The sequence below is a fragment of the Artemia franciscana genome, chromosome 7 (genome assembly GCF_032884065.1).
Source record: "Artemia franciscana chromosome 7, ASM3288406v1, whole genome shotgun sequence".
In the NCBI taxonomy this organism is placed as follows: Eukaryota; Metazoa; Arthropoda; class Branchiopoda; order Anostraca; family Artemiidae; genus Artemia; species Artemia franciscana.
Window position 1 is genome coordinate 39,497,716 of NC_088869.1, and position 72,089 is coordinate 39,569,804.

At 34.9% G+C, this 72,089-nt stretch overlaps 1 protein-coding gene across 5 annotated transcripts; it reads right to left on the reverse strand.

Moving 5' to 3' along the window:
* Nucleotides 1–706: 706 nt before the first annotated feature.
* Nucleotides 707–55,913, reverse strand: LOC136029271 (guanine nucleotide-binding protein subunit alpha-13-like). 5 transcript variants are annotated; one of them, XM_065707520.1, is made up of 8 exons: nt 55,521–55,913; nt 44,230–44,308; nt 40,228–40,738; nt 32,813–32,863; nt 29,264–29,481; nt 22,237–22,402; nt 8,500–8,787; nt 707–3,603 (listed from the first exon to the last, which is right to left on the reverse strand). In XM_065707520.1, the coding sequence occupies exons 3-7, from the start codon at nt 40,717–40,719 to the stop codon at nt 8,596–8,598; spliced, it is 1,119 nt and encodes a 372-aa protein (XP_065563592.1). In that variant the 5' UTR covers nt 40,720–40,738; nt 44,230–44,308; nt 55,521–55,913; the 3' UTR covers nt 707–3,603; nt 8,500–8,595. The 5 variants fall into 5 exon arrangements, with proteins under 5 accessions (XP_065563592.1, XP_065563594.1, XP_065563593.1 ...); XM_065707522.1 differs by lacking the exons at nt 44,230–44,308; nt 55,521–55,913 and adding exons at nt 6,040–6,236; nt 53,613–53,753; XM_065707521.1 differs by lacking the exons at nt 44,230–44,308; nt 55,521–55,913 and adding exons at nt 6,040–6,281; nt 53,613–53,753.
* Between the last annotated feature and the right edge of the window lie 16,176 nt (nt 55,914–72,089).

The following is a 72,089-nucleotide window of genomic DNA, read 5'->3' on the forward strand; positions in this document are numbered from 1 at the left end:
ATCGGATCTTAATGAATTTTGATATTTAGAAGGACCTTGTGACTCAGAGCTTATTTTAAATCCTGACCGATATTAAGCCTCCGATTCTCCTTTTAAATTAATCTATTGATTCTTAGAATTTTGCTAGAGCTCACACCATATGATCTCTTGGCTCGTCCGGCCTCATCACATGTGCCATATGAGCTCATGTTACACTTGTTAATTATTAGTCTAAGAGTGAAATTTTCATCGACACATCCTCTACCCCTGTTAAAACTGCAGTGTTCTTCTCTTAAAACTTTATCTACTGCATCTCTGAGTCTAAAAAGTATCATTAGAGCAAGAAATTTGCTTCCAACAGAAACCAGGTTAATGCCTCAATAATTACCTACAGTTACTCTTATCACCAGAGGGAAAATCGTTATGTACTTCCCCTTTTTCAAAAATAATCTTCATTAACTTATCTCTAACCTCTTAACCACCATCTTTAATTAATTTTACCTCAGTAATTTTACACTCCATGTTTCCTGTTTTGAAAATAAACTTACCTATCTATACTCATACATAATTTGCATTTAAATTTTGATTACCCGTAGAAAAACTGTTTTCTGTTCCTCCAATATAGATTAGGTTGCTGGACACATTTCCTTTTTAAAATATGGACTTTGATCCGAAATAAGATCACTTATCCTGTATCGAGTTGTGATTGACAAAATTAAAGACAGGAAAATAAATAATCTCATTGATTTGACATATGTACATCAAATACATTTCATATACAAGTTAACGAAAATAAAGAAAAAGCAAAATAAAACATTGATATGCACAAAAATAAGCTTTAACAAGACATTTCTACAAAATTTAATCTGCCATATTTGAGATTTAGACGACAGCTCATTCACAACAAGATTTATTTAGATCCCCGAGTTGCAGTGACCGCCATTGAAAGTTTTTTGGAATTTAACTATGGCGGGCCTATCGGAGAGCCTTAGAAAACAAAATTGGAACCAAATGGTATGTCTGTCTATCCTTGCCTATTGGTATTTTCTATCTGCCTATATAGTACTTTTATTCTATTCATTGTTAAATAGTTACTTAAATCAAAAGACCATATAAGTTGCCTGGTAATCTAAAAATCAATTCTGGTTAAGTAGCAATGTAGACTAAAAGAAGCCTTGTGTACTCAGGTTATCAAAATAGCATATCTTCATTATGTCAGGAACTAACTGGAATCGGGATTTAATTTGTCGAGGGATGTTTTTTTTTTTTTGGGGGGGGGGGACCCTGACTTTTGACTTAAACATAGGGTCAGAAGGTAGTCGTAGGAGAACGTGTTTCTAGGTTGTCAAAATAGTCTAACCTTTTCGAACGACTTAAAAATCAAACCTTAGAAAACAAAATTGGAACCGCATGGTATGGAATGGCGTGGAGGTTACCCATTAGCATCTTCAAATAATGAAGCAAGCAGTAGTAACAATATTGTAAATATTTTCAATCGAAACTACCCTACTTCAGCTATTATTATGAACAGATCTGACGCTAGTTAAAATCCTGATGTTGACTAGGCGTTAGTCTTGCGGTTAACTATATCCCGGTGTTAGTCACTTATCGTTAACTAGATCTCACTGTGAATGAGCTATGAGGAAGAAACCTTTAAATGCAAAATTCCAAACTGAGAAAACAGCTCTGAAGTTGCTGCCAAGTTGAATTTTACATTTACGCGTCTCTTAATTAACTAGCAAAGCGTAGAAAGGACACAGTATTTTATAGCAACATTAAATTTTTACTTCAAAAATATTACTAAAATAAATATGGTAAATTTTTCAAACCAAAAAAGGTAATTGTGGAGAATGATGCCATTTTGAACTGAGGAGTATACTAACAAAAGAATAGTACACCTTGATACCCCATTCAACAACTCTTACAAATTTAATGGTGGCTAACCAGACAATTGCGCCGAAGCCTCCCCTCTCCTAAAGGGACAAAATGTAGCCCTTGCGTTACATATGGCCACGCATTTTGCATTGCGAGCCTGCTGTTGATATAAAATAAGTAAAACAAGCCATTTTTTAAGTTTGTTAAAATTGGTTAAGATTAGACTTAATGAATCAAATTTGTCTAAAAATAAAAAGTAACATCTAAAAGGTATGACTTTACAAAAAATTAAAAATATAGGTCAATAAATACTATGAACTAGTGAGAAGAAGACAAAATTAGAAATTTATTTTTCACTTTAAATCATATGGTTCGATTTAAATAAAAAATCTTGCAAACGAGTTTGGCAAAGAATATTGGACCAAGTTCTTTGCTCAATTGAAGAAAACAAATTTGCACTGGAAAAGACACAGGAGAGAACATGGAGGAAAGGCACACAGAAAATATGCAGGAAAGGATCATGCTTTCCTTTATGCATCTTTCCTTCATGCAGGAAAGGCACGCAGGAAAAAACACAGGAAAGCCGCAAGAGAAAACATAGAAGAACGGAAAAAAGAGGATGAAATAAGCGAGATAATGCCCGTCAGTGTAGAAAAAATGAAAAGCAACCCAAAATTTTGTCTGACTCGTAAAATGTAAAAAAAATGTATATAAGCAAATTTTTAATTCGTTTTTGAAGTTTTTTTTCCAATTATCAAGGTACGAAAAGTTCACTCTAATACAGTTGCTCTATGCTTTAGACTACCAAAGCATCCTTCATTATGGTCTCTTTTTCATTTTAATATTTACTTTCGCGTCATACATGAGTAGAAGCTCATTTAGTGACTATGAGCGCCCAGAGATGGAGCCCCGTACCGCCAGCAATAGACCTTTTAGCCCTGTAGCCCCGTACTGGTAGCAATAGATCTTTTCACTTTTAAAGTGAATCAGGAAAATACTACAAGAAACAAAATTTCACATTAGATATTTTAACGCACAATAATTTACTATAATCAAGGACATTGCTCTAAATTCATCTAAAATGAGTTCTTAGTATAAAAGATATTAAAATGAAATCCGATTGTTCAAATTGATTTTGTGGGAGCTTAGGATGTATCCGCGATTTTTGATCGGAGGAGGGGGGGGAGCGTAAAAGAAATTAAAAAACATATCAAAGATTTGTTCATATTCATTTTTGTTACATTTCCACGAGCCGGACAAAAATGTCAGAGAGGAGGGGGGGGGGTCAGAACTCAGAAACCCCCCCCCCCCGGATACGACCATGTTTTAAGATGTAGTTATCTTTAGGATCAATAGATTGCCAAAGTTTAAATTTTCAGTGACAAGAACGTTGTCAAACTTAACTACGTAGTTCTGATATTTCTTTTCATGGTTCAACATCGCAACACTGACACAAATGTGATACTGGCCTAAAACCTACTGAGATCCACTGATCCCATGTTTTCAGTTAAGAACTCTTTGTTTGTACATTGAAAGTCTATAAGAAAGCCATTCATATAGTCACAGCCTATTTACAACTTGAGCACTATGCGATATAGAAAGGCAACAAGTAAAGGCACACATTTAAAGAACTGAATGAAATAAAATAATTTTGGCGAACATTTTAAAAAATTTTCTTGAAAATTTTAGTTAACAACGTAACAAGTGAAAGAAAGCTGAAATATGACACAGGATCGTCATCCAAAGCCTCTGAAAAAAAAGGAGAACATTAAGACTATTGTAACCGGTAAACTAAAACACTATAAGACAGAAAAGGGGAGAAATGGGGGTAAAGAGAGAAGAGAGAGAGAGAGAGAGAGTTGCAGAGAGAGAAAAAGATGAAGAGAAAAAGAGATAAACAAAAAACTAAAATAAGAAACATTCAGGAAAAAGAAGACTAAACGGCAAAAGAAAGTTATAAAAATAAACTAATCAATCAAAATATATGTCACGTGAGAAACATCAATAGCAAAAGATAACAATCATAGGCATTGAACCACTTGTTCGTATCAAAATAGGTCTATAATATGTAATGCAAGGAACTATCATGAGAATAAGGGTTTTAAGGAGAGGGATTTTGAACCCTTTACCTTAAAAAAAAAATTCAGACAATTTTCAACTTGATCCTTCAGTTTTAAATACTTTTTCATGATATGCGATGTATTTAATGTGTGATAAATGCAATCAGTTTTAATTTCAAATCGAGCCCTCATCAATTTGTATAATGAGAAATTGTCGCTTGCCTTTAGGCATAAAAAAAGTAATCTCCAATTATATCCGAAACATACTGAAGTTTCTGGTTAAATTGTTGCATCTTCGGCAAGAGACGTCCCAACTACTCATTGTTTAACGTCCCAATGATTGATTGACTGGGAGAAGCACCGTATCAAGGAGGGGACGGTAGGGGGTTTGAGCCTCCTTCAAAATGTTTGCCCGACTCTAAAAAGCATATTTTTCAAATTTTTGATATTTGACCCCCCTCCCCCGAAAAGTCCCCAGCTGGAAGTTAGTGATCTTACCACTTATGTAAAGCACCTAGCTCTGGATAATAAATGATTCTAAACATATCTCTTTCACAGTCAAGAGGGTATCACCAGAAGGCAGGAGAGTAATTGCCTCTCTCCTCTTGAATTCTGAAAAATATTTTTTTGTATTTTCATTGAAAAAAGTAAAAAGAAATGCCCCTTTATTTAAATAAGTACTCCCCCATACTTTTGGGAATAGACGCCCCTATTCACAGTGATTGACAAACCTTCCTAAATGAAATCCACACTACACCATAGGATATAGCAATTGTTTCTTCCCTCTGATTAAGTTAAAAAAAAAAAAAAAAAAAAAAAAAAAAAAAAAAAAAAAAAAAAAAAAAACACACAAGTTTTTTCAACTGAAAGTAAGGGCCAAAATTAACACTTAAACCGAACAGAAATTATTAAGCATATGAGGGGGAGGGGTTGCCCCCTTCTCAATACCTCGCTCTTAACGCTAGAGTTTGACTTTTTGTTCCAATTATTTAAGAATAACTCCTGAAACACAAGGGCCGTTTCATTAGAATAATAAGCTTTTTTAAAGCTTAAAAAGGACTTCAGCGTAAAGAGTGAGGTATTGAGGAGTGAGCAAGCCCCCTCATATACGTAATAATTTCTGTTCATTTTAAGTTTTAATTTGGCTCCTTACTTTCAGTTGAAAAAACTTGTTTTCGAAATTCTATTTCTAATCTTTTTTCTTAATAATGCCGGGAAATCCAGCTCTCATCCCCTGGTAAATTCCCTTACCCCACAACAAATTCCTCAATGGAAAAGGCCTCCAACATGACCTTGCCAGAAAAATCTCCGCCAGTAAAATGTCCACATACTTCCCAATAACCAATAGCATATGAAAACAACGGGCAAAGTCCATAGCTTCCAGCGCTTTTCCCGGGGACTGTGGAGCGTCTAGTCATCATCAAACACACAGTTATTAGATCTTTCAGTTATACTGAATAAAATGGCTATCTAAAAATTTTGATCAAAATACTTTGGGGGGAAAGGGGCATGGAGGGAGGAAGGCTAGCCGTCCTCCAATATTTCTGGTCCATTAAAAAGGACACGTAATTTTGATTTCCGATCAAATGAGCCTTTTCCTGATATTCTAGGATCACTTGTTAGATACGATCACCCCTGAAAGAAAAAAAAAACAACAAGTAAAGACGCATCCGTCATCTTTCTTCTGGAAAAAAAAAATATACAGAATTCCACAATTTTGTATATAGGAGCTTTAAACCTCTAAAGTAGGTTTCTCTGATATGCTGAGTCTGATGAAGTGATTATCACTAAGGTTACTTGATGTTTTGGGGGTATTTTCCTGTTTTTTGAAAATTGGACAAATTTTCTCAGGCTCGTAGCTTTTGATGGGTAACACTAAACTAGTTAATTTTTATATCTTTAAATAAGCATCAGAATTGGATTCTTTTGCTGCATCTATTGATGTCAAGACTCTGCTTCTCAGAGTTTCGGTTACTATTGAGCCGCATCGCTCTTTGCTTACACTTCGTTACCACGAACAGTGTGATGTACGTCATTGTGATGTACGGATATTTTTGAGCACTTTAGAGAAATCGAAACACACAAGGTGCTAATTGTTTGTTAATTTAGTTAAATGTTAAATTACCAAAGACACCAAAATGAAGAGGTTTCTGCAAGAAGAGGGGCACTGTCATCCGATCACTCCATCGCACCACGCCCTCTGCCGAGCTATGTTCGTAGGCTGTAGGATGGCGCCACTTGCTTGCTTTCTTATCTTCTCGAGTTTTGGACCAAATGCCGGACCAAACCCTCGCCAGAAAAGCAGGAAGTGATGATTTTCACCTGCCATAGTTTGAACCATTTCAAGGAAACATTGGCCAAGTCAACCTAATCAATTATTATCTTTGATTTATATATACCTAAAAACCGCATTATTCCAAAACTTCCCTTGTAGTTTTTCATAATTGTTACGTTTTTAGGGCCGTACCACATTTTCGTCGGTGTTACCACATTAAACTCTGAACACAAATAAGCAAAAGTAGCTAGTTAAATTTGACAACACTTTTTGCCTTAAGGTACTCAAGTATTAACAATCTGTTGATTCTCAAACACATAAATACTTTCAAAGGAAAGCCTCACCTTCTTAAGAGGTTTTGTACCATATGTGTCATTTTGTAGCCAAGGATGAAGAGCTGTCTGGGTTGCGACATGGATGTTTTGGAAAACTGTCTGGGAGTGAATGCTGGTTAATTGAGCAGATGGTAGAGAGGAACGCATGCGCTATTTAACAGTTGTGTAAGTTTCTTCGCTTAAGGATTAAACATAGGGAATCATGTTTGAGGGGATAGCTTGTTACGGCTTTTAGGTTTGGAATTTTATGATGATAGGTGTTTGCTGGTTAATATGTTGAACCATGGCGTTTTTCTTTTTCCTTTTTTTTTTAAAGTTGTATTTTGTTCCGAAGCTTTATTAGTAGACTATGTTCTGTGTTGCTATGACCAGCAGGCTTTTTGCAATAAATCTTATCTTGTGCTTTTAGCTAATTTTTTGCAGATTTTTCAACAATGTTTCTTTTCTTTTAAATTTGGTGCCTGATACCAATCAAACCCAAAAACTGGAATCCCACTTTTTTTTAAGATATGGCTGTGTAAGGTTGAATGAGCCTAATTCAAATAACCAGATTTCATTTTCGCCATCCTTGATACTTTAAAATTTGAATTCTTGAAGATTTATTTGAAGATTAATTATTTAAAAGATTAGCAGATTAACTTTCAATCAGGCTAATATCTTTTCTGCAACGCTTCAGCACGAATAATCGTTTCCCTTTATTTTCCATATTAACATCAATTATACGGATACCACAAACGGATTCTCCAACAAAAATCGCAGGGTTTGAAACAAATTATAAGATACTAAATAATAATAACATATAAACTTCATATATTTTTGAGGGTAAAGTTATATACCCATACTTTCCAGAAATCCCATGATCAGGACTGAAATTGAAGATCTTGGGGAAAATAGCAAGGAATTGTGATCCTCATCACTTATGCCCTTTTATACTTGAAGTCAAAAGACTGAATAGTAGGGTTCTTAAAAAAGGTGTTTTCGCCAAACATATCTAATTTCCTTAGGTCGTTTTCTCAAATTCCTTGTGGATTTCTGGGGGTGGATGTACCTTAACGCTTTTTGTGGAAGATGTCTCCCACAGAGTGTACTGACAGGGAGAGGCCCCATGCCACCACCAATGCTCCTCCACCTCCACCATGCCACCACTCAATCGTCTGCCCAGGCACGTAAGAAAGATTTTATTTAAAGGGGATGAGATGCAACAGCTTCGAGAAAAAAAAGAACCCGAAACCGTTGAAATAGAGGGTATCTCAGAATGAATGCTGGTTTAAATAAAAATAGTAGACTGTTCAAACCTGTTGCTCTTTTTGAGACATCCTTCATGTGAAACAGCACAGAAATTTAGGACCAAAAAAAAATCCTGAAATTTCAGGGGAGATATTAGGGCTAAACCACTTGCATCCTCATAATATAAGCAAATACTAATGTCCAATAAGGATGCAAATATATAAGTTCCTTTTTCGTGCAAATGTCCTAAACACATCTTTATACGATTTTTTTTTTTTTAATAGAAAAGCGGCAATATTTGAGTAGGCTATCTCACCTCAAAAATTATACTATTTTAACAAAATTTCTGACCCCCTCCCCTACTTTAAAGATTTTAATTCGGTCACTAATTTCTTCAGTTTGAACCAGTTCAAGGCTTGGATAAATACTGCCAAAGTAGGGTACGGTCAGGTTACCTACAGGAGGAGGCACCCCTCACTGAGTAGCCTACTTTAAAAACAACTTTGTAAAAAGCTGCACCTCCATATGGGATTGTCTCCGGAGATTATCGCTGACAACCCATCTGTTCATTCTTTTAGAAGAAAATGGAACAATAGAGTGAAAGGATAGGTAAATGGTTGACGAATGGGATATCAGTGGCAAGTTTTTTAGCAACGCTAAGGCAGCCAAGGATTTTCTCATACGAAAATGTAGCTAAAAAGGAAGCAGTGATTAACATCAAACTCTATTTTATGAAAAAAGAACAAACCTTTTCAAAAATCGGCTGAAATTGCGCCAAAAATATCATTAAACAGCAACGACAACACTGAGCAAAAGAAACTGGCAGAAATGTAGCGAGGCAAGACTATTGTACGAATAACTCTCCTAAGTTATATCGTAATATCGTTTCTCGAACATCGTTGAAGACGTATCTTATATTGTTCGTATCAACGGCCGTAGTGAAGTGGTGAAACAGATCTGGCTTGTTTTTACGTCGCTTGTCGAAAAATTTCGATCGAATGTATTCTTGAACATCTAAAAGTGCCTTATCATCTCCCTTAAAAAAGAAAAAGTCGTAAAAACAAAAAAGAGAAAAACTTCGCTCAAAAGAGAAGTTTAAACTTTTCTTTTGGAAGAACTTTTCCTTAAAAAGGAAGTGTTTATGAAAAAATATAGAGGGACAAACGGAGATTTATGCCAACAGACATCTTTTATTTTATTTAATTTTACTTTTATTTGCTTAATTTTATTACGTGTTGAATGAAGCAAATATTGCGTGATGAATGAAGCAAATATGACACCTTTTATTTCAGATAGTAACTAAATTGTACCAAAAAAAAAAAATTATATGCAAATTATAAATGAAATAAACATAACACAATAAAAATTTAATAGAATTTGTAATGAAAAATAAAAGTTTATTCAATATATCTGTCACTATTCGGTAAGTATTAATTGATAGCGTATCATCAGTTTTAAGAGGCAAATGATTATCTCATGGATGAACGGCTTGTCTATACAGAAAACCTTTCTACAAATTCTCAAATGCTTTTGAAACATACACTAATCTTTAAAAAGAAGCATCATTCACTGTATGTGAAATTCTCTCCAATTTTCCCTTAAAGGAAGAAATTAAAAGAATCTCCAAAAAAAAGAAAGAAAACTAAATATTGGCAAAGACAAATTTTCGCCCGAAAATTTCAGTTTTTTGGTTAATTCTTTTTATTAAATATGATAAATGAAGTAAATAAAATATTTTTCATTCCAAATAATAAATGAAAATTAATAAACAAGATTTCAATACAAATTATAAATAAACTAAATATGACACAATAGATTCTTAAACAAAAGTTATAATGAAAAACAAAGGTTTAATCAACATATTAGTTACCATTCGCTCTTGATCGTATTGAAAGGCAAATGATTGTAACATAGATGGGGGGCTTATCTATGCACTAGACTAAACCGTATCCACGATTTTCGGAGAGGGGGGGGCTCTAAAAAATGATTTTTCCAGGGGGGGGGGGGGGGCACAAAAAATTGACAAAACACATCAATTTTTTTTATATTCGTTGTTGCGTTTTTGAGAGCCAAACAAACATTTCGGGCGGGGGTGGGGGGTTCAAACCCCCTGCCCCCTGGATACGATCTTGCACTAGACTTTCCATAAGCTCTCAAATACCATTGAAAAGTACGTTACCCTTTAAGAAGAACATTAATTGTGCTAAGAACTTTCAATTTTTTGGGTACCCGTAATTCAATAATTTGATTTCAACTAAAAAAAATTCTTTCGATAGCATTCGGTTTTATTAAAATCAGATTTCTGTTTGAGTTTTAAACCATTTCCTTGTTCAGTATTATAACGGTTTATACTTCATCTTAGGAATAGGATCAAACTGAGAATTTGCGAAAAGTTGTAAAAGCACCTACAACAATTCAAATAGGTTATGTAATCCAAACATGAACTTGAAAGGGAAGTTGAAGAACTGATATATTTTTCTTTTTCTTTTTTAAATATTATTAACAATGGGTGAAGGAAGGGCTTTTCAGGTATCGAAGATATGAAAGAAATAATTTCAATATACAAACTTGTATTTATTTTTAAATATCTTTAGGAGAGAGATAAGGGATCTGGAGAACTTCAAAATTCGAATCTTCTTTCTAAATAAACAAGTGATGGGAAAACAGGCTTGGCCAATCGATACAAATAATAACTTAAAAAATAACCTTAAAAATCCTTAAACGAAGGTTTCTTATTTTTAGGTTCCAAAATAAGATATAATTGGAGGCATTGAAAAATGATTCCTTTTTTAATTTTAAATCATCTATCCAAGTTGTTATCGGTCTTAAATTCATTTCTGTTCTAAATTACAATCTCCGAATTTACTTCCGTAGCGTCGAAGAAACAGAAGAACATGAATTATTTGAATGTCCAATAGACGTAGCTGTATTACAGGTTGATAAGTGTAGTAACTCTACTTTAACTATAAAAGTTAGTTGAAGCGACATCCACCAGGAACGGTTTTATGTAACTACTGGCTTATTAGGAACTAAGTATTACATGGATTTAAGTATTAATTGATTTAAGTACATGTATTACAAGCATTAAATCTTGTCAGTTTTACAAGATTTAATCATTACATGGAATGGTGGTATATTTGGACGTTTTTCTTCTGTTTTCTTTTTCTCATTTATTTTGTTTTGGCAGTTTATAGTTGATCGGCAGTTAATGGTTTTGGCAGTTATTGTCTATTTTTAGCAAATTTTCCAATCGATAAAAGAAATACAATGCAGATTCAAAAAAATAATGCAACGTATAGATACTGCTGAATCGAAGATGTTGAGTAATAGCAAAATTGTTGTAGTGTGTTCAATCATTAGAACCGTAGGAGCGAAAGAATATACCTGACACTAGAATAAGGACCATACCTCTCATATAAATCTAATTTTATGTACGCTTTCAATCACTAACGAATGCAAAGAATATTAATAATAGCAACCTGTGAAGCATTTTCTGGGGGGGGGGTAATTTGAAATTTTCCTTCAATTTCAATATACGTGAAACTTGCATAAGGACTATACCCCTCAAATAATTTTAATTTTAATCAATGACGAATGCACATAGTTTGAATAATAGCAACCTGTGAAGCATTTTCTAAGGGCGAGGGGGGTTAGTTAGAAATTTCCCTTCAATTTACAGAATATGCCCGAAATTTGCATAAGGACCTTGACCATCGAACAGTTTTAATTTAATCTACATCTTTAATCAGTTACGAACGCAAAGAATCTTAATAATAGTAATCTCCAAAGTATTTTATAGGGGAGGGGGAATAGTTTAAGATTTCCCTTAAACTTACGGAAATTTTACACAATTTCCACTTTTTGTATACTTTCGGTTTTCTAAAAGGGAGGGATAGAGTCGCTCCCCCGTGTATTGCTTTTTGCCAGAATTTATCTTAGTTTAGAAAAATAGGTAAATATCAACGACTTGCGAGATTCACTTTCTTTCTATTCGCATCACTAACGTCGCTACAGAAACAGTAAGAGAACCTTGTGCCACTCCTTCCTCACAAAAAAATCCTCTCACTTTGGATCGATTCCAAAAGAATCTTGACACTTTTTTTCAAGCGAGTCTCAACAAATAGTGCAAGCGAGTCAATTAGTGAACTCTAGGTTTGACTCCGTATAATGACTGGGTTTTACGTACACAAGTTGCCCCAATTTAATTCATTTAAATTTTGTCAATGAAACAAGCTCAACTAACTCGTCGTTTTGCGCAATTAAATAAAACAAGAGCTGGCACTTGTGACGAGGCAAGAAGAGCTACGAGCCAAGAGCTCATATGGTATGAGCTCTAACAAAATTCTAAGAATCAATAGATTGATTTAAAAGGAAAATCAAAGGCTTAATGCCGGTCAGGATTTAAAATAAGAGCTCTGAGTCACGATGTCCTTCTAAATATCAAAATTCATTACGATCCGATCACCCACTCGTAAGTTATAAATACCTCATTTTTTCTAATTTTTCCTCTCCCTTTTGCCCACCAGATGGTTGAATCTGGGAAAACGACTTTATCAAGTCAATTTGTGCAGCACCCTGACACGCCTACCAATTTTCATCGTCCTAGCACGTCCAGAAGCACAAAACTCGCCAAATCACTGAACCACTCCCCCCAAAGAGAGCGAATCCAGTACGGTTACGTCAATCACGTATCAAGGACATTTGCTTATTCTATCCACCAAGCTTCATCCCGATTCCTCCACTCCAAGTGTTTTCCAAAATTTCCCCCTCCAACTCCCCCCAACGTTAAAAGATCTGGTCGGGATTTGAAATGAGAGCTCTGAGACATGAATTCCTTCTAAATATAAAATTTCATTAAGATCCGATCACCTATTCGTAAGATAAAAATACCCCAATTTTCACATTTTCCAAGAATTCCGGTTTCCCTCTCCAACTCCACCCAATGTCACAGGATCTGGTCAGAATTTAGAATTAGAGCTTTAAAGCACAAGATCCTTCTAAATATCAAATTAAGATCTGATCAACCGTTCGTAAGTTAAAAATACTTCATTTTTTCTATTTTTTCCGAATATTGGTATTAACTTGGTTAATACCAAGTGCCATAAAAACGAGTTTTTTCAACTCAAAGTGAGGAAAAATATTAAAAAAAAAGGAAGTTATTACGAATATGAGGGGATTGCCCTTCCTCGACAACTCACTCTTTGCGCAAAATTTTTTTACTGCATACGTTATAAATTCTGTTCGTTTTATGTTTTAATATTCCTCCTTATTTTCCGTTGAATTTTTTTTTTATTTAATCTCTGATCGTTTTCCAAATAATGCCAGGAAATTTGCCTTCACTTCCACGAAAAAATCCTGCATCACCAATGAAGTATCCTCCAGAAAATTCAGTCCCGGTAAAAATTTACCCCGGATAATTACCCTGGGCATTTTCACGCGTAAAATTAAGTCAACAAAGAGAAAGAAAGATATATAAAAACAATTTCGAACAGAAATTCTGGCAAATTTTCCCAACGTAAAATTTCCCTGAAAAGTTCACCCCCTGGAAATTTCCCTCTCCATGGAAAATTCTCCCCGTAGATAATCACCCCAGCAGAAAATTCAACCCCCACCAGAAAAATTTATACATACTTCCCATTAACAAATACAATACGCAAACAATGGAGAAATTTAATAACTCAAAAGACCTTTCTCTGGGGGGGGGGGGGGTAATTCTATCTTCAAAGGCATAATTATTTGGCCTATCAATTTTTGCTGAACAAAATGGCTATTTCAAAATTTTTGGAAAAAAGGAGTGTAGGAGGGGACCTAGTTGCCTTCCAATCTTTTTGGTCACTTAAAAAGGACGCTAAAACTTTGAATTTATGTTCGAACGAGTCTTCTCCCAATTTTTTAGGACCACTGGGTCGATAGGATCGCCACTAGGAAAGAAAAACAAACAAAAAACAGACACACATCCATCATCTTTCTTCTGGCAAAAAATAAATTCGACATTAAGCCTCTACAGTAGGGTACTTCCACACGCTGAAGTGTGATTTTCATTAAGCATCTTTGACTATTAGGAGCGTTTCTCTCCTTTTTTTTAAATCAGGAAAATTTTGGTGTAACACTAAATTTCATGGAATTATACGTATATTTGGAATCAGCATAATGATCCGATTATTTTAATATATCTACTGGAAAATTCCGTTTTTCAGAGTTTCGGTTACCATTGAGCCGCGTCGCTCCTTAGTTACAGTTCGTGCACGAACTAATTTATAAATTATTTAACTCTAAAAATAAGGGGTCATTGCAAAAGGGTATTTTGCACCGGGCAAAACAAGGGCGTCTAAATGGAGAGAGTGAGACAGTTACAAAAAAAGAAAAAAAACTAAGTCTACCCTCCTATATTTTGAAAAATATTATTTTTTTTTATCTTCGAGAAAAAATCTTTGCCCTTCCCCTGCTATATTTTCAGCAATTGGCACCCACTATCTGAAATATGGTAAAATGGTACCCATTTCATAGAACTCACCCAAAGTTCTTAACAAACTAACTGATCTTGACAAATTCAAAATACAGCTTATTAACGTAATAATAACGTAGGTAGGCATGTTGGTAACATAAAATTACTAATGCTACTAAAATAAACATAACTGGTTAGCTAAATGTTAGAATATTGATTTTAATCACGAAGACTAAATTGTTCCATCAGAAATGACTGTACTGGATTGAATATGCAATTGAATGAAAAACCTATGAACAGCGACATATGATCTCATTTACCCCCTCCTTACTCTCTCTATCAACTTACTCTCACTCACCCAAAATTAATAGCCCCCGAGCTCATCTCGACAAATTCAAACTACAACTTAAAGACAGAAGAGAAAAACTTAAGAAATTTTCAAAAATTTTTAATTTTAGGTCCAAAGATATTTCCTCTAAAAATGTGAATGGCGATCCATGAAATTCGTAATTTAACTCATTATCACCCACAGAAAAAAGCTTTTAACATTTTCGCTTAAAAACATGCACGACCATATTTTCACGACATGCTTAAAGTTAGATTTTGTGACAAGGCACACACTTTAATGGTACTTCCGTCCATGCGAATTTTCGACGGACATGAAACCAAATATTGGTTCTGGCCTTGGCCATTTATTGACATATGGTGGAGAATGTGCGGTTTCCTTCAATTAGCAGACAGTTGCCAACAAAAATGCAAAAAATAGATGATAAAACTTACGTCTTATCTTCTTTTTTTCTTTTTTTTTATTACACATAATCAAATTCAAATTTGGAAAGCATGCCGCAAAACTAGTAAAATTCCTGTGGTGGCGCAGTGGGTTTGACCTTAGCTTGGTAATACGGGACCCAGAGATCGAACCATGCTGCAGGAATGCACTGCAGGGCCGACGCAGGGACCTTAGTAGTCAAGAAGCGTTGTTAATCCGATACAATACAACTAATAAAAAAAAAATTATTAGGGACACTCGTGAAAGTCTTCCAAGAATCAAAGTTTAGTTGGAGTTATAACTAAAATTTTTTCGACTATCTAATTGCTAACTTGCAATGACAGCCAACAATTTTCTGCTAGCTTGGAATTGAAGAGTTAGCTAATAATTTTCAAAAATGTTTAAATTGAAAGGAATTAAAGAAAAGAATATACTGAAAAAAGATCCCAGCACAGCCTATGCCTATAAGGATAGTTTATCTTAGAAAATACTTAATGGAAACCAATAATTCGTGAAAATATAGAGGGGGTGGTCTCATTTTTTTCATAAATTAGTAATATGGGTAATTTTTCAGAATCTAAGGGGGGGGGCTTAGGAAAGTAAATTTAGCCCTCCCCTCAATTGACACTCCTCCAAAAATCTACACACAGAAAAAATTTAGCAGTCAAGGAATCTTCATCAGTGTTTATAGCATACACACTAATCACCCGACTTCCCTGTGTTTTTAGTTTTTGAATATTGCGATAAATATAAAGTAAGGTAAAACTAAGTTCACTAATCCAAGATTTTTGTTAGAGCGTTGAAAATAGTGGTTTTTCAAACACAGTTGTCGAAAACAAGGCATGTTTGCATAGTAGGGCTTTCGGACCTCGTGGTTTACTTTAAGAAGGAATCCTACTAAATATTGAGGGATCGCCGACTTTTAGAAATCACTTACACCAGGTGGCACGCACCAAGCGCAGACAAAGTTTGGCGAGCGTTGCAAGGACAATGCCATAAATGGTGGAATTGTTTGGAACACGCAGCACTGCGAGATGTACACCAGGTTTCGGAACTGGGTGACCCCTCGCTAAATATACAACGCAACCATTTTTTTTTCAAATTCTGCTCATAATTCTAGATTTATATTAACTAAACATTTCCTGGTTCCTTTTCAGTTTACTACGAATTATTCAAAACATGTTTAGTTCTAGTGTCCAAGAGAATTTTTGTTGCTTGGCTAAATAAAAAAAATTTAAATTCTTTTTTCATCAATACGTAATATAAATATTATATTACATATGATATGCATGTATATATATATATATATATATATATATATATATATATATATATATATATATATATATATATATATATATATATATATATATATATATATATATATATATATATATATATATATATATATATATATATATATATATATAACAAGCAATAATTGTATATGCATGTATGTATTTATTTTTTCTCAAAAAAATTGGTATCCCGGGATTTTCTTGCATAAAAAATAAAAAGATCTAGATAGGCCAGAAGTCTGAGAAAATTCATATGTCATGTACTTCAAGACATCATATGATCTCATTTATTTATCAAACCATGTCTGTAGGAAGGCCAAAAGAACGAAAATTTGCAGTTACAGCTACTGTAAAAGATAATTCTTTGGAACCAACACCTGAACTATCAAACGTGATAAGATGTGAAAATTGACAACCTGGTCTATCAGTTGCGACAACATCAATATGGGCATCTAAAGAGAAGTGCATTGCTAAATTGTCTAAAGTAACCAAAACCCAAAATATTGAAGATAGACAAATACGCTTAGCAGATATGCAACAGCAAGTATCAAAACATGTCAAAGATGAAAATGAAGAGCAAAGACACGGGTCGTTAGAAGTGCGAAAAAGAGAATTAGATGGACCAGGTGGTGCCGGTAAAACATTTGTTTATAAAAGCTTGTACACCATTCTATGTGGAAAGAAGTAAAATGTATGACTTATACGAGAATAGCAGCAACTTTATTGCTATTAGGACTAACAACACCCAAGACCTTTGGCTTGAAAGTTCCACTTTCCTCAGATTCTGTTTCAAGTGCATGACCTGGTTCAAGCAAAGCATTAGAATTGGCTCAAGTAGACGTTTTCCAATAAGCTCAAGTAGACGTTTTCCTACTTGGCGAAGCACCCATGCTTCCCAAGTATGACTTACAAAATATGGATAAGTTGTCGCGGTCCATTGCAAATCCAAACTTGCCATTTGGTGGGAAAATTTTAGTTGCTGGAGGTGATTTCTGACAGTGTCAGTTCAACCCCGAAGCAACCGCAGTAAAACACTCGATTTATCAATAAAAAAAAGTCATATTTGGAATAATTTCAAACATATTTCCTTTGAGAAAAATATGCGGGTTGATCCTGAACAGGAAGCATCTGCAAAGTACATCCTCGAACTGGGAAATGGAAATCTTCCTAAAAATCTTCGTAATGAAATTGAATTACCCGAAGACATAATTCCCAGCGGCAATTTAATCGAGGAAGTTTTTAGAGTATGTTTGTCAAAACAAAATTTCAATTTAATAAAGGGTCGAGTTATTTTTGCTTCAATAAAAAGAGAAGTTAGTAAAATAAATTCGAAAATTGTCGATTGCTTCCCAGGAGAATGCAAATCGAAAAAAGTTACGATTCCGTAAAAGACAAAGAAAAAGGAGGAATTGAATTTATTCTAGAATTCGTCAATTAAGTTGAAAGTGCAGAATTACCACCACATGACGTAAAAATTAAGAAAAATACGATAGTTATGCTTTTGCGTAACTCAGAAGGGATGTATAATGGGACCTGCCTTATAGTTACTGAATTATGCAACAACATAATAAAGGCAAATATCATTACTGGGGAAAAAACAGGAAAATAAGTTCACATTTCTCGAGTTACAGCGAACTCTCGTGAAGGTCAACTTGGATGTACAGTTCAAAAACATCAGTTTCCATTTCGATCCGCACTTGCCCTGACCATACATAAGTCGCAAGAGCAAAATTTTGAATTAGTTGGCGTCGACCTTAGTTTGCCAGTTTTTAATCATGGAATGTTATACGTGGCATTTTCTCGTCTGAAAAGACAACGTAGCTTATAAGTTCTGCAACCACAACTGAAAATGAACGAAGAACATATAACGAGTTATGGAAGGAAGCCCTGACGACTACCAACAAAACGTCTTATTGTTAGAGTCACAAGAGCGATCGAAATAGGTTAGGACTTTAAAGAAGTCCTGGGAATATTTTTCCCAGGGTGGTTGTAATGAGCCTGTGATGCCGTCATGACGTAAAGAAGCGGCTCACATCTGCGGTTAGAAGACAATTGACAATGAGAATTCATATATAGAAACCTGCCGCATGTCGAGTGACTGGGTACGGTGGCGAAGCTCCCGGTACATATATATATATATATATATATATATATATATATATATATATATATATATATATATATATATATATATATATATATATATATATATATATATATATATATATATATCTATATATATAAAAATAAGTTGTCTGTGGATCTGTGGATCGTGGATCAGGTGACGTCAACTAAAAAAAAACTTAAAAAAAAGGAAAAAACTGAAAAATAGAAGAGAAAAAGAAAACTAATAAAATTAAGAATAAAAAAAAAAAATAAAAAAGATAAAAACTAAAAAAAAAAGTAAAAAGAAAAAACGAAAAAAAACTAAAAAAGCTAAAAAAAAAGGTAAAAACCAATAAAAAACTAAAAAGAAAAAAAGGAAAAAAACTAAAAAAAAATTTCATCGAAAAAACTAAAAAAAAACTAAAAAAGGTAAAAACTAAAAGAACTAAAAAGAAAAAAAACTAAAAAAAGGAAAAAAACTGAAAAATAAAGGAGAAAAAGAAAACTAAAAAAATATAAATAAAAATAAAAAAACTAAAAAGATAAAAACTTCAAAAAAAACTAAAAGATAAAAACTAAAAAAAAAAGTAAAAAGAAAAAACGAAAAAAACTAAAAAAGCTAAAAAAAAAGGTAAAAACCAATAAAAAACTAAAAAGAAAAAAAGGAAAAAAACTAAAAAAAAATTTCATCTAAAAAACTAAAAAAAACTAAAAAAGGTAAAAACTAAAAGAACTAAAAAAGAAAAAAAAACTAAAAAAAGGAAAAAAACTGAAAAATAAAGGAGAAAAAGAAAACTAAAAAAATATTAAGAATAAAAATAAAAAAAATAAAAAAGATAAAAACTAAAAAAAAAAGTAAAAAGAAAAAACGAAAAAAAACTAAAAAAGCTAAAAAAAAGGTAAAAACCAATAAAAAACTAAAAAGAAAAAAAGGAAAAAAACTAAAAAAAATTTTCATCTAAAAAACTAAAAAAAACTAAAAAAGGTAAAAACTAAAAGAACTAAAAAAGAAAAAAAAAACTAAAAAAAAGGAAAAAAACTGAAAAATAAAGGAGAAAAAGAAAACTAAAAAAATATAAATAAAAATAAAAAAACTAAAAAGATAAAAACTTCAAAAAAAAACTAAAAGATAAAAACTAAAAAAAAAAGTAAAAAGAAAGAACGAAAAAAAACTAAAAAAGCTTAAAAAAAAGGTAAAAACCAATAAAAAACTAAAAAGAAAAAAAGGAAAAAAACTAAAAAAAATTTTCATCTAAAAAACTAAAAAAAACTAAAAAAGGTAAAAACTAAAAGAACTAAAAAAGAAAAAAAAACTAAAAAAAAGGAAAAAAACTGAAAAATAAAGGAGAAAAAGAAAACTAAAAAAATATAAATAAAAATAAAAAAAACTAAAAAGATAAAAACTTCAAAAAAAACTAAAAGAAAAAAACTAAAAAACCTAAAAAAAGGTCAAAACCAATAAAAAAGAACTAAAAGGGGAACACTGGGACACAAATGACGACCGGAATACTGGGAATATAAATGACGACCGGGACACAGGGAATGTTCAATTAGCAATCACCATCAACAAAGCTCAAGGGCAATCATTAGAATCATGAGGTATAGATCTGAATATGGATTGTTTTTCCCATGGACAATTATATGTTGCATGCTCAAGAGTCGGTAAACCTGACAATCTAAATAAATGACGACACTCAAAGAGAAAGCGACCGGGACAAAAGGAATGTTCGATTAGCAATCAACAAAGCACCGGGACACAGGGAGTATAAATGACGACGACCGGGACACAGGGACATAACTACAAAGGGGACGCCGGGGTGCACAGGGGGATATATAAATGACGATGGCGACTCAGGGAATGGTCGATTAGCAATCACCATCAACAAAGCTCAAGGGCAATCATTAGAATCATGAGGTATAGATCTGAATACGGATTGTTTTCCCATGGACCATTATATGTTGCATGTTCAAGAGTCGGTAAACCTGACAATCTATTTATATGCACAGACAATGGGACAGCAAAGAATGTTGTATATTCGCAAGTTTTACGTAGTTAAAAACATATATATATATATATATATATATATATATATATATATATATATATATATATATATATATATATATATATATATATATATATATCTATATTCACAGGTGGGACATAGGGACACAACTACAATGGCGCGTAACTAATATGGCGCGTAACGACTTACGCGCGCGGGGGGGCTTGGGGGGGGGGCGCGTAGCGCCCCCACCAACTAGGTGTTGGGGTGGCGCGAAGCGCCACCCCAACAGCTAGTATATATATATATATATATATATATATATATATATATATATATATATATATATATATATATATATATATATATATATATAATATATATATATATATATATTATATATATATATATATTTTATATATATATATATATATATATATTATATTATATATATACATATATATATATATATTATATTATATATATATATATATATATATATATATAATATATGTTATTATTATTATATATTATATTATATTACAATATATAATAACATGTATAGATATATAATATTAATTAATGTTTTATATAATATTTATTAATATTATTACATACGAATCATCCAACTTAATTTAATTAATTAGTAATTAGCTAATTCGAATATCAATTGGGTTAGTCAACAGTATATCAATTTTTCTACTACAAACTATTCTACTTAATGTTTTCAAACATTTTTATTTATTCTTGTTTTAATTTTGATATTGAAAATCTTATCCAGTTTATTCTTGAGAAAAGAAAACTGAAAACACACCGTTTTCACTTGACGAAGGAATCACTTGGCCTAAACATCACTTGGTCACTTCAGGTAAACAAAGGTAAGCTTCTTCCATTTAAAATTGCCAAATTAACAAAGCAATCAAGCTTGGTTCCGGCAAGAGACGGTAAATTCTAACAGACAAAGGCGACTAAGCGACGTCACTGTAGGAATTTGCTGTCAAACCTCAAGCAAAAAGGACCAAGTGTAGGAATCACTTGACAAAACTAACTGTCATCTGACAAAACTCAGCTGAAGGGTTACCTTAAAACCAGTACAATATTTTGAGATTTGACTGTCACCTAGCTAAAGCTGAGGTAAGTCCATGACAGTCACTGACACTGTCATCTTCTTAAAAAAAAAATCCTCCAGAGCCATTGCTTGCGCATAGGGTGTAGCATTGACATTCAATTGCAGGGTCCTTTTAAAGGGACTTGGCTTGTCGTCCAGCCTCACTACGACGGGGATCAAACTCGGGGCTTCGTATTGCCAAGCAAAGCATCAATTTATTGTGCTGCAAAAAAAAGTTCATCTTCCTTAACCAACAGATAAAATCTTCAGTTGGGGAATATTCAGTTCCCTTCTATTTTAGAACAAAGTATAAAGATTTAATTCTTCGGCCGGAAAAAAATTGTGCGCTGAAATAAATGCTTTCTGTTTGCGCACTGCTAAAAACCTAGCATTCTTTTTAAGACAGGTATTCAGAGTTATATGTTTCTTTGAGGATATTTTCTAAAAGAGCTAAAGAATTTCACTTCCAATCAGAGACACGAGCTAGAATTCAAACAATGACACTGCTCGGTCGTTTTCACTTGACGAAGGAATCACTTGGTAAAAAAAAACCCTTGGTTGCTTGGGGTAACTAAAGTTAAGCTTCTGCCATCTAAACTTATCTTATTCACAAAGCCCGTCAAGCTTGATTCCGGCAAGAGACGGTATATTCTGATAGGCAAGAGTACCAAGCAAAATCACTGTAGGAATTGGCTGTCAAGCGGAAACAACCAAGCATAGGAATCGCTTAACAAAACGCAGTTGAGAACTTACCTTGAAATCAGGGCAATATTCTGAGATGAGACTGTCACCCCGCTCAACCTTTTCCTTCAGCAAATCCATCTTATTTAAGAAAAGTATCACTGATATCCTTGAAAACGCTGGATGGTTGATTATTGTGTCAAAAATTGTAAGCGACTCGGTCAGTCGAGGCGTTGTCCTGCAAAAAAAAAAGTCTTTTAGAACAAATAACAGTGTCATATCCTGCTGTTCAATGACGTCATTATACATGAACAGCCCCCATTCAAAACAGTTTATTCACTTCTACAACTAACAACTTACTGCAGAATCAAGCCCTCTGAGGCCACGCAGCTCTGCACGCTCCTCCATCCCAATCTATCCAAATCTCCCTTTTTAAACCCTCCCAAAGAGTTCTAATTTCCTTTAAATCCTATCCTAAGACCTCTTGTATTTGGGGACAACCTGCTTTTCGTTTGGCCATAGATGGATGGCACAAAAGATGATCTTCTGCAATATTCCAATCTTCATCCGCATGACGTGTCCTAGCGAACTGTATCTTTATCTCATTATAGCCCCAGAAAGTGGGATACAACCAGAATTTTCACACAACTTACTGTTTGAAATACGGTCAGTCGGACGGATACCCAAAATAATTCGTAGAAAATTCCTCTGTAAAAGATCTAACAAATCCTCCTCTATCTTTCGAAGCACCCACGTTTTAGAACCATACTTGATCACTATTACCACTGAAGCTTCCAATATTTTAGTCTTGGTTCGCAGACTTATCTTCCCATTCTTCCAAACTTTTTTCAACTGTGAAAAAAAAACACCCTGAGCCTAGGCTATTCTATATTTAAAATCTTCACTGCATCCATCATCTTTCCTAATACTATTACCCAGGTAAGTCAAACCATCCGCTTCATCGATCTTCTCGTTACCCAACATAACCTTTCCACTTTTATTTATTCCCATTCGAAGCGACTTATTCTTCTGAACATTAAGTTGCAAGCCAATTCATGCAACTTAGCTCTCAAACCACCAAAAATTGTTAGTTTTACTAAAATTTTCATCTAGAGCACTCAAATTACCAGCATAATCTAATTCTAGGAGAGTTTAACTTTCCCATTTGATTCCAAATTCTCCGATAGCCCTTTCCTTCCTATTGCCTTCCTTTACCCTGAATCTTAAAGTGCATGGAAAAGCAAGTATGCGGCAATTAGACCCAAACCAAGTAGTCAAACGTGAGATGACGTTGATAATTTTTTTTCGATACTAGCGATAATTTCTACTCAGTAAGTTTCCGATACCCTTTAGTTGACTTTATTACGCATATTGAGATTAAATAAGATGTCATATCCTGCCGCCGAGTGCCGTCCTAGCCAAATGGTTAGCATCCTAGACTTAAAAACCTTTGTCTGGGGGGACAGGGGTTCTAGTCCTGGTGTCGAATGTTATTCGGTCTAGAACAGGGGTGAGTGGCGTGAATGTAAACACAACCAAAATCAACCCAGTCTAAAATGAATACCTGAAAAATCTGGGGAAGGTAAACAGGAAAGATATACGAAAGCATAGGATAGCTGCCCTCACCCTTCCATTGCACTTCCTGTATGAAGGGCCATGATACGAAGAGCATCACCGCGGGTAGGAACTGTATAGTCCAATACCGTACTCTTTACCTTACCTTTACCATATCCCGTCATTTTTAGTGTACTAGCGGATGCCAAATGGTATTCTTTACTGATAGTTTTTTGGTTGTCTAGTTTGAAGCCAATTAAGCTATACCATGGTTACTGCAGCCAGGATCATAGCCAATGGTAACCAAAAATTCATCAGATTTTAAAAGAAACTGTCTAGTGACAAATATTTCCCTACTTACCACTAATTTGGAACATTCAACTGAACAGTAGTTTGCAATTAAATTATGAGAATGAGAATTATGAGACTATCAAGGAGGCACACTCGTGCCTCTTTAAAGAGGAAAATCTGGCCGAAAGTTTCGACCCACCAACCCCACCCCCCTTTTAATGTTGTCCGATCGGGCTGAAATTCACAAGTTAAGGTCCCCTAGGGCCCAGGAGCTTATCCGCGAAATTTCATCTCGATCCGATAACTCCTTCCCTGTTTTCCAGAAACCACCCATAGCCACTTAATGTTCATGTTCTTTTTTTTGCGCCACGCCTACAGGTCACAGCCGACATTGGATCTGGGTGTACGAAGACTCATTCGACGCGGAATTCTCCGAGTAATTTTCCTGGATAGTTTCGTCGGAAAATCTTAACCCCCCGATTTTCTAGCTTAGAAAACCCGTTTCCCCATAAGAGCCCATGTTAATTTTTGAAATTCTTAAAAGTTATATTTATACACATGCAGGTATTTCGACTTCAAACATGCCCGGTTAGCTCAGTCGGTAGAGCGCGGGACTTTTAATCCTAAGGTCAAGGGTTCAAGTCCCTTATCGGGTGTTTTTTTTTCACAAAATATGAAAAAAACTTCGTTTTCTTAAAGAGTTAAACAGGCTGCGTCCCAAAGTCGAACCTTAAAACGTACAAGAATTAGGAGAGGCAGTCCTAATTCCTGTACGAGGAGTACAGGAATTATTAAATTACATCCACCATGGATTGTAGAAAAACGTACAGAAATAATATGAAAAAAACTTCGTTTTCTTAAAGAGTTAAAGAGGCTGCGTCCCAAAGTCGAACCTTAAAACGTACAGGAATTAGGAGAGGCAGTTGGGGGGCTGCCGCCCCCAAACCCCCCGCTTTTAAAGCCTCTTTTGTACAGGTTTTTTGTTTTGTTAATTAAAAGAGGGCCTTTCTGAAGCCAAGAGCGGGGGGTTCCGAAGCCAACAAAAAACCTGTACAAAAGAGTCTTTAAAAGCGGGGGGTTTGGGGGGCGGCAGCCGCCCAACTGCCTCTCCTAATTCCTGTACGTTTTAAGATTCGACTTTGGGACGCAGCCTCTTTAACTCTTTAAGAAAACGAAGTTTTTTTCATATTATGAAAGTTATAAGATGATTTTATTACAAATATTGAGATTGAATAAGGAGTCATTTCCTGTCGCGTTTACAGTAATCAAATTTGAAAAAAAACAAGCTTTTCCAGCTGAAAGTAAGGAACTTTCGAACAGAAGTCATACGTATATGAGGGGGCTTAGCCCCATCATCAATACCTCGCTCTTTACGCTAAAGTTCGAATCTTGTTCCAATTCTTTAAGGATGACCCCTGAATCACAAATGCCGTTTAATTGGAATAAACAGCTCTTTTGAAAGTACTAAAAAAACGTTAGCGTAAAGAGCGAGGTATTAACGAGGTGTGAGCCCCTCATATACGTAATAATTTCTGTTCGTTTTTAGTTTTAATGTTGCTCCTTACTTTCAGTTGAAAAATTAGTTTTTTTGTGTGTGTTGAATCTCCGATCATTTTTAAGCAATTCTGGGAAATCCAGCCCCTAGCCCTCCTCCCCCCATTAAAATTTTTACATTGGACAGATCCTCCGAAGTGTCCCCTCCCCCACCATAAAAATACCCCTGAAAACGTCAATACCCTTGACACTAACCAATACTTTACGTAAACAATGAGCAAAGTTCACAACTTGCAGCCACTCCCTTGAGTATTGTGAGAGATCAAGTCATCCTCAAGAACATAGGTATTAAATTTTTCGACTATGCTGAACAAAATGGCTATCTCAAAATTTTTATCGGGTGACGTTGGCAAAAAGAGAGCGTGAGAGGGGGCCTAATTATGCTCCAACTTTTTTGTTGCTTAAAAAGGGAACCAGAAAATGTAATTTACGTTCGAACGAGCCTTCTTGCAATATTATAGGACCACTGGGTTGCTACAATCACCCCTAGGACAAAAAAAAAACAAAAAAATAAACACACATCCGTTATCTTTCTTCTTTAAAAAAAAACAACAAAATTCCACATTTTTCCAGATAGGAGCTTGAAACCTCTACTGTTTCAAGTGTAACGTATATACTGTTTCAGCTGAATCTGATGAAGTGATTTTCATTAAGATTCTATGACTTTTAGGGAGTGGTTTCTCCAATTTTTCTAAGATAAGCCAAATTTTTTCACGCTCGTAAGTTTTGATGGGTCAAGATTAAACCCGAGGAATTTATATATTTGAAATCAGCATAAAAATCTGATTCTTTTGAAGCATCTATTGGTATCAGAATTTCGTTTTCAAAGTTTCGGTTACTATTGAGCCGGGTACCACGAACTGTTTGATAAGGGATGTGAAATGGTTTTCTTCACTGTCATTTTATTTTTGTTTTGTCTTGAGCCAATTAGGATATATCATGGCCACTGCAACCGCGGTAAGACCCCATAGTAACAAAAATATAAAAAAAACAAGTGTTAAGAAAATAATGAGATTTATGAGACATCACGATAATTCTGGGAGTTATAATAATAAAAATTTAATATGAGAATAATTTCAAGTTAGAATAATTTATTACGAGAATATTTTGAGAAGCCTGAAACCCCTCAAACACATCAAGCTGAAATAAAAAGCACACCACTGAAATCACCATTGCTGAAAATCGATAATTATTGCTGAAAACCATGATAAGGTTCATTTGGCCAGAAACTGCAAGTCCTACCGCGATTTTTACGTCACAAGAGATCTCGGCACGACAAAGTGCCGGTTTCTACCATATATTGGGTCAAATAGCGTCAACAATTTGGTCACTAGGGCAACAATTCAGGTCAATAGTTCTAATATGTTAGTCAACTAAATTCTAAGATGGCCGAGTGGAAACTATATAAAAGCTATATTGAACATTCACCCTTACCCAAAATATCTCCCTCGCAAGTCTCACATTTTGATTACCAGATTTTCTTGTAAACCGATTTCCCACTGACGTAACAAAATTGGTTGGCTAACGACTTAACTAACATTGTTTTGTTGTTTTTATTATTTTTTTCAAATTAACATTCAACCAACTGATAATGAGAAATAAGAACAAAGAAAAAAAATGCAAAAAAAAACAGCAAACTTCTGTTGCAATAGCGATGACCATAAGGGCTTCTTTTACTGCTAAAATACTGCAACTACTACTAACAACTCGCTGCAGCACCAGGTTATCAGAGCCAACACGGCTACGCACGCTCCTTCTCCATTCCAATCTATACAAAGCCTCCCTCTTTACATCTTCCCAAGAAGTTCTCATTTCAGTTATTTACGACATCCTCCCACTCCATTCGGGGGACGACCTGCTTGTCTATTAAATACGAAAGAAAACTTTTATTAGTTTTAAGAAAACTACAAAAAGCAATTATCAATATTTTTTGTTTAAAATTACGCAGTCTATACGTAATGTAGGCTGTCTCTTCTGAAAACAATATTCCAAATTATCATACTTTCACAATAGTTTTGAATGGTTATCGTTGAGATTGCCTATTTTTGTGTTTTTCAAGGATGTGTCCGTACCTCCCGAAAAAAAGAAATGCGAACAAGACTAATAGTAAACTGCAGTTCCAAGGAACTGCAAATATTAGACTGTCGATAAATGGCGCTGCATAATATTGCAGCTACTTACAAAATTACAGTTCGTTGGAAAAAATAAGATATTATATACAAAAATACGTTTTGTCAGGTTTATTGTGTATTAAAAAACAGAGGAAAAAATAACACTAATAGCAAAGGAAAAAACAATAACAAATAACAAAAATAGCAAAAAAACAAGAATAAAATAACAGAATAAATATGATACAATATAAATAAAAAAATAAAAAAATAAAAAATGTAAATATATATAATATAATATAAATTTTTTTAAACAATATAAAAACAATATAAAAAATCATATAAAAGAATAGGAAATAACAAAAAAGGGAAAAAAGGTAAAAATAACACTAATAACAAAGTTTTTCCTATGGAAGTAAAGAGCAAAGTTGAAACTTCACGAGAAAAAATTATTGCTACTCAGTTTCTGCAACACCTATCTATAAAATAGCACAAATAAACCGACCTGTGATAATTCCTTTATATTTACAGAAATATAGAAATTAGCGCTTTGCTGAAAACACAAACCAGTATATAGTTTAAAAACAATAAAGAAAAAGAAACATTTTTACTTTTACAGTAGAAAAACAAAGAATTTTAAGGTGTTTTCACATAATTCGAAATTGCTTAGTTTGGTACGACATCTGCAAAATGTCCCATATCCAATGAATGACTCTCTTTTCAGTTTTAAAATAGATATTTGAAGACAATGTTGTAAATAAATCTGAAGTGGACGTACCAAGGTAAATATTAGGACTTCAGACTAACTTAAAAAAATTGTATCATAAACCTGAAATTGTCCACAATATAGGCATCTCATTTATTTTCACGGTTCAACGTGGCAACAACAACGACAATCTGGTACTGCCCTTAGAATGTTATAATTTTGAAACAACAACAAAAATTATTAGATAATCGTGATTTTCAGGTAAATTCAATAGACCTCAGATGGGTTCCTGATAATTACCTGCATATTTAGAGAAATATAAAAACTAGCGCTTTAGTGAAAACACAAACCAATTACAATAGAAATGTTAAGTAGGCCTACATTAGGTTTTTTTTTTTTTTTACAGTAAAAACAAAGAATTTTAAGATGTTGTTGCATAGTTTGAGTTTGGTTAGTTTGGCAGGACCATGGCAAAATGAGCCAAAACCAACGAATGACTCTTTTCGGTTTTGAAGAGGATATTTGAAAATAAAGTTGTAAAAAAAAAAAAAAAAAAAAAAAAAAAAAAAAAAAAAAAAAAAAAAAATCAGAAGTGAACGTACTAAGATAAATATTTGGACTTTAGAAAATTAAGAAATTCGCATCACAGCCTAAAATTATCCATTTTATAGGCATCTTATTCATTTTCCCGGTTTTACAAGGCAACACCAACGAAATTGTTAAACTGTCCTAAGGATGTTATAATTTTGAAACAACAACAAAAAATCTTAGATAATCATTGGCTTCACACATGAATAGACCTTAGGTGGGTCTAGGGGAGGGGGAATTAATTTGTTTTTTATTTTGATGTCCTTAGTACTTGAAAATAACACAAAGATGTTCTTACCTATCTTCAACTAGGACTTGGTCATATTCACAAGAAGAGACTAGAAACATGATGGATGTGATGTTATCAAAACATTTGAGCCACTTGGCGCGCTGAGATCGCTGTCCCCCCACATCAACAAAACGAAATGGAACCTTTTGAATCGGGATCACAAATTCTGTAATTCCTTTTGTAGCTTTTCGAGCGTGCAGTATATCTTGATTGGTAGGGACGTACATCTAACAAAGGATATATGATTAAAACACTTAAGATTGTGCAAAAAACAAAAGGGCTTATCTGATGCTTTTATATGAGCAAAAATAGAGTTTTTAGGGTATGTGGTCCCTTTGCCACTTTTTGCTTACAATATTTTAATACAAGAATATTTTAATATAGAATTAAAAATATTGACTATAAAAATATTTTATATTCGCTATATTCACCGCTTATATTATGTTTTCAGTAAAATTGTAAGCCACATCAAGGTTTTCTTTACCTAATTATAAGAAATGGATTTACAAATTTTTAAATCTTATAAATCGGAATAGACAAAAGGTAAAAAGCTCAAAACACCTTTCGGTACTGTCACAGTATACCACCAGCACTCAAGTTTACGCTTTGTTAAACTCGAAAAAAAAAACGGTTTTTAAGAAACAGTTTGCTTATACTCAATGGAAAACAAGTGGCGGATAACAGAATACATTGGAATTATATAATTTTATATAATATCATTTTTATGCGGTCCACCGTAACGTAAACGTCACGTGTCTACCGTTCAACGTAATACCAGAGCTATACTTTGATAACCAAGATTTAGGTTTATCCACCTAACAAACAGTTTTTTTTTATTTGCGTTTAATTTTTCGTTAAATAGAAAATACAATAAAACATACCAGAAACCCCCCCCCCAAAAAAAAATAGGAATTTATTTTTACTATTCCATAATTTCAGACCATTCACTAAAGCGGCGTTCAGATGTCTCTAGACAAGTGTCTCTAGAAACATCAATATCCAGGGAGTTCCTGTTCACACGTGGAACCTGGTGGAACACTTGTCTGCAACAGGTCACAGCAAAGCATCCACTCCTACAGTCTGGGACTCTGTGTCTACGGTTTCAAATTCTACCAATCAGAAAGACTTTTTGCACTATATTTATCATCTTCGCTTAATAGTTGTGTTCACTTATGCGCATGTCTGGCTGAACTTGCATGCTTAAGCCAGTGCAGGGCTAGATATATGTCTAGTTAAAATCGTATATCTCGACAAGTTTCTTTCCAGACAATTGTTCACACGAATGTTCAAGTGCAGAATTTGGTGCAGCAGATTATCCACTTCTAGAGTATGAAACTCCGTGTCTATGATCTCAAATTCTGCCTGTCAGGAAACTCCTTCGCACTATATGCACCATCTGTAATGTTACCAAGCATAGAGGAGGCGAAAGAGGGCGTGGGTTCATATCCCACTTCTGACACCATGTATTGTTACCATGCATAAGCATAAAAGTACTAAACACAACACCATCTAAGCTTAATAGTTGCGCTGTTTGTCTGGCTGAATTTCCTTGCTTAAGGAATGGGCCAGGCATTCAAGTCTGGGCATGGAAGTCCGGCTGAACTTGCGTGTAAACACAACTTAGGATAAAGTCTAAGTGATATCATAATTCCGACATGATGAATGAACAGGTCTAAAACGAATGAATGCAACGATATAAGCATCTTGTCCTCTTGGTGAAAGTTACAGCCGTAGGCTTGTCGTAAAATCCTATGTTTCAGAGGGAACATAACCCTCAAAATTTTGCGTCAACAAAGTTTGGCTCAGGGATTAAAACAATTTTTTTTTAATTACCTGACTTAACTGAATACTGGAATACCTTACAAAACTATCAAAAGACAAAAAGAAACGTAGAATGACGAAGAAACTGAATACTGGACTATCTTACAAAACTATCAAAAGACAAAAAAAAAAGAAAAAAAAACACGGAATGACAAAGAAAAACGAGTTAAATCACAACCATAGAAAAAAGCAAATATTTAGGTTGAAACCTCCACATAGCAATCCTCAGTGAGGAAGAAGAAAACAAATTGTAGATCCCAAGAACATCACACACACTTTCAGTAATCATACTCCACACAGAATAAGAACATTACCTATTGAAAAACTAGAACGCGTAGTTATCATTCTTGGACAAGAATATATCGAGGATTTTTGTCTTTTTTTTGTGGGGCAGGGGGTATTTTTTTGTTTCGGAGGAGGCTGGGTTAAAAAACCTTTAAAAAACGGATCAAAAATTTGTTTTTAAGATAATGTTTTAACATCGTATATTAATGACGCCTTCTCAACGCGTGAAAAAGACGCATTTCGCAGAAAAAAAAAGAATTAGAAAATTCTTAACATCTCAAAGAATTAGCTGTAAATATATATTTTATTTAACAATTCGCTTAATCTAAATTACTCAAGAAATATTCTACCAGTTAATACAATTTCTGATTCTCAGTGATTCTACTTATCTGACGGGGAAAATTTAAAAATCAGGTTCTTAAATGCGCTTTTAGTCAATAAGGATTGGGAGGGGCACAAGTTTAGAGTCAAATTTTATTTTATATTGTTGACAAGCCCTACTAAAGGAGGGAGAATAGCATCAAATTTTTAAAGCTATGTCACAGATATCATGTCGATAAGTCTATCCATATTTCTATCCATACGTATACACTTAAATATAACTCAATTTATAACTTTATACTCAATTTATAAAAATTTGCAAACACTTATCTTTAAGGTATTACTTTTTGGAGAGGAGGAAGGTACAAACTTTGGAGGAAGTAAACATCAAAAACTTGGTGCAGCACTGATTTGTTGTTAGTGGCAGCAGAGAGGAGGAAGGTACAAACTTTGGAGGAAGTAAACATCAAAAACTTGGTGCAGCACTGATTTGTTGTTAGTGGCAGCAGAGAGGAGGAAGGTACAAACTTTGGAGGAAGTAAACATCAAAAACTTGGTGCAGCACTGATTTGTTGTTAGTGGCAGCAGAGAGGGGGTAGGTACAAACTTTGGAGGAAGTAAACATCAAAAACTTGGTGCAGCACTGATTTGTTGTTAGTGGCAGCAGAGAGGAGGAAGGTACAAACTTTGGAGGTAAGTAAACATCAAAAACTTGGTGCAGCACTGATTTGTTGTTAGTGGCAGCAGAGAGGAGGAAGGTACAAACTTTGGAGGAAGTAAACATCAAAAACTTGGTGCAGCACTGATTTGTTGTTAGTGGCAGCAGAGAGGAGGAAGGTACAAACTTTGGAGGAAGTAAACATCAAAAACTTGGTGCAGCACTGATTTGTTGTTAGTGGCAGCAGTAGTACAGAGGACGTCTCCCAGAGAAGGGTTTAAATATCTGGGTGAGGGGAGGGAGAATCCTTCCAATCAATTTTCAGGGTAAGGTCCATAACCCTCCCCCCCATTAATCATAACATGATAGCTTAAAACCAGTCAGCGTAAAAAGTCAGCCGAGTTTTGAAAAAAAAGTTTAAGCCCTTTGATGAAGAAATAAGAAGTTTGGAAATACATAACTTACTGACTTACCTTGTCGGATATTCTGTCTATGTTTTCAAAAAAGTATCGAACTGAATCAGCCTGAAAGGAAATAAAAGACACTTAGTTACTATACTATAGCACCAATTCGCTCCTTGAATTCGATGCTATGCTAAGTTAAACTCTTATAAGGACAAGATAATTTTCAAAAGCGGAAAGTGCTGCTTCAAACATCAGAAAAGGGGAAATAACGTCACATTAAGGAGAAATTATCAATATTTTTACACATTTTAAAATATTTATTTAATTTGAAATCTACAGTTGGAGAGGGGGATACGTTTTGAAAGTTCTTTGGGCGACCCTCCCATTTCCATCAACGGACTAATCTGCTTTATCGGTTATATGACTCGTACAACCCAAATTTCCAAATTAATTTGGAAATAGCCTAAACAACTGGGACTTATAAAAATTTATTTGGATATTAACTTGGAATTTAAGGGTGCTTTTTGCCCCCCCTTAAAAGGTACCAGGACCATGATTTACAATAGGACCATGATAATGCGCATTACTATCAAAATTTATGAGAGGATGCAATGTGCAAAAGCACACTTTTAAGCCACGATTTCCCCGGGAAAGGTCCTTTGGATCAATCTAAGAGAAACGGCTCTCAGAAGTAGAATTTTTCCCCGGAAAAGGCTTTCCAATATTAGTAATAATAGTAAAAAGAGACTTTACTAATAATTTCAACAAGAAGTGTCCAGGTACGATACGATACTTTATTAATAAAGACAATTATAACTCTTTACATTATTAAATAAAAAAACAAGTTTTTTTAACTGAAAGTAAGGACGAAATTAAAACTTAAAACGAACAGAAATTATTCCGTGTATCAAAGGGGCTGTTCTCTCCTCAACCCAGCTCTTCACGTTAAAGTTTGACTCTTTCTCTCAATTCTACTTTATAAGACAGTAAATAACTTTAGCGTAAAGAGCGGGACGTTGAGGAGGGAACAGCCCCTTTCATACACGGAGTAATTTCCGTTCGTTTTAAGTTTTAATGTCGCTCTGTTTTTGAATTAATGCATGTTTGATTTTGGCTCTCCGCAAATGAATAATTAAAACGAAATTTGTGTATTAATTTTTTTTTGCTAAATGGCTTTCTCTTAGTTTTGATCAGACGATCTTGAGAAAAAGGGTGGGGGAGGAGGCCTAGTTGCCCACCAGTTTTTTGGTTACTGAAAAAGGCAACTAGAATTTTTAATTTTTAACGAACTTTTTTATTGGTAAAAAATATACGTGACTTACAAATTAACTTACGTAACGAAATCTATATTTTTATTATGTATATGAGGGGATTTGACCCCTCGTTAATACCTCGCTCTTTACACCAAAGCTTTAATTTTGTCCCAATTCTTTAAGATTGACCCCTGAATCACAAAGGCTGTAGAATAAATAGTCGAAATTACTAAAAATACTTAAGCGTAAAGAGCGAGGTATTTAGAAAAGGATAAACCCCACATATGCGTAATAATCTCTGTTCCTTTTAAGTTTTAATGCTGGCCTTACTTTCAGTGGAAAAACTTTTTCATATTTTTTCTCATTGTCTTTCTAAAAATTATGCTAGAAAATCCTGCATCCCCTCCACGGAATTTCTCTTCTCCCATGACAAATTCCTGTAAGGGAAGATCCTCCCACGTAGCCCTCTCCCCTCAACCCCCCAACCAGAAAATCCCCCTGAAAAGGTATGTACACTTCCAAACAACCATTAGTATGTAAACGCTGGTCAAAGTTTGTAACTTGCAGCTCCTCCCCTGGGGACTGTGGGGGAGTAAGTCAGCCCCAAATACATAGTTATTATGTTTTCTGACTATTCTGAACAAAGTGGCTATCTCAAAATTTTTATCCTTTGACTTTGGGAAAAATGAGCGTGGGAGGGGGCCTAAATGCCCTTCATATCTTTGTTCATTTAAAAAGGGCACTAGAACTTTTAGTTTCCGTTAGAATGAGCCCTCTCGCGACATTCTAGGACCACTTAGTCGATACGATCACCCATGGAAAAACAAACAAACAAATAAACAAATAAACACGTGGCAAAAAATACTAAGTTCCACATTTTTGTAGATAGGAGCTTGAAACTTCTACAGTAAGGTTCTCTGATATGCTGAATGTGATGGTGTGATTTTCGTTCAGATCCTATGACTTTTAGGGTGTGTTTCCCCCTATTTTCCAAAACAAGGCAAATTTTCTCAGGCTCGTAACTTTTGATGAGTAAGACTAAATTTGATGAAACTTATATATTTAAAATCAGCATAAAAATCTGATTCTTTCGATGTATCTATTAGTTTCAAAATTCCGTTTTTTAAAGTTTCGTTTACTATATAGGCCCGGTATCAAACAGTTCGTTACCACGAACTGTTTGATACATCTAAACATACGTTTTTGTTGGCGTGCAGTAGTAAAAATTAATCGTCCATTTTCTAAACACACAAAAAAAATAACATAATAACTAGCTAACAAAAAAAATACAAAAAAAGATCACTCTCTTTAACATTATCCCCTTAAAAAAAAAAAAAAAAAAAAAAAAAAAAAAAAAAAAAAAAAAAAAAAAAAAACCTACTAGCTCAGTACCAGCCATCCACCCACACCTCCTTACCACACCCAACCAACCAGACCTCCCTACCACCTCCTATCGGTTACAGGAGATTTAGGAATCCGGGAGAGCACTAGTAGCAATATTTGTTTTCTTTTCTTCTTTTTTTTTGATAATTTAAGAATGATATTCGTGAGAAAACTTTCAGTGTGATTTTTGTGAAAGCAGAAAAAAAAAGGTTTATATAAACAAATATTTTTCTTCTTTTTTTCTGGCAATTCAAAGAATATATTCACTCGAAAACTTTCAGCGTAATTAAATTGAGAGCCAAAAAAAACATAATTTATACAGATATAAAGAGCTTCGGCTCCCTAGCCAGCAGACTAATAAACTAGCATTATTTTTTCTTTGTTTGGTAAATAAAGCAAGATATTCGCTAGAAAAACTCCAGCGTTATAAGTTTGAAAGCCAGAAAAAGAAAAAAAATATATAGCTTTATATTATTATAAAGAGCTTTGGATCAACTAGCATATTTATTTTTTCTTTTGCAGCTCAAGCATGATATTCGCTATAAAATTTCCGAGGTTAATCATAACGAGATGTACCAAAGTCTGATGAAAATATAACACTTCAGTAACAAAATTATGAAAAGCAGGCCGCCCAAAATGCAATAGATTGAATACCTAACCTGACCATTTCTATATATCAAATATTTAATTAAAATATTATTGCATAGTAATTTATCTCACTCAGGCCTAGCTAATTATCTTCGAATGCAGACGGAGAAACCGGTTTTACTCAGATCAAGAACTTGAGTGTGGTCAGGATAACACGTAAAAACTTTCAGCGCGACTATTTTAAAAGCAATAAACTCTTTTGCTTTATTTAAATATACAAAATACATCCCCAAAAGAAAAAAAATAAATCCCAGTTTCACTTTTATTGGAAAAAATAAAACGATCGGCGATGGTTTTTCCGCCCACTAGCATTTACAAAAAAACCCATGATGTCATCTATTTCAAAAATAGTCCAACAGGAATTTTACTACCCTTAGGTATTTCCTATACAAATAACCATAAAGATAAAAAACCTATAACCAGCCTGAAAATGTGGAAACTCCGTAATAAAGCATAGCCTATCGACAAACAAAAGCTTTTATACCTTTATAAAAACAGTTCACAATTAATTAACAAAAGTGAGAATAATAGTTTGTTCTAAGAAAAGTAGAGAGTAATATCAAATTCTATAAAGAGCAGAAATCTTAAAGTCATAAAATAAGTTCAACTTAACGAGAAGAAATTACTGTGAATAAAAACAGAGCCGTTCAGGGTGGGGGGGGGGCAGTTGACCAAACTGCCCAGGTGCAACGGCAGGGGAATGCCACAACTAGTTTTTTTAATTATATTTAAGTCGGGAGGGGGGGGGCGTAATTAATCTTGTCCCAGGTGCCGTCAACCCTAGGAACAGCCCCAAATGAATAAATAAAGCTTGAAGCGACTAGAAATTGATAATGACCAGAAATTGTCATTAATGCAGTGGGGTGGGTTAAGCCTCCCTCAGATCCTCTAAATGTTACACAAACGCAACTTAGAAACAATAGGGTCCTGGTTGAACTTCGTTGAAGTAAGGATGCTAGAGCTGTTTTAAAAAGTTTTTTAAAAACATTTTTAGTTTTAAATCACACATTTTAATGTAAATTTGTCTATATATATATATATATATATATATATATATATATATATATATATATATATATATATATATATATATATATATATATATATATATATATATTCTGGCGTTGTGCTGCTGAAGATGGCCCTTGGACATAGGGCCGAAGTATTCACTGAATTGAATTCCGCTGTCTTGACAATTTTTCCTATTGTTTCTAAGTTGTGTTTGTTATTTTAGCTTTACTAAAAAATAACAATTGTTCAGAACAATTTTCATTATTTATCATTACAGCAACAGCAAAATATATATTTTTGCAAATTTGATTTGATATATATTTTTGTAAATTTGACAGGAGTGGCTGTAATCGTGCAATTGGATATGGCTCAACTCTGCAGCGAACTTGTATTCACACCAAATTTCGCACTTCATTCATTTCTTTCACGTATTAGGACATATCTCGTTTTCATCTTGAAAATCACTTTCATCTTGGTCTTGTATACAGCAGTTCTTAATAGAAATCTTATTGGATCTGGATATCCACCACAAAAATTCACCCTGCAAAAAAGCCCCACAGAAAATTTCCACGCGGAAAATTCACTCCCGATAATTCCCCTGGAAAATTCTCCTGAAATATAAAAGTGAACAGCCAACGTAATTTTTTTTTGATCCTGTCTTGGAGAATTATTCCATGTTATTGAAAATAAATTGGAAAAAAATCTCTTAAAAGTACTTCAGACGGGAAAATCTTCTAATGTACGCCTAGTGGATGATATCCGGCACTTTTTGTATGAATTTGTATGAATAGGGTTTGATGACCTTTGAATTTTTTTATTTAAACTATGCTTGCTTATTTTGAACAAAGAGCCCCCCCCCCCCCGAGAATTTCCAGGGGAATTCTCTGAAGGGGGGGGGGGGCTAAGCCTAACACTAAGCCCTATATAATAAAATACTGAGCAACCAAACGCTTCAAACCCTGTCCCATTGGATTGTCGTTCTTAAAACTTTTTTTCAAAAGATACATGTTATGTCATCTTGTATATAGAGATACAGTTTTCGTCAAAAGTTTATTTAAATATTAGGTTAACTAATATAGCTTATAGAATGCACGTAGATATAAGAACTGGCTTTCAAATGAGCCTTTAAACATATCTCAATGGTGTCTGAGTGCCCTTAGAAGCGACGAAACAAAAAAAAAGGAAAAAAGGACAAACCACTGATTCCCATGCGAAAAGGTGATTTTCTTTGTCGCTCAAGATCGGGGACTGTAATTCTCCTAAATTGGGTTTTCGCTTATTATGATTCAAATAACGCAGTTTTTACTTCAATCTGAAATCATTCTTTAGGGACATCAGGAAATTTTTTATAAGGGATATCAGGATATTTTTTGGGAAATCAGATATTTCTACGGATATCAGGAGATTTTTGAGGAATATCAGGATATTCTTAGGGATTTCAGGATATTTTTAAGGGATATTGGGAGGGATTTTTTTAGGGATATCAGGATATTTTTTTAGGAATATCAGGATATTTTTTAAGAATATCAGGATATTTTTGAAGAATATCAGGATATTTTTAGGGATATCAGGATACTTTTTCGGATATCAAGATATTTGAGGGATATCAGGATTTTTCAAAACTTCCATGAATTTGCTTCTCCAATAAACTTTTACCTATAAGATTCACCTAAATAACAGTTACCATTCCTGAATTAGCTTCAAATAGCGATTTTTCCTCATTTGACACCTTTTTTGTTTTTTTCAAAATGTGCTTTTAAATCTTCGGTTATTATGGGCTAAAGATAAGTCTTTACTAGGTTGCACAGCCATGATTGGTTATGTCTGTGAACTTCAAGACCTCAATTGACTTTGTGACATATACATGGTACCTGAAGCTATCCTGCCAAGCAATTTTGTTTTGTTAGATTTTACAGCCGTTTCCATTAAAATTGCGACAAACGGATTTGCTTCTAATCAGAGATTCCAGAAACAAAATTAGAGATTTGCTTCTAGTCTTGGTTGCGCAGTAGCTAGCAACCTAGTAAGAGACGATCACGCCCCGTAGTAATATAGTGTATAACTCCTTAAACTAAAATCAGATCAAAAAATGAAGTACATTATAAGGACCGCCTTGTCCAAACCGCTATATAGGAAACTTACCGTCCCTTGGTTTGAACAATAAGGGAATATATTGGCTTGAAAATCAAGAAAAGTGGTTGCAACTACGATATTCTTCATATACGGCGTCTTTTTTTCTTTTTCTTATAATAAGCGTCATTATTGGGTGTTTGTTTTTATGACTTGAAATTACTTTATTCAATAAGTAATTTAGGTGAAAAACTTGAGTGAGGTGATGGCTACTCCTGGGTTGAAAAAGACACCATACACATTAATTCAGATAAAAAAAAGTGAAGGAAAATAAAAAGCATTCAAGAGCCATGGCCCCAGCAAACGGAGAGACAGCAGCATCAACCTTTATCAAGTTTAGAGGGAGGGACAAAATGTATTCTTCAAAATCTAGAGGCGGGTGACGTATTTTTCAATTTTTCAGTTAAAATGCCAGTTAAATGTATTTTTTAATCTAATACCTCACCACAAACGTATTTTTTCAAAATCTAGGGGACAGAGGACTCCCCCCAATTGACGCAATTGGAGAGACAAGACAAAAAGCCGGCTATTTGCAAGTTAGTTACATGATTTGTTTACAAGTTCCATCACTTAGAGTGAGTTAAATTGTATCCAAAACAGAGAAACTCAATTTTAACAACTTAACAATGGAAGCATATATCTTGAAAGTTGCTTGTCTAGAACTTGAAAATCAAATTTTCTCATTCTTGTCTGTTTATTTTTATATACCTATATAATGCGTCAACCCTCTAGAAGCAAACAAAAAGCAGGTCATCTCTGATTGGAGGGGGAGGATGTCTTAATTGAGATTTAAGGGAAATGGAAACTTCATGGGAGGGTGTAAAGAGGGAGGCTATTAATAGACTGGGATGGAGGAGGAGTGTGCGCAGCTGTGTTGGTTTCGGGCAGCTTGGTTCTTCAGCGAGTTGTTAGTAGTAGTAGTATATAGTGAGTGAAATATAAAATACATAAACGTTCATGTACCATCACTATTATTCAAGCATGGAGCTGGCAGAGATGGTCCAGTCTAATACCAAACCCTTCGCATAACTTAAGAATAATAACAACAAAACCTCTTACCAATTGAAATTCTCGTCTTCGTCTAAACGTTTTTTGAATGCTTTCATCTTGCCATAAATTCCTTATACTGGGGACATAGTCAATAAACGATAAAGTATCTAAGTTCATGGCTGGAAGGAATCTAAAGAACTTCAAACTCAACATTTCATTATCATTGTTTTCCCATGGTATGTCCAATTTCTGCCTAGCATCAATTAAGACCCTCATACCACCCACTATATTTTTATAAATAATTGACAAATATTCTTCCAACTCTTCCCTGGTAAAACTCTGTCCATGAATGATTTTCATTTGCTTAAGCACAGTTGATTTACCACTTTCTCCAGCACCAAGGAGTAAAATTTTGACTTCACGCTTCATTTTACTTTTTTCTTTTTCTAGCCATTTGTCAATTTCTTTACTTTGTCGGGTCTGTTCTCTCTCCTCTTCTGGATAATTCAGTCGAACACAGCAGGCACATAGGATAAATGTTTCACTTCCTTTCATTGTCATTTGATGATAAGTCTTTCACCTGGAAGAGAAAAACATTTTAGTAAAATGGTATGTCATATTGAACTTCCTTGCGGCCTGATTCCTTATGGTTCGTTCTTTACTATGTTCTAGCTAAGAAAAAGCTGGAGGCTTTTTCCTGTGTGTACTATAGTATTTTTCCATGCTCTTAGGAACAAACCCTGGCCAAAGTAACGAAAATATAAAAACGTGTAAAAAAATATTAATTAAGGGTTCTGTAGTGGTGTAGTTGATTTGATATCACCTTAGTGATCTGGGACCCAGAGTTCGAACTCAACTATATCAACACGCTGTGGGTTGACGCTAAGACTTGAGTAGTCAAGAAGCATTGCCAATCTAATTTGATATCACCTTAGTGATCTGGGACCCAGAGTTCAAACTCAACTATATCAACACACTGTGGGTTGACGCTAAGACTTGAGTAGTCAAGAAGCATTGCCAATCTAATTTGATATCACCTTAGTGATCTGGGACCCAGAGTTCAAACTCAACTATATCAACACACTGTGGGTTGACGCTAAGACTTGAGTAGTCAAGAAGCATTGCCAATCTAAAAAAAAACTGTCAAGTGACGAAGAATCTCCAAGTGATGAAAAAACCACAATTGGTTTGTTCTTTACTAGGTTCCAGTTGAAAAAAAAGTTGAAGGCTTTTTCCTGTGTGTGATATGTTTTTAGGATTCAACATGCTTGATCCTATCCTTATGGTACATCTCTGTTAGTTTTAATTACGATCTTAATAAGTGAACATGCCTTGTCAGATAATCAGGCAATTAGTTGCAACATTAGGAGTTAAGAATATCTGGGGAATAGAGAAGGGAAAACTTATATGAGTGAAAACTGTCAGTAGTCTTGAAAACAGAAGTTACCAGCCCAATCTAGTGTTTGGCTACTTTGAATGTAAACTGCTTCAATACCTAACTTCATTTAAGTGATTGAACTGTGTGGTTAGGACTTGGGGACTTCTTGGATGTAGCTAATGAGGTATCTGTTAGGTAGGGATCCACAGTTTCTTGTTCTTTTTTCTGGGGGGGGGGGTCAGATGTTTTTACCTTTTTACTTTTAGCAAATCACCCTGCCCACTCCAAGTGCTTTTTGTATCATTTTAGACAGAGGGGAGAGTATTAGTAGTTTATTTAGTTTCAATCAGGTTGCATTAATATTGCAATGTTGCATTCATTATATTTCTTCTTTTTTCTATTTAGTTTCAGCTCTAGGTCTACGGTATAAATCTACCAAATTTATATATCCAGCTCCTTTTAATTGCTTAAAAGTGTTGTCTCTCAAGGTCTATTGTCACAGTTTTTAGAGACACATACTGTAACTTAAATTATATTTGAAGTTCCCAAGTTGTCAACTCATCCAAATAGATCTGCTATATTAAATCCTATATATTTAGATGGTGAGGTGGAACAAGGGGGGGGCGAGGTTGGATGGGAAAACATTGACTAGAAAAGGTGAATTTAGTCGGGGTTATGAAGGGCGTTGTTGACATACTGCAAGTAAGTTTTTAATTATCTTTTCCTTGAGGGTGACCAAATACTCTCTCCTAAGATGAGAGATAAAAGAGACCATCTTCATTGAAGATAATAATTAAGGACCGTCTTTGGACTGCCTCTAGTCTGTCAGACAGATCATCAGAAATACCAGGATGACAAACATGACATACGTACTTGAGGATTGAATGTACAAATGAAAGAAATTTTTTTTTTAACAATTGAGTTCAGGACAATTTAAGACAGTTAGATCACCAAAATATTGTCATCTATCTGAAAGATCAACAACAAGGTTGTTTATCATAGCAAGAAAGACAATTGATTCTAAGAGGATCCTCTAGGGCACGCCATTGTAAACTCATTTGTACAAAATGTACAGATGAGAGGAAAATTCTGAAACAATGATGTTCAGGACAATTTGAGACATTTAGATCATCCGAATATTGCCATCTATTTGACAAATCAACAACAAGGTTGTTTATCAAAGCAAGAAAGAAAATTGAGTCTAAGAGGGTTCCTGGGGCACACCATTGTAAACTGAGAGGACACCAGAATATATATTAAGGTATTTAACGACTTCTCTTCTATTAGATAAAAAAGACATAAATATTCTAATTAGATACAGACCAACTTGTAATTAATTGAAAAGTCTTTCTATCAATGTTTCGTGGTTGACTAAACCAAAAGCTTTTTCTAAGTCTACTTCAATAATATTGAGCCAGGTAATAATAGATGCCAGGAGCCTAAGTTCCTGAATTGCCTGCGGTCAGTATTAAAATTCACCATTACTTTCAACCAACCAGCTAAAACACTTTCATATAGTTTTGAGAAAAAGGAGGCGAGCGTAATGGGGGGAGGGGGACACCATGAAAATCTTTTTTGTTACTTTTATTTTTAATCGAAGCAATAAAACCTAACTTCCAATAAATTGTGAACTTACCAGCAGAGGTAGAAAGTTATTAAAAAGTTAAAATTAAAAAAGCAAGGACATAACTTTTGAAAGACTGTAAGCGAAGGATTTAACTGGTTCAATTGTAATATCAAGCAGAAAAGCCCTGTACTTGTTATGTTCTTAATTTGTGTTACTGCGTCTACGGGCGACATAACAGGGAAATTGGAAGAGCAGAAATTTTAAGGAATGTCCAAAGAGAGGAGAGGGGGGTGAGGGGAAAGGAATTTATTCATATCATTTGCTGCATCAAAGGGCTCTTGTTGGATATGAAAATCTAAATTCTTTTGGGCTTTCCCACGTTTTTCTATTTCTAATTTTATTACATCATTGTTTTGGCTGAGTAGAAAACAAATCCTTGACTGTATTTTTGTAATACAAAGAAGCAGATTTACGTATCTTTTATGTATTCTTTTGGGGGACATGTCCTCCTTTTTTAACCTGTTTTTCTTCCCCGTTTTTTTTTTCTAAAAATTGGGATTTGTCCTTTTCTGTGCGTTTAACCAATAAAAAATACTTACACCACCATGAATCCCCAACCGAACACTAAGTAGTAGTAAAAATGTACATTTTAAAACCAGATGTGTCCATTAAAACACGGCTTTTATGGTATCTATGATTGTAAAGCAGTGTTTCATTACCATGACACTATTTGACATCATATGTAACTAATCTGTATATTGTTGTTAATAAAGACAACTTCTGTTTATAGCACTCGAACTTTTGTGACTTCCTAATTGCATTGCCTAATTTCTGTTTTTTTTTTAGTATTAATTAAAAAGCTTTCCCAGAAAATAAGTTTTTCAAGCAAAATTAATATCTAATACGGTTCTCTTTGACAAGGTTTTTCGTTTGAGCTATCAACTATGGTTTGTTCATCAACTATGGTTTTATTCTCTGGAAGATAATGGAAAGCCTTGACCCTTATTGGTGTCACACGTGTTAAAATCCCGTCTAATGAAGCACCAAGAAACAAGTGCGTCGAGTGAACCACTTTGTTTATAGGTGAAAATGCAATAACTATCCCTTTAGGGGTAACATAACTTACCATAGCCCATGGGGAGAGGCCAGTAAGTTATGATATGCTGACAAGACACAGGTGCTTTTTTATGACTGAAGTCGAAGGGCTGGAACAGAAATTACAATAGATGACCAATTCAAACTCAAAACAATCAAAAATTAACATGAGTAACCCTGACAACCCCCATGCCCATAATTTTCAAAACGAAATCTATGAATCAAAATTTCAGGACATAGACTAATTAACACAACAGCCCAATGGAACATGTCTACAAGACGTATATATATATATATATATATATATATATATATATATATATATATATATATATATATATATATATATATATATATATATATATATATATATATATATATATAATATATATATATATATATATATATATATATATATATATATATATATATATATATATATATATATATATATATATATATATTTATATATATATATATAATATATATATATATATATATATATATATATATTTATATATATATATATATAAATATATATATATATATATATATATATATATATATATATATATATATATATATTTATATACATATAAATATATATATATATATATATATATATATATATATATATATATATATATATATATATATATATATATATATATATATATATATATATATATATACATATATAACATGTAAAAGAAGATTTGTTTTGTAAGGAAGAATTAGCAAAGAAAGATTGCCTTGCCTTGCTTTTAATTAAAATTTTAAGATATATATTATATATAAAATATATATTATATATTTTACTTATATGTTTTTATTATATATTAAAAAGCTGTGATCTATAGGCTTAGAAACGGTAATCATAGCTGGAACAAATTTATTTGAACCATTCAATATCCATCCAGATTATTTTATTTTTGGGCAGGTGTCCTGTAGCATGTAATACCCTATAGCATGATGTATAAAATTACAAGCGTTGTAGAAGATATTTCGTTGGAAGAAAAAGGAGTTTTTGTCCCTGCACCTGAACAATTAACAAATCTACAACCTGGTTTATCATGTAAGACTGACCAATAAGGGCAGGTAAAGCAAAGGGCATTGGCAAATTGTCTAAATTAATGAAAATCCAAAATATAGAAGAAGAAAATAGACGACAGATAAACAGATAATAAACAAAAATAACAAGATAACAGAAACTAAATGAAACGACAGATAAAAGGTTAGAAGATAATCGCCGAGAATTAAAACGTGTTAAAAATGATAGCAACGAGAATTAAAATGATAATTCTTCAGAATCACCACCTGAACTATCAAACGTGATAAGACAACAGTAAATTGTTTTGGGGGCTGAAAGCTCTTGAAATTTGCAAAAGACTGATCTTCACATGATATAAGCCTATAAACTAATGACAGTTAATGACATACTTACCCAGACCATTTGGACTGGGTAAGAGAATATCATCAACAACAATCCTAACCCCATCTAACTCCCTAAACAGTTCCTCCATTTGGTCTTAGAATTCACCTTATGTGCATATTATGCCGCTTGATGCTTTTTTGTGCTTGAAGTGATATACTGAAAGTTGTAAGAGGTGTTGAATCTGCAGTTAGTGCTGACATTCAATAACCAGAAATTGAATCCACTTTAAAAGATTTAATGAAAATTTAACTAAATTTAATGAGGCTTTTCCTCCTCAACGCCCCACTCTTTACGCTAAAGTTTTTTACTGTTTTAAAAAGTAGAGTTAAGAGAAAGAGTCAGACTTTAGCGTAAAGAGCGGGGTGTTGAGGAGGAATAGCCCCTTTCATATACGGAGTAATTTCTATTCGTTTTAAGTTTTAATGTCGCTCCTTACTTTCATTAAAAAAACTTTTTTTTTGTTTAACTTCATTAGGATCCAATCACCCGTTCGTAAGTTAAAAATACCTCAATTTTTCTAAATTTTCCAATTTAACCATACCCCAAATCCCCCCAAGATGGTCGAATCGGGGAAACAAAAATTTTTACGTTAATCTGGTCTGGTTCCTGATATGCCTGCCAAATTTAATCGTCCTAGCTTACCTGGAAGTGCCTAAAGTAGCAAAACCGGGACCAACAGAATTTGCGATCGCTATATGTCACTTGTTTAATATCAGGTGCCATAAAAAGAAACTGTACCTCTTGCTAAGTACCTCTGGTTGCACTCAAGGACGCATACTCCAAACGACTAGTATACTAGCAACCTCATAAGCCACAAGGATTTGTTTTTGTCTTGTTCTGATGTTGCTTGGGATTGAATTTGTCATAGATAGGCTTGGGGATATCATTTGTATTGTATTGTATCAGATTAACGATGCTTCTTGACTACTAAGGCCCCTGCGTCGGCCCTGCGGTGCATTACTGCAGCATGATTCGATCTCTGGGTCCCGTATTACGAAGCTAAGGTCAAACCCACTGCGCCATCACAGGACATGGATATCATTTGTTTCACATCTAGCATCAGTTTTGAACTGAGTGTCCACTGTTGAACTACTCAGTTTAATGGCCACAGTTGCTTGGCTTGATTTCAATTCAGCTATGGTTCTATTGAACAAGTATTAATGAATGATTCATGTCTTTGACTTCTTTCTTGCTCTCTATGTCAGTTGTGTCTACTGCTTTGTTGCAACAGACATGGGCAAAATGGTTCACCTTCCTATACTAAGAATTGTAATATTCCTTAGTTACCCACTTGCATTGTGTATGTGTGTTGTTGTATATTACTTGTGCTTTTGCTTGCCATTATTTATTCATTTATTTTATTTTTCACCCACACAATACATAGAGTAAATATGGCGGAGTAAGAAAAATTAAAAAAAAAAACAAAGAGAAAAACAAATACACACACAAAGTCAACAAGAAAAACAGATAAGATAGTGGTGAGTAGATAGGCGCACAGAAGCTGTACTTGAGAGTTTTCTGTGAAGAATGTCCAAATTTAAAGTTATATCAGGAACTGAAAATTTTCTAACAAGAGTCCGGTTTATGTATTGTTTGTGCTTTGGTTATGATTGTATTATTTCAGATTTTGTAACCTGGGTTTTTGAAGTATATTCTTGAAGAGACAAATTGTTACATAGTGTCAGAGTAGAAGATGGCTACCACCATCCCATAACCTGAGCTGAATTGGGAATCAGACAATCTAAAAGAGGCATGGATCAGATTTATAAGTCAGGCTAGTCTAATGCTTGATGGAGCATTGAGTGGAAAAAAATGAGAAAATAGAGTGTGCATATCTACTAATTTGGTTTGGAGAAAAGGACATGATGTGTTCAGCACTTGGATGCTAGCAGCTGCTGAAAAAGACAAAATTAGTGTATACCTTGCAAAATTTGATGATTACTTTAATCCACAATCAAACCTCATATTATCCCAATATACATTCCACAAATGTGACGAAAGGGAAGGTGAAACTATAGAACAATATGCGACTGAACTGAAAATCTTAGTGTGTGACTGCTCATATGGAGCTACCATTGTTGACAAAATGGTCTGTGATTGCCTCATCTTTGGAACATTATCCCAGAAGATTCATGAAAGAGGACTGCAGTTGGGATTCAAATTGACCCTTTCAGATGCTATCAAAATGGCAAGAACTTACACAGAAACCCAGGTGTAACTTAAGACAATGTCAACAGAATCAACTAGTCATGTAAATCAAGAAGTTGATATCATCAAAAAGAATCAAGATAGACAATGGAAACCTAATCATGACAGAACTGAAAACCATGAATGTTACTTCTGTAGTGGAGAGTATTTAAAGAATCAACAGTGACCTACAAAAGGGATGATCTGGTGTAATTGCAGAAAACCCAATCGTTTTGTGCATGTCTGTTGTGGTTGCAAAAAGACTGTGAACATTATCAGTTCTGAATATCAACAAACTGATGAGCTATTCATCCACCAACTAATGATGTATACAGCTAATGACCTGCCATATGCTAAACTAAGAATTGCCAACCAGTTCAGTGTGAAATTCAAGATTGACACAGGGGCACAAGCCAGCATCATTACCAGACAGAAACTGAAAAGACTAAATCCAAGACCTGCAATCCACCCTAAAAACTACATTATAACAAGCTTTTGTGGTCAGACTATTCCCATCCTGAGGGCATGCATGATCAACTGTTCCTACCAAGGAAATAATAATCAACCCATAGAGTTTTTTGTAGTGCAGTCAGTCCCTAATCCTATCCTTGGCTTTTGTGTGAGTCAACAACTAAACTTGGTAAAGCTGATACTTAGTCTTCAGCCTGGAAAGCAAAGCACTGATAAGATACTCACTGAATTTTCCAGGCTATTTGAGGGAGTTGAGATACTGGAAGGTGAATGTAAAATAATCCTCAAGGAAGGTGCACAGCCATCCATTCAGCCCACATGACAAATCCCCTTGAGTCTTCAGTCTAAATTCAAGGATGAACTAGATTGTATGGATAACCTAGGATTCATCAAGAATGTGACCCATCCAACTGTTTGAATGAACTCAATTGTGGTTGTTGAGAAACAAGATGGAACCTTGAGAGTCTTCATACATCCTCATGTTGTCAACAAAGGCATAAAGAGACACTACCATCCCATGCCAACTTTTGAGGAAGCTGTGCCAAAACATATAGGTGCTAAGTACTCCTCCAAGCTAGATACCCAGACAGCTTATTGGAACTTATGTCTTGATGATGAGTCTTCTGAATTAACCACATTCTCAACTGCATATGGGTGATACAAATTTAGACATGTGCCCTTTGGACTCAAGTCTGCACAAGACAGAGTTCCAAAACCACATGGAAGATGCATTCAGCAACCTCAAGAGATTCTCAGTAATTGCACATGGCATGATCATTGCCAGTGTATCTGAAGAGGACCATGACAAAAAATTTCAAAAAATGCTTTTAAGAGCTAGAAAAGAGGGAGTCAAGCTGAACAAAGACAAGTGTATTTTCAAATCAAGTTTGATACCTTACTTCAGACACGTCATTTCCAAAAACGGAATCCACCCAGATCCTGAGAAAATCTGAGCAATAGAGGAAATACCATCACCCAAATCCCAGGAAGGACTACAAATGGCCCTTGTGATGCTAAACTACCTTTCATGTCATATCCCAAATTTGACAAGCTTGAATAAACCTCTTAGGACCTTAGCTAAGCAGAAGCAATTCAACTGGACAAATGAACACAAAGCCAAACTTACGAAAATTAAAGTGTTGATCACAACAATAATTTGACTTTTTGATACCACAAACAGTCAGATAGACATCTAGTTCCAAATCAGGACTTGGTGCTGTTCTACTTTAAGAGAACAAAATTGTTCCATTCACATCAAAATCGCTGAATGAAACAGAGCAGAGATTGCAAATCAAAAAGGAGCTGTATGCCATTGTTTTTGGATGTCACCATTTTCATCAGTATCTCTATGGCCATCACTTTATTAGCAACCATAAACCCCTGGAAAGAGTCCTCAATCACCCAATCATTAAGTCATCACCAAGACTTCAAAGAATGGTGTTACAACTACAACCCTACAATTTCAGTATGACATATTGACCAAGCACTGAAATACTGAGCCCAGATACCCTCTCCCAGCTCCAGTTAGAAGCCACGGAACCATTGCTTCACAGAGAAATTGAATACTATGTACACTCTACTATGAAACTACTACCAATAAGTCAAGAAAAGCTATCTGAGTCTAAACAAGAAATGCTGAAAAATCCACAGCTGATGGTTCTGAAGAAAATGGTAGAAGAAGATTGGCCAAAAAAAGATCAATAGTTCCATTATTTCTAACTGAATTCTGGTCAGTAAAAAGTAATCTCAGTGTTGTTGATGATATTATTACGAAATATGACAAGTGTTGTCATTCTCTACAGCATATAAATTGCTGTATTGAAAAGCATCTATGCTTCAAACCTTGGTTTTGAGAAGACAAAAAACAGAGCCAGATCAGTGATTTTCTGGCCAAAAATGAGTCAGGCAATAGAAGATTTTGTCAAGAAGCAGGATGCATGCTGCAATTATTATACAGCAATTGCAAGAACACCCTTGCTTCATCACAATATTCCCAGCTACCCATGGGAGCATGTTGGCATTGATCTATTTTACATATCTGGAAGGTACTACATGATCACAGTGGATTATTATAGTTGATTTTTTGAAGCTGTTGAGCAAATACTTACACTAAACTCATAATCCAGAAGTTAAAATCTCACTTCTCTAAATTCAGGATACCCTTGATTATTACTGCATGTCTGATAATGGGCCACAATTCACATCATAGATGTTTAAAGATTTTATGAGACAGTGGGGAACACAAAACAACACATCTAGCCCAAAATATCCCCAGTCCAATGGACTTGCTGAGAAAACAGTTGGGTACCTCCTTGAGTACCACAACACACCAGTTGATGGTCTAGCTAACTCCTAATGAATAGAAGTTTGAGATCCTTAGTGCCCTGCACCATTGAGCACTTGTCTCCAAAAATTATACCTATGCAGGAATTCATATCCACAAGGAATAAAGAAAGGAAAAGACAGATAAACTATGATGATCAACATATCAAAAGCCTTAATCCACTTCACACAGGCCAACAATCAAACTTGGCAACCTGCAACAGTCCTCAGAGAAGCAGATGTGCCACATTTTTATGTAGTACAGACAATGTCACTAGAATAGAAAACACTTGAAAGTCATGTCTACAGATAAAAAGAGTTCTGATTCAAACACTGTCAGTTTGTCAGAACATGATTCATGGGATCACTTCCTGGACTTACCCAAATAGAGGATGTGCACTTTTGCCAGGCCAGTATGTCAGAATTGCCAGTTGCTATGACCATGAAAACAATGTGATCTTCCTGCCTTCTGCAGTTAAAGTCAACAGCAGTCTTAGAAGTTCTGTTACAACAAGGAGTAGTCAAGAAGTCAAGCCACCATCAAGAATAAACCAATAATTGACAAGTTCTCCCAAAAAGAAAGGAGATGTAATATTCCTTACTTGCACACTTGCATTGTGCATGTGTTATATATTGCTTGTGCTTTTGCTTGCCACTATGCATTGCTTGTGCTTTGGTTATGATTGTATTATTTCAGCTTTTGTAATGTGGATTTTTGAAGTATCATGCTTGAAGAGACAAATTGTTACATGGTGTCAGAGAAGAACATGGATACCCCCATCCCATATTCTGAGCTAAATTGGGAATCAGGCAATTTAAAAGAGGTGTGGACCAGATTTAAAAGTCATGCTAATCTAATGTTTGACAGACCATTGACTGGAAGAGATGAGAAAATAAAGTGTGCATATCTGCTAATATGTCTTGGGGAAAAAGGATGCAATGTGTCCAGCACTTGGACACTAGCAGCTGATGAAAAAGATACAATTAGTGTATACCTTAAAAATTTGATGACTACTTTAGTCTATAATCAAATCCTATATTCTCCCAATATATATTCCACAAACATGACTAAAAGGAAGGTGAAACTATAGAACAATATGCCACTGAACTGAAAATATTAGTGCATGACTTTTGCCCCTTGCTGGGTCATATACATCACCACAGAAGTAAAACTATGTACTTTTTGTGGATGAAATAATTTTTTTTTTTCTCTTCCTTAATAGCCTAGTGCTTGATCACTTCTAAAGGAAACATATTAAATAGAAAAAAGAAGCATCATTGGGTTATATTATGCTCTTTCAAAATATCATAGTTGCTTTTCCAATAATGCATGCTATTCCCCTTGATGATCTCATAAGCCTATACATTCTTAATATTTATATTGTTTCCCATCTTGTAATAGTGTTCTACTCTATGCAATGTTGCATGGGTAAACAGGCAATAAAAATATATGTATAAACTATTGCAATAGAATTCTTTCTTTATAATATGAAGTGCATTTATATTAATCAGATTATTACATTTCCTTATGTTATTATTCCTCCCCAAAACAAGGAAAGGAAAGACAACAAATACAATGGATGATTTGTCTGTGTTAAACAAGGCATCATCAGTACTAAGAAAATAGAAATAACCTAATATTTAAAGGTAAAAAACAGGTAAAGAATAAATCACTGGATTATATAGTCCCTACCAGGAGGGCTGATCTCCATTTTATGGTATTTCAGGTCAGGTACAATGGGGGTCAGGTCAGTCACCCTGATCCCCAGGGTATGCTTTTGTACACCCTTCCTGCTTACCATTCCCTAAATTTCTCTAGGTGCCTATTTAGAGCTCTTTCAACTCTGGCTGAGCTTAAAGTCATGCTACCAACCCTTATACTGAACCAAATAAATCAGCAACACCAGGACTCAAACAGAACTTGGCTTTAGATCTTTTATTCATCACCAGCCCCCTCTCCTCAACATAGCCCTAGGCGATATACACACTAACATAAGATATAAATTTTACCATTAGATCCCTTATGTTATGCTCCTTTGCAAGATATTAGTCATTATCTTTATAATGCACACAGCCCCTTGTCCCCCCCTGATGGACACATATATAGCCCTAAAAATAGACTTGTACCTAGGGTTGGTGGTACCTAGGGAAGAATCAAATAGTGTCCTCATCTCAACTCAAACATAAGCAAAAACCTGAATCAAAGTGAAGAATTTAACCAAAATTAACAATCCCCTAGCTGCAGTGCCTATGGCAGCTGACCTGGTTTTGCCCCATATGATTGGCTCTGCCTATTAATATATTTATTTGTTGATCTTTCTATTTAGCAATCCATTGCAAAGCCAAATATTCTGTATAAACTTGTAATATCCTGTTTATTTAATGATTATGCTCTATATTGGATAAAAAAATATTATTTTAAATAAGTTGAAAATGTGAATAATAACAGAAGGAAACATGATAATCTGACTAATATAACTCTGATGCATATTATGAAGTAAGAATCGTAATGTTTCAGTTTAATTGCCTATACATCTTAAGATTATATACAGGACTATCTGGAGAGTGGGGTCAATTTTCAGAAATATAACTTGAGCCATAAAAAGTAGTAGGCCTATAAAATTAGCAATCTAAAAATGCCTCTCTTTTTGTTCTAGGATGTCTGTTTCTATAGAGCCACTACTCAGCAAATATACCATTATTTGAAATGACTTAAAAATGTTGATAAAAGCCCTACTTTATAAAGTAAAGAATATAGTGATTTCTTTAGTTTTGTTTACATCCTAGCGCGGGGTTATATGAGGGATCATTGGGGCAAGGACACATTAACGGAAATATGATATTTTTAAAGACCATATAATAAGGAAGCTAATAGGATTAGCAGGTGAGTCTAGCAAACCTATGTTACTTTTTAAGACACAGAGCTGATGAAGAAGCATAGAACAGTAGAAATAGTAGAGATATTTTGGCATTTCATCATAATTAAAGGCAAAACTTACTGATAGAACCGTTTAACATGAAGCAAATCAGTTTGATTAATTATCCAGAGATCCAGGGATGATTGTTTACAATTTTTAGTTTAGTTCTTCTATTGGGAGTTAGATTGGCAATACGTTCCAGCGCTGCCAAAGATTGAAAGGAAACTGATAAATCTCGAGAAAGAATTTCTTTTAAACATCATTAAATTTAATACTTGTCTGCATTCTTCTTGAAAAGCGATAGAGAAGGCTCAGTTTTCAATTATCTATGCCTTTAGAAAATCTTGAGGCAGTTTCCCTCATAACACGGGAGATATTCTGCGGAGAGACCGAGAGGACATGTGCTTGCTGATGATGATGCTCTCACCGGCAAAAGCATGACTGGGAAACCAAGGAAAGTACTGAACTTCATTTCCGCAGTAGGAAAATCTTTGCGACACTCAAGCTCATCGTAAGTCAGCTCTAGCTCGAATTTTTTGGGAGTGGGGAACTAAATATTACTAGCTTTCTGGACATTTTTAACTACGGGTTTTAATTCATCATAAATTTACACATTGCCCTTTGTTTAACACCCTATGATCTGGAAAATAATTGTTTTTTTACCTTAAGAATCATTCCTACACCCAATAAGTCACCTAAAGGATTATTTTAGCAATTCTGGATTGTGTTGACACTTTAATGGTTTTATTTTGTCCAAAAATGGCTGAGTCTAACTAAATATAATATTTGGCAATTTCCACAGGACCTGGATCAGAGGTAATCAGTGAGTTCTATAATTATGCCTAAAATATTTGATTTCTAAAGGATTGACGGCCTTAGCCAAAAACAGCTCTAATACTCTGTTTTGATAGCTATCACCTACTTTAAACAAAGAATTTGTATAACTGTGTGCTGGCTCCAAAAAAAAGGGAGTCGCTGTGAAGTGCGATTCCTAGTCGCAAAAAAGCATTGTCCTTGTGTACAAAGCGTTTGCGATGCCTTTTGGCTTTGTATTTACTCCATTTTGGAATGTGTTTACGGCTACTCATAAAAAGACTATTAAATTTGTATATTTTCATTTCGCGAAATTTCTTTTGTGTATACCCCTGTAGGCTAGAATCAAAAGACTAGTGTCAGCTTATGGGTCAAATGAGTCACTAACAGTGGCTCAGCAGCGTCGATGTCACTATTTTTTATGCTTGATAAGACAAACAGCCTCTATCCTGTTTTATGTTAGTACATATTCCCACGTTGTGAGCAATAATCAATTTATATTTAATCAATTTATATCGATTATTTATAATCAATTTATATTTATAACGAATTGAAATTGTCTCAAATAGGAGTAGGGCTAGTGTCCTCTATGATTTCCAAAGACCAGACTGTTATTTCCCCTTTGTTGCAACCAATTTTTATCTTAGCTTAGTGTTTTTATTTATCGTGAAATCGACAAAAAAAGAAATAAAACAACTACAATAGCCACATTACAGAAAAGAACAAATGAAATGCTGATTGACTATTTTTAATATAAAGATAATAATTCCCAAAAATCTTTGTAATTTTGGATTCATTAACGTTATGAAAGAGAAAATATTTAAAATGTATTTTTTTTTTTATGCGCATATGACGTCCCAGCTCCAGTTAATGGTGCGTTTTGTTCTTTTTAAGTTGAATTAGGTATTTTTGTAATTCCTGTACCTTTTGGATTTCGATTTACTATTAAAAGTAATTTTTTCTCGTTCTGCACTTGATTTGACTTTATTTCTGCTCGTCTTTGGTTTAGCTGTTTATTTTTTTCAAAAATTCTTTTGTAGAAAAATATTTTTTCAATTAATTTCTGTTTGTTTTTGTCTAATTTAGTCGTATTTATTGGTTAATACAACAAATATACCTAGATCTTTTTCCGTTTTTCTCCTTAAGAAAGAATCAAGATTTTGGCTTACTACTTACATTTTGGACCAAACACTGCAATAAGTTTTAATAAAAGGTGTAGCATAAAACTTTCGATAGATGGATACGGAAAATACTTAGGGCTTGTGCAGCGATGAATCCATTCTGACCCCATCGTGTTGGAAGCTGTAGCATATACAAATATGAATCAACATTGCTTCTCGATAAGTCCTGAAAGTTTCCACTTAATGCCGATAGCTGTTTCTAAGATACCGCAGACAAATTGTCCTGACAACTTTGGATGCAAATAATGTCTTTCGACTTAGTTCAACATCTCCCAATCATGTCCTGAAAATTTCAACTAAATGCTCTTGGCCGTTCCAAAGAGATTGCAGGTACATCCCCATGGCCACTCAAATGCACATGATTTTTTTGATATAGTTCAACATTCCCCTCACATGCCCTGAAAAAATTCAACTTAATACCATAAGTCAGTCTTGAGATAAAATAGATAGGCCGTTGGATGCATATAGTCTTTTCATTTAGTCCAAAATTCCCAACAAAATATCCCAAATGTTCCAACGTAATACGTTCAGCTTTTCCAGGGATATTGAACGGGCACCCTTTTGACAATCTGAATGCCCACGGTGTATTTTCTTAAAGTCCAAAAATCTCCCTTATCTTCCCCCAAAAATTTTAACCTGACAATTTATGCCACTCCTCAGATACTACATCTATGCCATTTTGACAACCACAATGCACTTAAACTCTTGTAATTTAACTTAGTTACTATAGCAGTAGCAGCAGTAGTTTCAGTAGCAGTAAGATAGTACTAGTATTTGAACTTGCAATCGCTGTATTAGTAATAGTGTTGCAGTTACAAGTGGTCGTAGTCGCGATAGCAAATAGTCATAGTCGTTAGTAGTCACAGTCAGAAGTAGTCGCAATCGCAAGTTGCTGCAAAATATAGCAGTCAGATTCGACAGAAGTCATAGTTACAATCGCAATCGCAAGTAGTCACAGTCGCACGTAGTCACAGTTTCAGTCAAAATTAGTTGGAGGTAGGGTCACAAGTAGTTGCATTAGCTGTTGCAAGTGGTAACATTCACAGTCACAAGTGGCTGCAGCTACAGTTATTAGTAGTCGCAGCTGCACGTAGTCTTGGTCACAGTCACAAGTAGTCAAAGTAGCAAGTAGTTAAAGTCGTAAGTAGTTACAGCTAGAAGAACTCCCAGTCGCAAGTAGTCATAGTCAGAAGCTTTTACAGTCACAGTTGCAAATACTGACAGTCACAGGTAGTCGCAGTCAAAGTCAAAAGCAGTCAAAGTCACAAATAAAAATAATCATAGTCATAGTCGTAAGTAATCTTATTCATAGTCAAAAGTAGTCACAGTTACAGTCAAAATCTCAAGCAGTCGCAGTCATAGCTAGTCATGAATAGTTGTAGCCGCAGTCACTAGAATTCGCAGTCGCAAATTCGCAGTCGCAATTGGTTGCATGTTCAAGTAATCGCAGTCACACGTGGGCACAATCACAAATAGTCACAATTGTAATTAGTCACATTCACAATCACAAGTTGTCAGAGCCGTAATCGTGGTCACAATTAGTCGCAGCAGCAAGTAGTTGCAGTCCTAAGTAATCACAGTCACAACTAATCACATTCTTAGTCACATTAATGGTTTTGATACAGTTGGATGTAATCGAAGTCGCAGTCACAAGTAGTGGCAGTCCACAAGTAATCGCAGGCAGAAGTAGTCATAGTCGCAATCAACTAGTTGTTGTCGCAGACGTAAGTAGTTACAGTCACAGCCGTAATTAGTCGCAGTCGTGATCAGCCGCGGTTGCAAGCATTCGCATTCGCAATATTAATAGGAGCAAAAGTAGAACCCATGAAAGCTCCAAGTTCATATCCTTAGCCGTTCCTAAGATATTAGAGATACACTACTTTGATAGCCAGGATGCAAGTAGTGTCTATTGATTTAGTTCAACATCCTCCTCAACATTATCTAGAGTTTAACCTTAATATCCTAAGCCATTTTTAGATCCAAGATAAAACATTTCCCCATCCTAATAATAAATCCTAAATACCTGTAAACAATTGGGAACTAGCATAAATTACAGTCCTTGCCCCAGGGCTTTGAGGGTTCGTGTCATCAACAGATGACTAGTTTTTTTTACCTTGGTATCTGAATGCTATGTCAGAAATTTGATGGGATGTCTTTTTTGGATGGCAGCTATAAAGGGCGTGGAGGGGAATGGTAGCCCACCGATCACTTTTAATTCTGAAAAAGGACCCTAGAAATTTCTATTTCTAATCGAGGAATTCCCCTCCGAAGTTTCTACAAACATACCTTTAATATGAAATAGCTCTGGTAAAAAATAAACAAATAATCCATTAAAGGGTTATGATCCTTTACTAAATTACCTTTACCTTTACTAAACCTTTACTAATTACCTTACTAAATACCTAATTACCTAATACTACCTTCTAAACATAATTACTTTACTAAATACCTAATTACTAAATACTAATTACCTTTACTAAAGGTAACCATATAGTGGTGCCTATATTTCTGGTAGTTTTAAGTTTGAATTATTCTACGACTTCGTTTTTCCTCACCTAAAATTTTAATATGGTACTTTACTTTTATTTGAAAAACTCCTTTTTTGGATTTCTATTTTTTTATATTTCTATTCGTTTTTATTGCCAAAGTTTTGTTATTTGTTAATATTATGAATATCTTTCCAGTTTTTTTAATTTTTCAACGTTTTTTCAACTACAACAAGGATAAAAAACCTGCCTTATTCTGGGTAGTGGTGTTTATAGAATTCCCTGTTCTTGTGGCTGTTTCTATCCTGGGAGGACCCACCTAAAATTGGGGAAGAGGTTATTGCAACACAGGTCCATAACCAAAAAGGCCATAGGGCTATGCCAAAGGCCTGAGACTTTTTACATCGCCTTAGCTCAACATGTTTATGACAATCCACACCATCTCATTTCGTTTCATAAAACCTCCATTATTGCCCCCGTTAAAGATCTCATGCTCTTTTTCAGGGACGTAGATGAAATAAAAAAGCATTATCTACCAAAATGGTCGTCCTTATTAGAAATTAATCTAAAAAACTTTTTCCAAGTTTTTAAGTTTTTCCAAGAAAATTAAAGAGCTCTATTAAACTAAAACTGAAAAGAAATTAAATCAAATAATCTTCCAATCATAAAAATACCACAAATCACCCTCAATCAATAAATAAAATCCAACAAGAACAGCAATTACAATAAATAACCGTGTCAAACTCAAAAAGAGCAAAACGTAACATGTAAGGCTGACAGCCCTCATGCCTATTAAAAGCCAGAACATAATTTATACTTACCAAAAAAATATGACCGTAGATTGTCATTCTAATATACATATGTTGCGTGAATATTCGAAATTCGTGAATGTCGACATTTGCAGTTGAATGTCCGAATATCTTTTTTTCTCCTTGGATTTGGTCAGCGTTGCTGGACAATTTTTTCGATTTAAAGATTTGATGATGACAGGATAGGTTAGATTTGGTAAGGTTGGGTTAGCTTAGGTTAGGAGTAGCATGGAGTTAAGGCACTGCAAAAACAACATCATTTGCATAACCGCATTAGAACACAATTTGCTTAGCCGGTTTACCTAGAAACTAGATTCAATCATGGGCCTTCCCCATTAGCACACTACATGATATACGTAATTTGCAAGCTTAGATGAGCACATAATGCTCAGTAATCCCATGACAATTCTATGAACAAATTTTCATATGGGTTGAATAAGACTGGTCTTATGACACTTGCTGAGGTAAAGTAAACGAGACGCATTTTATATACAAACCAAAACTTAATAAATCAAAAGGTGACAAATCTGCTACCCTATTTTTCTTATGACACGCGCTTAGGTAAAGTAAATCGGAGAATTTATGTTCTCCAATGAATCAATCGCCATGAATTTTTTTTAGAGAACTTATGGTCATCCATGTCCCACTTCCAAGCGGCCCCTAATACCCCACCCCTAACTTTTTGCTCCCCTGTTTTTTTACTTAGAATTATTTGGAACTTTGAATTTTTCGGTGAAACTTTTTTCTCGTATCTTAGATTGACATGTAACCTTTGGTGAACATGAATTTCTTGAATTTTTGGAGGCGGCTGTCCCCGTAGTACTCTACAGCTGGTCATCGACATTACCTAGTTTATTGTATGTTTTAAATCAGTATTTTTTGTACATTAGAAGGATAAAGACTTAAACTATACATTAAAAAGTGAAACTGAAATATTTCAAGCAAGTGTGTGCACGTGATAAGGTTATCGTAGCGTTGAGTATTGATAAAGAAAAATGTTTGAACTATGAAGCAAGTACTAGTGGTAACACTATTGAAAATATATGCCTGCGTTGTCATGGCAGTGAGTGATTAGATTCCTTTGGACTACCAAAATAATTCACTATTACTGATGGTGGATATGCAAGAGTAACATTTCCACAGATAATAGAACTCAAAGAGAACGCAAGCATCAAACTATTAGTTGATGAAAAAGGTCAACTTATTAACTTTAGTTCCGGTAAAACTTCATCTGTTGATAGATCCTGTCACCACCGTTTTGGTATTAGCATTTAATTGAAACCAAAGGGGAAAAGAAAGACTTACTGCTCCACTAATGTCATAATGCATATCTTGTTTGCATGCCAACCATGCAAAACGATGTAAAAATAATGCGGTAATTAACACTGAAATCACAAGTAAAATAAAAAGGATATCGGCGGACAATATAACAACTGGGTATAATAATGAATTGATGAAAAACAAAACACCTGCAAACGTTACTAGTACCGCCGACAGTTTAACAACAGATACTGTCAATGAGCCCACTAATACTAATGATGAAATGGTTGATGAGATTCTAGCTGAAACAATGTTAAAACGTGTATATGACCTCAAAATAAAATAAGTGTCATGTCAAGAGAAAACATAAGGAAGTATTTTACGGAATCGATTCAAAGTACTCGTTTTTATGGCACTTGGTATTAACCAAGTGAAATATAGCAATCGCAAATTCTGTCGGTCTGTCGGTCCCGGTTTTGCTACTTTAGGCACTTCCAGGTAAGCTAGGACGATGAAGTTTGGCAGGCGTATCAGGGACCGGACCAGATTAATTAGAAATCGTTTTCCCCATTTGACCATATAGAGGGGGGGGGCCGTTAATTCGGAAAAAAATAGAAAAATTGAAGTATTTTTAACTTACGAACGGTTGATCAGATCTTAATGAAATTTGATATTTGTAAGGATATCGTGTCTCAGGGCTTTTATTTTAAATCCCGACCGGATCTGGTGATTTTTTTTTTTGGGGGGGGGGTTGGGAGGGGGAGGAAACCTAAAATCTTGGAAAACACTTAGAGTGGAGGGATCGGGATGAATCCTGGTGGGAGAAAATAAGCACAAGTCCCTAGATACATGATTGACTTAACCGGAACGGATCCGCTCTCTTTGGGGGTAGTTGGAGGGGGGGGGGGGGGTAATTCTGAAAAAAATGAGGTATTTTTAAATTACGAACGGGTGGTCGGATCTCAATGAAATTCGATATTTAGAAGGATATCGTGTCTCAGAGCTCTTATTTTAAATCCCGACCAGATCTGGTGACATTGGGGGGAAGTTGGGAGGGGGAAACTTAAAACTTGGAAAACTCTTAGAGTGGAGGGATCAGGATGAAACTTGGTGGGAAAAATAAGCAAAAGTCCTAGATACATGATTGACATAACCGGAACGGATCCTCTCTCTTTGGGGTAGTTGGGGGGGGGATTAATTCTGAAAAATTAGAAAAAAATTAGGTATTTTTAACTTACGAACGGGTGATCAGATCTCAATGAAATTTGATATTTAGAAGGATATCGTGTCTCAGAGCTTTTAGTTTAAATCCCCACCGGATCTGGTGACATTGAGGGGGGGGGGGGCGAGAGGGGGAAACCTAAAACTCGGAAAACACTTAAAGTGGAGGGATCGGGATGAAACTTGGTGGGGAAAATAAGCACAAGTCCTAGATACATGATTGACACAACCGGAACGGATCCGCTCTCATTGGGGTAGTTGGGGGGGGAGTTAATTCTGAAAAATTAGAAAAAATTAGGTATTTTTAACTTACGAACGGGTGATCGGATCTCAATGAAATTCGATATTTAGAAGGATATCGTGTGTCGAAGCTCTTATTTTAAGTCACGACCGGATCTGGTGACATCAGGGGAAGTTTTGGGTGGGGGAACCTAAAATGATGGAAAACGCTTAGATTAGAGGGATCGGGATGAAACTTGGTGGGAAAAATAAGCAGAAGTCTTAGATACGTGATTAACATAATTGGAACGAATCCGCTCTATTGGAGGGGGGGGGGTTAATTCTGAAAAATTAGAAAAAATGACGTATTTTCAACTTATGAAGGAGTTATCGGATCTTAATGAAATTTCATATTTATAAGAACCTCGTAACTCAGATCTCATATTTTAAATCTCAACCAGATCCACCCTAATTGGGGGGGGGGCAGTTGGGGCTACCGGAAATCTTTGAAAATACTTAAAGCGGTGAGATCAGGATGAAACTGGATGGGAAGAATAATAACCTGTCTAAGATACGTGACTGACATAACCGGACCGTATCTGCTCTCGTTGGTGGAGTTGGGGGGGGGGGTAATTTTGAAAATTGAGGTATTTGTAACTTACGAAAGGGTGACCAGATATTAATGAAATTTGATATTTAGAAGGATCTTGTGCTTTAAAGCTCTAATTTTAAATTCCGACCAGATCCTGTGACATTGGGGGGGATTGGAGGGGGAAACCGAAATTCTTGGAAAACGTGAAAATTGGGGTATTTTTATCTTACGAATAGGTGATCGGATCTTAAGGAAATTTGATATTTAGAAGGAATTCATGTCTCATAGCTCATATTTCAAATGCCGACCAGATCTTTTGACATTGGGGGGAGCTGGAGGGGGAAACCTTGGAAAAACTTTGAGTCGAGGAATCGGGATGAAGCTTGGTGGATACTACTACTACTACTACTAATAACTCACTGCAGCACCAAGCCGCCTATAGAATAAGCAAATGTCCTTGATACGTGATTGACGGAACCGTACTGGATTCGCTCTCTTTGGGGGAGTTGGGTTCAGTGATTTGACGAGTTTGGTGCTTCTGGACGTGTTAGGACGATGAAAATTTGTAGGCGTGTCAGGGAGTTGCACAAATTGACTTGATAAAGTTGTTTTCCCAGGTTCGACCATCTGGGGGGCTAAAGGGAGAGGAAAAATTAGAAAAAATTAGGTATTTATAACATACGAGCGGGTGAACGGATCTTAATGAATTTTGACATTTGGAAGGACATCGTGACTCAGAGCTCTTATTTTAAATCCTGACCGGCATTAAGCCTCTTATTTTCCTTTTAAATCAATCCATTGATTCATAGAATTTTGTTAGAGCTCATACCATATAATCTCTTGGCTCTTAGCTCTTCATGCCTCGTCACAAGTGCCATATAAGCTCTTAGCTCTTGTTTATGATGATATTGTGCATGCCATTATTTCAATAAAAATATTCTATGCTTTACTTTGTCCTGTTTCCATTATTTTAGGGTACGGTAGCATGTCGAACGTTTAGTATGTTTATTCAAAAGTCGGAGATGTAAGAGGTACTAAAGGCACAATATGGGTGTATTATATTCTGAGATAGGTTAACAAGGACTCTTACCGAATTCTGAGAGAGATGAGACAGATTTTTTCAAAAATTCGCACAAACAGGCAAACAGACGGCAAGACACAGAAGCACATAGAGAGAGAAAGACATAAACCCACACACACACACACAAACACGAAACACAGACACACACACACCACACACACACACATACACACTAACACATAAATGCACGCACTCAACATAAACACATATACAAACAGAGACACAAACACACACACACACACACGCACACACACACTCAGATACACTCACACATACATACACACAGACACACACACACATACACACACACACACACACACACAAAAGACACAGAAACAATCAAAATCTCGCTCAGACACACTGGCGCAGAAAGAGAGAGTGAAGCAAACAGCCACTCAGACACACATGCCCAGAGAGAGAGGAGAGAGAGAGAGAGAGAGAGAGAGAGGAGAGAAGAGAGAGAGGAGAGAGAGAGAGAGAGAGAGAGAGAGAGAGAGAGAGAGAGAGAGAGAGAGAGAGAGAGAGAGAGAGAGAGAGAGAGAGAGAGAGAGAGAGAGAGAAAGAGAGAGAAACATACAAACATACAGATTCAGATGCGACAACTAAAGATTTACATTTGGCAGGGAAAAAAATTATGAGATGTATAATATACCTCAATGGTTGCCTCCCAATATTAGGATTGATATAAAGCTACAGCTTGCGCCGTCAAACTTTATTTTGTGAAAAGTACTTGGTACTACAGCTAAAGCAACAGTCTCTTTCACCTTGGCAATACTTCATGTACAAGAACAACAAGCTAAGAGTTCTTTTGCTTTAGCAATCAAGCAAATAAGATTCAGGGGAAATATTATCAAACTGCTCTTCCCTCATACAATCACGATTCAGCGACATATTGCGACAAGTTCACTCAGCTACACCAATTCATCATTTATCAAAGGTGAAATTCCTTCAAAAATTGTTTTTGCTTTTGTATAAAGTGTCAGTTCCGTTGGATCAGGGATAAACTTCTCCACAAAAATTTGAAGCGTTTGGACTTCTATCTCTTGGTTGTAAAGTAATTGGAATTCGACTCCAATTTGTCCTTTAATGACTCCTACAGGACCATTTATAAATTGAAAATGCAATCCCTAGATCGAGATTCATATTTATTTGAAAATGGTATAACCGAAGACATGTCTGCAAAAACTCATGATATAATTGTATTAGATTTGTCCAATACTCAAGACTATTGTCCAAACGGGCAAAGTAAGTTTAGAGTGTCCTTTGCCGACCCATCGGAGGAGATTTTAGCATCAATCTCACTAATCAGTTTCAAATCTATTGGGAAATTACCCCTGATGGCAGTGTTTTATTAGACTTGGGACAATGAACACAAATCAAATTATACATGTATTAAATGTGGATACTTACATGTCCAAGTACAATCCTATTGCATACCGTAGAATTTCTTTGACCTTATCCAAAGTGTTAACAAGACCCTTATTATTTTAATGGTTGGCTATGCATCTTTCAAATACCGAAGAATATTGATTTTTTTATCCTCTTGGCCTACCGTAGGCTTTCTAACCGCCTGAAATTATAAACTTGCTTGAGCAAAGTGGAAAAGCTAATATGGAAAATTTGGAATGAGTATAAGATTTATCAACCAAAAGCTGTGGTTTTCTTGAAATATTATATTTCATTTTTCGATATCGTGGATATACTTACAGTGAATTTCTTATAATTTATGGCGACAATTTTTGATTGAATGTCTTTCTAGTTGAAATTACTCTTTCATACCTGTATAATATAAATTCCAGTGCCCTAAAAGTGAAATGCTTTTAAATTGTTTGTACATTTGTTTATTAATAAAAGTTGTATTTACAAAACTCCGTGTCCTTTAGATTTCTTCTTCCCCATATAGGTAACCATCGATAATATTAATAGGTGGTGGAAGCTCGTCAAGATTCAATTTGTGTTCATCTTGGCTTTCAAAGTCAGGGTCACACTTTCTATAATATAGAGCAACTTCATTTTTATTATTTCTCATCGTAAAGTCTATGATAATTTTTCCATTCATATTATAAAATTCACGTGTTTCAATTTGCTCATTTGAAGCAATGTATACATAAAATTCTCATATGATAAATTACTTTCTGTAACAACTAAATAAAAGTCAGTAGGCTTATAGTCATAGTAGCCGGTATCTTCACAGCGATGAAGTAAAAACCAGACTCTATAATTATTCCAGCAATTGAAGCATAGACCAGTTCTTCTTCCTAAAACAATTTAAAACCGTGACGATACCAGTCTCTTAAAAATTAGCTGGAATCACGTTTAGGGTTTTTTGTAATCATACCAGGGTAAGTATTTTCCGATTGATCATATTTATCGTAGTCACAAATGGAGCATAGGAAACCTCTAATGCGAGAGTCACAAACATCTTCAAGACAGGAATAAAAGTCTTTAAATTGCGTTGCGTATCCCCTATGCAATTTTCATGGACTGCATAATCTAAACTTTTCATCATAGTCATCGACAATAGTACGATTCTCACAAGATGACCAGCTGCTCCATGAATACAAACATAACGGAAATGTGTAAAACATTTTTTCGATGTTGACTGTCTTACTTCTAATAAGAAATGATTCAAGATCAATAAAATAAGTGTCTTCTAGGAGGAGAAGTAATCGAGTGACATCAAAAAACTTATTTAGACAATATTTTCGACTTTTTTTGTTGCCTTGAAAATAGTTGTCAAGGTAGTGGTTAGAAGCAAAACCAAAATATCATTTTGTTTTGTTTCGATTAATATGTCAAAAATTGAGTAAATGCATCGGGACCACAAAGCAAGAGTCTCATAAAATAATCCAAAGACAGAGACTGATTTTTCAGTGTATCGTTGACAAGCCCTTGAGAAAATATTTTTCCTTGAATAGATAACTCTAGAAAATCATCATCTAGAATCAAACATTTTTTCGAAGCTACTAGATTCCGTATAATCCTGACACTCACTACCAATTACAGGCCAACAATGATACTTTCTCGCTAGTAACAAACTTAATTCTTTTTTATAGATCAATTCAGATCTTTGTCTTGAATATATATTTCAATCCGTCTTGTAATCTTTGCATATACATTATATTTACTTTTGCCGAAAAGCATGACCGTTCTTCCGACTTGAATCCGTTTAATGATAAGAAATATCGTGCAAACATATCGTCCCATTCTGGGGTTCTTTGGCAACCTCTTGTACTTTTTAGCTGCAGGATTAGATACTGTAGGTTTCATTTCCCCATTGTTAGCAACTTCAATATCCAATAGACTAAAAGCATCCATTATTACGGAATTAGATCCTTAATGGTAACACACAGAAACATCTTTCGATGCTGAAGCCAATCTAGTAAGTCATGCGAGATTGCGTCACCCTCACCTGTAAATATTGGACCAGGATCATTTCTTTTTACAAACAGGACATTCCCGCTTGACAAATGGGCTCAAATGTTCTCATATTACTGAACAAGCACCTGTATCTTGAAGAAGTTTAGAAAAAGTGTTGGGATTGGGATTCAAAGGGATAGAGCTCTCATCAAAGTCAACATGCAGTCACTACTTGTAAGTTATACCCTGAGGACAAATTAGGTTTTATGGAAAGGCTTGTCGTACAAAATCCCCTTTAAGCCGTTTTTAAGATTCAAAGTGGTCGGAGGCCATACAGCCCCCAACCAAATCGTATTTTCTCCAAAAGCATCTGATAGAGATTTTGAGATAGCCATGTATTAAAAAATAGTCCAAATATCATATAATAAAACCTCGGGAGTTTACAGAGTCCCCCACAGTCACTGGGTAATGGTTATAAACTATACCCCAGGGGTACTTAGGGTTTATATGGAAGGGGTAGTCGTTCGAACTTTAAAAGAGGCTCATTGATTGGAAATCTATAGTTCTAGTTCCCTTTTAAGAGTGACAAACATGATGGAGAGCAACTAGCCTCTCTCATTCCTTGAAATCCTCTTTTCCCGAAAAGTATTCACTTGAATCTGTGAGATAGCCAATTTGTTACCAATAGTCCAAAAGTAGTATAGTAATTGCAAATTGTGCCTAACCTAGATCAGCCCATTAATTTACATCAATTTTAGTCCATTTTACATCATTTTAACATCAAATATTGCACATTTTGAACAACATTTTCCATCCCTACATTCAATATGAAAATAAGTCCTTAGAAATCAAATTTGGTCTCATCTTTACACTTTTTCACAATGTGAGTACGGGTTCTAGGCCCCACCTAGATCATCCCATCAATTAACCGAATTTTTAATGAAATTCAAACCATTTTATATGAACGTTTCCAACCTTTTTACAATTTCCCATCCTGAGCCTTAAAATCAAAACAGGTCTTGTGAAATAAGATTTGATAAACTTGTGAAATAAGACTTATTTTATATTCATTTTTTCGTACACTAATGATAAAATGTAATAATTTAATATGATTTAATATTTAGTGGATAGTTTATTATTAATGTATAAATAATTTTTTTTTTATTTTTCTTTCTATAACCTTTAAAATCATACCTTATCTAATTTTTTTAATTTCTTTTCACGTTCAGCTGTTTTAGAATCAAAACTCTTAGGTGCATGTAGATCAGCCATTTCACCTTTAAAATCAATAATGATAACGGTTTTCTTTCTATGTTTATCTAAAAAACGTTTCATTTCTTTAATCGTGTATTCAGTTCCAATGAATAAATCTGTATTTCCTAATAGTTCGACAACATTTTTTTTCCATTTTCATTTTGCTTAAAAGTTTCTCCATTTATTAGTAAATAAATTTATTAAACAAATTTCCAAATCAAAAATAATTTACATATTATCATCCCATTATTACGCAAGTCTAAACATGTCTCCGTTGGTGCAATTGGTCACTATATTTTAGCCAGCAAACTTTTTAGTGGTTGCGTATGTCAAATGAAACACAAAAAGATTGTAAAAACTGTCCTTACAGGCCAGTATGGTCTATTTAGTAAGCGATTGACTGACCATCGGTTGTGATCCAACAGTTTAACTTTCACTGTTACCTCATGTAGCAGTTGACTATGTAAATACGATCTAGTCAATACTGTCACTGTTAAACCGTGTAGGTGTTGATGATGTTAATGTGCTCTTGCCAATACTCTCACTGTTACCTCGTGTAGCAGCTGATGATGCGAATACGATCTGTTCAATGCTCTCATTGTTAAAATGTGTAGCAATTGATGATGTAGATACTATCTGGTCAATACACTCACTGATAAAAGGTGTAGAAGTTGATGATGTAAGTGCGATCTGGTCAATACTCTCAATGTTAAAACGTGTAACAATTGATGATTTAAACACGATCCAACCAATACTCTCACTATTACCTTGTTTAGCAGTTAATGATGTAAATACGATCTGGTCAATGCTCTCACTGTTAAAACGTGTTACAATTGATGATTTAAACCTGATATAACTAATACTCTCACTGTTACCTCGTGTAGCAGCTGATGATGCAAATACAATCTGTTCAATACTCTCACTGTTAAAACGTGTAGCAGTTGGTGATGTAGATACTACCTGGTCAATACACTCAATGTTAAAAAGTGTAGCAATTGATTATGTACATACCATCTTGTCAATACTCTCACTGTTAGAACGTATAGCAGTTGATGATATAAATACGATCTGATCAATGCACTCACTGTTACCTCGTGCAGTAGTTGATAATTTAAATGCGATCTGGTTAATACTCTTAATGTTAAAACATGTAACAGTTGATAATTCAAACCTGATTTAACAAATACTCTCACTGTTACCTCGTTTAGCAGTTGATGATGTAAATGCGACCTGGTCAATACTCTCACTGTTAAAACGTGTAATCGTTGATGATGTAAACACGATTTTACCAACGCTCTCACTATTACCTCGTATAGCAGTTGATGATGTATACATACATCATCAACTTATTATGTTATTTTCATTATCAACTGCTATACGAGGTAACCAGGAGAGAATTGGTTCGATTGTGTTTACATCATCAATTGATACACATTTTAACAGTGACAGTATTGACCGGATTTTATTTAAATCATCAACTGCTACAAGAGGCAACAATGAGAGCATTCGTTGGATCGTATTTACATCATCTACTGCTACACGAGGTAACAGTGAGAGTATTATCAACTGCCACACGCGGTAACATTGAGAATCGAATATTGGATCGCAACTGATGATAAGTCAATCGCTTTACCAACTCGACCATGCTGGCCTGCAAGGAGAGTTTTTACAATCTTTTTGTATTTCATTTTACATACGGAACCACCAAAATGTTTGCCCCCTACTATCCTTGAACCTGGAACCTGAAGGTTCTGGGTCAAGCACCTTAACTGGTAGCACCAAAGGAGACTTCTTTAGAGTTATATACTAAAGGGATGATGATATGTAAATTATTTTCGATTTGGAAATTTGTTTAATAAAATTATTTACTAATAACAGGAGAAACTTGTAAACGAAATGCAGATATACATTAAATATGATCGAACAATAAAGAAGGAATATTTAGACATTGGCATGGAATATATGATTAAAGCAATGAAACGTGTTACAACTAAATATGGAAAGAAAATTGTTATTAGTTTTTCTCTTACAACAAATTTTCCCTACAAACCCAACACATATCTTTATTTTTATTCCCAACTTGGCCTATGGGAATAGAGTCATTGGATAACTTGCACTGCGTAGCCTTAAAATTGACTTATTGGCTGTTTTAATAAGTGCAACCATACCTATGCCACACAATCTTCCCCACTCAAAGCCTCAAATACTTTTATCAAATGCATGGTATTGCTCGAATCTCTTCACGCATGGGCATAAGAGACCGTAATGGCTTCATTTTCATTAAAACGATTCGGGCTTGACGGATCGACCACATCCATGAGTTTGGCTTCCATATTTAATGCCACCATGTCGCTCTGTAGGAGCAAATTCTTGAAATTTTTGAATAGCAAGATGACATTTTCACCCGAAATCGTCTCCACAAACTTGTACCCATGACGCTTACTGTGCCTCGAGGGAGGTTCTAATTTTTGCTCAGTTTGGAAGCTGATAGGCGTATTGGACAATAATGACGTGGACTTTGCTTCTTCCCTTGACTTAAAACCCAACCAATATGGGGGATAGGAAAGAAATGTCCAACTGTATCAGGTTCACTGGGAGACTCGTAGTGAAGCCATACCTAGAGTTTCACCGACTCAATAGACGGAGCCCCTACTGAATCTATTACCCTTTTTTTTTATTATGAAGTTCTCCCTCTTCATATTCTGTATCATATTGAACCACTGAAACCACAACCTTAAATGCTCGTTAGCCCTCTCAAAAATACCTATCCTCTTAAGTGTTTTAGGATATTGCCCCTTTAATCAGTTGAATTCAACTTAGGACACTATGCCCCCTCCTCACCCCAATGAACTGCCAAATTATCTAAATGCGTCTTAATGGCATCTATTGCCTTGGGCCTAGGCCCTGTGCCAAGGAGTACATAATTGAAGTCCTGAAGCTTGTATCCAAACATAAACGTTGTACAGTTTTACAAGCTCTAAAATTAGCATTATATTTTACACCCCCTTCCCCTCCCTTCGATTAAAGTAAATTGTTTTCTTAATTTTGTTACACTAACATCTAGATTTCCTATAAATAATACTACTGACCCGCTCCAATTTACATTATGACTCTCTACCCGATTTTAAATATTACCCACCCCATTCTACAAAAGCCCTCGAAAGTATGTAAGTCGGGGTGAAGTATTTCCATCTCTGTTTGCAGGTAATACAAGTAGACGTCACCCAACTTTTCATTAAAAATTTTTTTAGCGATGAATGTGATAATGATATCCCTGTCCCCTATCGATTCTGTTTTTCAAGAAGGGCCCAAATCTTGCTGACATAAGAGAGTGCTGTGTCTACAAGATCTGTATTGATACTACCACTTATGAGAGTATTAACTAGGTCCCCAAACTGAGCTCTAAAACATAAATATTGCACAAAGCGGTATTAGCTAGATAAAATTTATTTAAAACAGGATGAACCGCTTCCATTTTGTCCTACTTCCCGCTTATCACTATCACTTTGCGGTTCAGGCACTCTCCCAACCTCGCTTGTTGGTAGCTGGTCAACCTATTCATAGTCCTTGTTGAGGCCGAGATCCCGCACAAACACATCTAAATCAAACATAGGAGAGCCACGTTAACTGGGTTCACTCCCATACTATAGGCCTCTCATGTTTACTTTCCACAGGCCCGTACATAGACTGTCATGGAATTGGAGTGGCGTCCACAATGTTTTCTCAATATAGGTCGCCAATTAACCTGGTTATGCCGGTTTGTAAAACTATACAATAATGAGAGCTTATTAGCCCCGTCAAAATAATTTGATTTCATCCTGTGAAAAAAAAAATTATATTAGGCTGAAAGAGAATACAATATTGGTCTGTAAATTTTTGAGGGAGACAATTGTTCATGCTTAAGAACGTGCACATAGAGCTAGAAGGACCTCAGTACTATCTAATGGTTAAATGACAAGAAGTTGTATCATACATGGATCCCTCAATATTATCCTTTGGATGTATTGAGACTATACTTCCAATTAAGGACTTAATGCTCAGAAATTATTCCATAAATGGATCCCCAAAGTGACCCATTGGATTTATAGACTTCACACTACGAGCTACAAGTCCATGATCGGAAACTACCACATACATGTGAGTAAATTGTACCTTTCACGTTTCAGCTATTATAAAGTTCTAAAGAGTCTTAAAAACTTACGGAGGGGGAGGTTGTGTCCATTGACGAGGCTTTAAAGAGGTCAGTGAGAAGATTGTCAATTAGGAGTTTAAAATCATTATT

Excerpts from the sequence above, each read along its gene's own strand:
- LOC136029271 (XM_065707520.1), bottom strand. The coding sequence starts at position 40,719 with ATGACAATGAAAGGAAGTGAAACATTTATCCTATGTGCCTGCTGTGTT. Across the intron at positions 29,482-32,812 it reads TAGACAGAATATCCGACAAG|ATGTACGTCCCTACCAATCA; the intron begins GTAAGTCAGTAA and ends ATCCTTTGTTAG. Across the intron at positions 22,403-29,263 it reads CAAGTCCTAGTTGAAGATAG|GACAACGCCTCGACTGACCG; the intron begins GTAAGAACATCT and ends TTTTTTTTGCAG.